This window comes from Zingiber officinale, chromosome 6A, assembly GCF_018446385.1.
Source record: "Zingiber officinale cultivar Zhangliang chromosome 6A, Zo_v1.1, whole genome shotgun sequence".
In the NCBI taxonomy this organism is placed as follows: domain Eukaryota; kingdom Viridiplantae; phylum Streptophyta; class Magnoliopsida; order Zingiberales; family Zingiberaceae; genus Zingiber; species Zingiber officinale.
The window spans coordinates 13,936,317-14,008,405 of NC_055997.1; the positions used below are offsets into that span (position 1 = coordinate 13,936,317).

Consider the following 72,089-nt stretch of genomic DNA (forward strand, 5'->3'; position numbering starts at 1 on the left):
GCTTGATGTTTATCAAAGCTATCATTAAGTACCGCTCGCTCGAGAAGACCAAGAGAAGGTCAGCTTTATCATTGCCGACGGAACGTTCTGCTACAATGCCATGCCGTTTGGACTCAAGAACGCGAGCGCCACTTACCAGCAACTCATGAACAAGGTGTTCTGAACGCAGATCGGTCGTAACATGAAGGTATATGTGAACGACATATTGATAAAATCTCTCCGTGTTGTTGACCTATGTACAAATATTGACGAGGCTTGCCAAACTCTGAGGGCTTACGGGATAAAATTGAACCCGAATAAATATCTATTCGGCACAAAGAGTGGTCGTTTCCTGGGTTACATTGTCACCGAGCGGGGCATCGAAGTCAATCCAAGCAAGGTTAAGGTGCTACAAGACATACCACCACCCCGGAGCTTGAAGGAAGTCCAACGGTTGACCAGTCGGATCACAGCACTATCCAGATTTATATCTAGGTCATCCGATTGAAACTTGCCATTCTTTAAGGTGCTTCGCCGAGCTACAAAATCCCAATGGGACGTCGAGTGTGATAGGGTGTTAGAAGAGCTCAAGGAGTATCTTAATTCCTTACCTGTATTAGCCAAGCCGATTGTTGGCGAGCCGCTCTAGATCTATCTATCATCCAGTGAACATGCGGTCGGATCGGCTTTAGTAAGGCAGAACGGCCAGGAACAACAGCCTGTATACTTTTTAAGCCATATATTGAAGGATGCAGAGTCTCGCTACACTAGTCTGGAAAAATTAGCTTATGCATTGATACTTGCCACTCGGAGGCTTTGCCCATACTTTCTAGCACACTCAATCATCGTGCTGACTAACAGCGTCTTGGGACGGGTCCTTCTCAACCCCGAGTCATCTGGGAGGCTAATCAAATAGACGATTGAGCTAAGCGAATTCAACATAGAATATCAACCCCGAATGGAAATCAAGGCCCAAGCCTTGGTTGATTTCGTCACAAAGGTCCAGAATGTTGAGCCGGAAGCAACCTGGAAGATATATATGGATGGTTCGTCCACTCGGCAAGGTAGCGGGATTGACATATGTTAAGCTCACCACAGGAAGACCGTATACACCTGTCCGTATTGTTAGACTACAGATCCACCAATAATGAAGCTAAGTATGAAGCATTGATAGACGGCTTACAGGCGGCCCGGCATGTGGGAGCCGTTAAAGTCCTCATCCACTCAGACTCTCAGTTGGCTGCTCAGCAGCTCTCAGGGACGTTCAAGATAAACAATGTCCAACTCAAGCTCTACGCGGAAGTCTTTTAGAAGCTGAAGGTCAACTTTAAGGAGATCATCATACAGAAGATCCTCCGATCGGAGAACCAAGTAGCAGATGAGTTGGTAAGATTAGTCAGCTCCTTGACGCCAACCGTCATAGAGCATCCGATCGAGCAAGTCTCATTAGTGGCGCATATCGATAGGACAGAAGGAATAACTCTCCCGAGTGACTGGAGGATGACACTGATAGAGTTCCTCCGATCGGGAGTCACACTGGCTGATTAAGAGGAAGCTCGTCTATTGAAAAAGAGAGTAACAGTTCACCCTTGTCGGAGATCAGTTGTATAAAAGAGTCTTCTCCAAGCCCCTGCTCAAATGCGTCGGGCCGGAAGATGTCGAGTACATCAGGGCTCTTATGGAGGTCAACTGGCGGTCGCTCGCTAGCCCAGAAGATACTCTTAGCCGGATATTTTTGGCTCACTCTTCAAGAGGACTCCGTTCGAACAATAGGCACTTGCCTGTCCTTCAAAAAATATCAAAATATTCCGCACCGTCCGACCGAGGAGATAAAGACGTCCACGATATCTTGTCCGTTCGGCCAATAGGGTATGGATATCGTTGGTGTTGGTGCGGTTAACACTAACGGTCTAACTTAAGTTTTGATGAATGACAAAATAGGTTAAGTTAGTTTTGTTATTATTTAACACTTTGATCGAGTGTGCAAGAGAAGCCCAGACAAGTCGACGGGCTGACCTGATGTCTGGCACGAACCCCGCTAGTTTGACGGGCTGACCGGATAGCTGGCACGAAGTCCAAACGGGTCGACAGGCTGACCGGACGTTTAGCACGAAGTCCAATTAGGTCGACGGGCTGACCGGATAACTGGCACGAAGCCCAGACTAGTTGAAGGGTTGACCGGATGTCTGCCAGGTAAGTAAAGGTAAGTCACTGGAGGGGAGTGACTGTGAGGACGCATTCCCGAGAAGGGAACTTAGGCGCTGATCCAACTTAGAACCATTTCGGAACTCTAAGTCGAGATTGTGACTAGATTCCGGTCTCGGAGAGACGGAATCTAATTAATACTCTACTTGTTAAACTTGAACTGTGCTAACACTTTGTTTTACAGGATATATGTATTATATATTTGCCTTCGGACTAACGTTTTCTTGCAGAAAGGAAGATGTTGGAAAATTGGGATCCAGGCGCCCGAGAACAGTCCGAGCGCCCAGAGGTGAAAACTTATCCTCAACGTCACCTCGCCACATGAAGTGCCCTGGTTGGCTCAGCTACGTCACATCCAGGGTGCCCTGAAGGTTCCAAACGCCCCAAATCTCATATATAAGGAGGGTCAAGGCTGAAGTCAGAACCACAACTCACGATCTGATCTTCTGTGCTCCTGCGACGCTGCGAAAAGCTCTCCGACAAATTGCTAGTTTTCTTTGTATTCTTTTTATTGCCGGTCTTTTCATTTTCTAATAATTCCTGTACTTTCTTTGTAATTCTCATTTCGAATTATTAGTAATTGCTCATCGAAAACACTCTTGTGTGCGGGCCTTGGAGTAGGAGTCGACACAGGCTCCGAACCAAGTAAAAAATTACTTGTGTCACTTCTCTTTTCTTTACTATTTCCGTTGCGTATTCTCGATATTTTTTTAAATCGATATTCACCCCCTCTATCTAACGCTTACGATCCAACAGTTGGGTCATTCCCCATGGTGACATGTCAGCGGAGATTCCTGATCGTCGCGGTGGACTACTTCTCGAAGTGGGTGGATGTCGAGCTGCTCGCGAGAATAACCGAGCATATGATCATTAAGTTTGTTTCGCAGAACATCATATGTCGAGTCGGCATCCCACATCGGCTCGTATCACATAATGGGAGACAATTCATCAGTCAGAAGCTTAGAGAGTGGTGTGAGGGCTATGACATCTAGTAGACTTTCACCTCTGTGGCCTACTCCCAAAGCAACGGGTAAGCGGAAGTTGCCAATAGGGAAATCCTCAAAGGGCTACGGGCTCGACTCGACCACACTGGAGGCAGCTGGGTTGACGAGCTCCCCAATGTATTGTGGACCCTTCATACGACTCTAAAGGAGGGCACCGGCGTAAATCCTTTCCACTTAGTATACGGCAGCGAAACAGTCATCCCTATAGAAGTTGGAGTGGAATTTGATCGGGTGCGGTTCTATGATGAAGAAAACGCTGGACGGAGATTCATGGAGCTCGACTTGGTGGACGAGACGCGGGCTAAAGCAGTCATTCGGCTAATGGTGTACCGGTAGCGGATGAAGCAAAACTACATTCGAAGGGTGATCTCGTGTGGAAGAAAGTAAAGCTGATCAGCGACGTCGCCAAACTCGAAGCCCCATGGGTGGGACCTTTTAAGGTCATGCAGAGGTTCTGCTCAGGCGCCTACTACTTGGAAGATGAGAACGGAAGGCAGCTCGAGCAGCCGTGGAGCACGAATCATCTCCAACCCTACAGGGTCGGGTGAGAGGTGCGCAAGTGAACACGGATGTATTTGTATATTGCTTCATAGATGCAAAGTATGCCCCTTTTGAGCTGAGTCAACGGTCGAGCGGCGACCTTAAACCCTCGTCTTCACCAACGGTTGAACGATGACCTTAAACCCTCATCTCCACCAACGGTCGAGCAGTGACCTTAAACCCTCTGTCGTTATCAACGGTCGAGTAGCGATTTTAAACTCTTATCTCGATAAGCGGTCAAGCGTCGATCTTATAACTCAAGAACGATGAGCGGCCGACCGTGAATATGCGCTACTCAAAAGCTCCAAGTCTTCAAAATACGGTGACCGTTCGGGATTATTCTGCTATAACTTCTCGTCACCGATCAGAAGGTCACAAAGCCACAATAAGCAACTCGCAATCTCGCTCAGGGTTTTACACGGCAACACGTGAACAACTAAAATGCGAGTCAAATCGAAAGATGCCGAATGACAGCAAGGGGATGAACGAATAAGAAAAGATCGTCGGACGGGCGATCATTCATTAATACTTGGCATGAGGATTACAAATAGCTTGCATGAAGATTACAAACAGAAGGGTGAATACAAAATCACTCGAGCAAAGATCACTCTAGATAATCTAAGACGTCATCGGGCAGCGATTCAGTCAGCTTGTCCCAACTGATGACCTTACTCTATAGAGCAGCAGGGAGGTAGTCGCCTTCCCTGAGTTGGTCGAACGTCCCTTCAATCGCCAAGTTAAATAGACGAAGTGCCCGGTCAGCGACCTTGTCATTAAAAACATCCGAATGGATGTAGGCTTGTTTCATGAGTTCGAACCTACTCAACTTGGCTCTCTAATAGGTCTCTAGGGTCACTCGGGAGGCCTCAAGTTCTTCCTTCAACCGAGCCAACTCTTCGTTCTTGGCGTCGAGCTGGGTCTTCGTTGAAGTCTGCTCGACCAACCGCCCATCCCTCTCGGTCTTCAGCGCGGCCTCAGCATCCTTCATGTTTTGAGGCAACACCCGAAACTCTTTATTCTTGATCTCCAAATCTTCAATAGTCCGGAGTTTCCTAGTGTTGGCCAAATAGATTTTGGCTTCAAAGGTGTTGGCCTGTTTATTAAGCCGAGCTATTTGGGTGGCCTGCTCAGCGTTTTTTCCTTTCTCCACCTCCCGCAGCTCGGCGCTCTTAGCCAGATTGACTTTTAGCTTAGTCATCTCAATATTCATCTGCTCTAGCCGCTCCTGAGAAGCAGATGATTGACCCTCGCCTCTTGCGCCAGATCGATGAAGTCTCCGCCCGGCGCCTCTTGCGCCTTATCAATTGTTCCCCAGATGAGGCTGAATCTGATGCCCTCTCAACCGGAATCACTGGCAGTCGCTCGGAGGGAGGGTGCGATGCACCAACCGCTCCACCGCTGGGCGTCCGACTGGCTATCCCTTCGCTGATTAAGGCTGGAGCCACCTCGCTCTCGTCATGCGGATCTTCTCGTGAGCCGATCGGCTGCAGACCACGACTCTCCAGTTCGACCACGGTCGTCGCATTGATTTCAGCATCCACAAGCTTGGCCTTTCCGGCCAGACGCGCACACAGCATGATGTCAGCTGCAAAATAAGAAGAGAAATCAGTTAGAATCAAAGGAAGAAGTGAAGAAGCTGCATACCTAGGTTGGACGGAAGCCTTGTGCAGATCAACTTAAGTTGAAAACGTAGAGGACACAATCCAACAACAACTTGTGGATATTATATTTCTGACCGGCCAACATTGAAGTTGTATTGAGATAGTCTGATCGACTCTTGTACTTTTTAGGGGAGGCTGACTCGCCACTTTGAGCTGCCAGTCGGTCGAAGAGTTTGGCCGCTCGGGAAGGCGCACAAAAAAAAAGTACTCCCTCCAATGCTTGTTGGAAGTCGATATTTTATCGAAAAAAACTAAGTCCACTCAGGCTTGGAAAAGAAAAGTATCCGGCTCGGACAATTTGGGATAATAAAAATAATGAAAAAACCAGGGAGTGAGAGGAATACCGTGCAAGCGGAACAGAACCATCATCCCGTACAGTAGCTGAAAGGAGTTCGACACTAGTTGATGAAGAGAGATGCGAAAATATTTACATACGGTGGAAAAGAAGGGGTGGATTGGAACTGCAGATCGGCGGTAAACTGATCCCTAAAGAAACAAAGATAGTCGGGTGGCAGAGCATTTAGTCGATCGGAAGGAGAAGGAAAAAGAACTTGGTAATCAGAAGGAAACTCATAGGCGGTTGTCAAACTCTCATCGTCGCCGGCGTCAAACCTGGACTCAGTAGAGGTGTACCAAGGCTCAGGGACGGCAACGGGAGGTTATGAAGAACTCGCCATCGCAAAAAGCAAAGAAGGCAGCGAAAAGATGCGATTGGAGGGAAGGAAAGCTTACTGGAATGTTGGCGGAGGAGCAGGAGAGGAAGGATATCGCCGAGAAACAAAGGTGGAGTATCGCCAAAGAGCTCGAAGACGGAGATATGCACAAGGAGAAGGCGGTGAACACGGGTTTATAAACCCCAGGGCCGGTCGATTGAGGCCGTCCGATCTAAGGTCGTGGAGATCTAGGTAAAAATCTGGCCGTTGAATTCAAAGCACTGAAAGTCACATCGCCAGGGGATATCCGTCTATCACATCAAACGTGCGGCAGTGGCAAGAGGGGCACATGGCGATGAGCCACGGGATGACATTTAATGAAGGCAATTAAGAGGCATGGAGGCGCGCTCAGCTATAATGAGCAGGGATTTGCACGATCTCCCAGAAATATGGATGATGTAAACCAAGATCGCGCCCACCCAAGGAAGCGCAAGGATCTTGCTTGTGCTGATTGGCGTAAGGAAGCAGGCGTATCGCCGAACGATAGTCTTCAACAGGCCGATTGGCAAAGAAACTTGCTAACACATTCGCTCAGTTACAAGGGAGTGGTCACATAGCCATCCGTCGGGCTATGTCGTTCTGATCAAAAGCTAAGGAGTGTCATGAGCCGATCGGGTGAAAAACGTCATTAACAATTTATCCAGTCAATCGGACTTGCAATCTCCTTCGACTAGACTTGAGGGGGAGACATATGATGCAATGATAAGGAGGGGCCCACCTTGCAGGGGTAGTTGCCACGATGGAAATCAAAGTTAGGGCGGTCAACGTTCAGGTATCATATGGCCAAACGGATGATAACCGTATTGATTGATTAGACGATATGTAGAATCCTAGCCGAGCAGCTAGCCCGCTAGCTCGACAACAGGACTTAGCACGGGCGCAGCAAAGTTCTGGCCGAGCAGCTACCCCATTCGGCCAGGCAATAGGACTCGGCACAGGCGGAGAAGAGTTCAGGCCGAGTGGACGCGTCACAGGCGTAGTGAAGTTCCGGCCGAGCGGCTAATCCGCTCGACCTAGCAACGGATCCACTGTGTTATCTCTCGACATCCTTTTGGGAGTTTGTCACTGACACCAGGTATAGTCAACAAGAAGATCGTACGCGGAAGCTTCCACTGTCACATCAGAGATATGCTCGATTTGTTAAGGTATTGTGTCAGAGATACTTTATTGACAAGTTTTTTCGGAAAAAACTTCGAGAAACGTGCCCGCCTGAAGAAGTGTGCACGCGCGTTACAGGAACTCTATATAAAGGGAGGTTCAAGTATCGGTTGAGGTACGCGATATATACTATTTGCGCTACAGTGTTCATTCTTATTGCTCCGTCTTCTACATCATTGTCGATGACTGATCTGAGCATCGCAGGGCCAACGTCAAGAACCCTTTCCTTAACTCGACACTGACATCATCAATTTTACAGGGCGAAACGGAGTCTACGGGTGATTAACGGGACCTCCATATCTTCAATTTTTCATCTAATCGACTTTTGAACCTTATCATAAATGATCACAATAAAAAAATTATATATATAACATTTTCGATGGGTCATTGGTCAACGTGCCTACCTACTAGCTGTTTTGTCACTCAACTAACTCAACTAAGTTTAGAGTAAATTTGGTATGGTACAATAATGTTGTTTTGATAGGTTGATAAAATATTTAATAAAGTTTGTCTGTGATATTATATGTATTGTGTAGGGATTATGGGCGCGCATGGAGCTAAGAGAGTTTGTGTGATTTGATGTGGTTAATTTGTTGGAAGGTTAACTTGACCTGGTTAAGTAGCATGATGAGATGGAGATCTATAACAAGTAGACTCAGAGGTGATTGATGAAGAATGATGAGACATTTAAGGGATTAAAAATTTAGGCAAAAATTAAAAGGTTGTTTTTAAATATGTAAATCATTAGCGCCCCTAAAAAAAATTAAAAGGGCATGATAATAAATTTTTATTCTCAAAATATCTTTTATCCAACCGGATTAGAATAGTTAATCGTAGTTGTTATTAGAGACGGAGTCAAAGGGGAGACGATAATGACAGTCGCCTCTCTCAAATTTTAAATATAAGAAATATATGAGGTATAGAAATAGAAGGTGACAGAGAGGTAAATGGGAGGTAATGACATGGTTGTCTCCCCGTAATATAAATACATATATTTCGTCCTCTCGATATGAAATTCCTGACTCCGTCCCTAATTACTATAGTGGGTGGAATTTACTAGCCGTTGCTATAAATATTTTTATGTGATTTTATGTTTAGGATTTATGACTTAAGATTTATGTAAAATTATTTTAAAATAATTTTGATTTATTTAAAATGATTTTGATGAATTTTAATTAATTTTGATTAAGTTAATAAAGAGGATTATAATATAATAGTGATTTATGTGTAATAACTTTGATTAAAGTGAATATTTAATTTTTCATATTGTAATGACTACTAAATATTTAAGTAAAAGGTAAAGTCATCCCCTTGATGACCACTCCAGTATAACTATAACCACTACTATTCTATATAACAATAATTGTTATATAGTTGCTACTACACTGTTGGATAAGGGATATTTTGGAAATACAATTTTTTATGGGTAATTTTGTATGCAGTCTCTATTGTTAAATAAATCTTTGCATGTAATCTCTATCCATGAAAATCTTTATTTTCACTCCCCAATCAAACATATTTACCTAATTACCCATGATATTTTTAGGTAAAAAAGTCTAAAAATTAGTATAAATCCTCTTAAATTGAGTATATTAACTTAGAATCTAGTATATTCCCTATCAAATTGAGTACGATTCTTTTTTCACCTCAAAATATACTCGATTTTAGTTTAATGTGCTGAATTTAATAGGAATTATACTCATTTTTAGACTATTTGTACAAAAAAATATGAGGGTTAATTTCGATAGAAAATATACTTGATCCTTGTATAGAGTGCTGGATTCTAGTGTAAAGTGCTGAATTTAACAAAAATTATACTTGTTTTTAGACTTTTTATACCTAAAAAATAAGAGGGACAATTTTGATAGAAAATATACTCGATTTTAATATAAAGTGCTGATTTTAAGAAGAATTATACTCGTTTTTAGACTTTTTTATTCAATTTTGGACTTTTTGTACCTAAAAAATTTGAAGGACAATTTAGGTAACAATATTTGCATAAGAGAGTTGAAACAAGTAATACTTTGCATGCAGGGAGTGTAAACAAAATTTTTTGGACATGATGATTGCATGTAAAGTTAACATTATGATTGGAGATTTTTCTCTAATTTACCGATTTTTTATCTAGAGCTCTTTTGATTTTTTTTTTTTTTCTACGAACACCCTTTCAATTTTTGCCTAAAATTTTTAACCCAAGTGGATTCTAGGACAAGGAGCATGGAATCACTGTAGATTTTCAAGCAACTGGATGCAAACATAAATCATCTTCTTCCTTTTATTCATGACTTTAAATATGCAACCACAAGTTACTCTTATTTGAATTGGATCATTGTCATCCATTCCAACTACGATATATACATCGATCTATAATTGAGTCGCCATCATTTGGATAGGATCGGGATCGCCATCCGTTTCATTAAAGACAATTGCATACAAATTATCATGTCAAGCAATGAGAATTTGATCCTCAGCTCCAAGATATTATCTCGCCTAGTTGTTAAATCAACTTGTGTATTTTATTGCTCATCAAGGACACTCTCAATTCATTTAATCATATCTCCTTAAGTTTTTTTTAAACTCTATTTCAAAAATATTAATTAATTAATTAATAAATAAACTTTAATAGTCAAAAGACATTTAAATAGATAACAAAACAGTTTAAATATTAATTAATTAATTAATAAACTTTAATAGTCAAAAGAGATTTAAATAGATAACAAAACAGTTTATTTGTTTAAAAGCATTTTAAATATTTTAAATTGTTCAAAGTATGATTCTTAAAATTTTTCCCTCATTCATCTCTTCCATAATTCTTTTCCAATTTTCTATTTTTTTATATGAGGGTGTCACATCGTCATAAATCCAAATTGGAGGGTGTTTTTCAACGTGATGGAGATTGTAGATTGTAAATAAATGCAGCACATGGAACACTACCTCTTCCCTTTTTTCACATTAGCACCTCCACTTTCAAATTTTGCGCTTCGACACTTACTATTTGTTCCAATTTCTTAAAAATTTAGTTATAAAGATTTTTAAAGAGTAATCTACACTTTTTTGATAGGACATTTTTAAAATATCTAGGATAATAAATGAATCAAATCAAACTTATTTAATAAAATATTTTATATTTATTTTTTTTATAATTATAAATTGTTTATTTTTAAATTTTATTTAATTATTATTGACTTGATAATATAAGTTTATTTATTTTAAAAAAATATTTTATCCTAATTGATAAGTTTTGTTCATTATGTCATGTTCGAACTTATTTATTTAATTTAATAAATTATTATTTTTTGTTGAATAAATATAAATATTTTTTATTAAATTAAATATTAAATATTAAATTGACTAACATTAATTCATTTATTATGATTTTAAAAACTTCATCTAAAAAAACCGCTCGATTATCATAATTTACTCTTTCATTTGGTTTGGATGTGCAAAGTGATAATAGTAAATTTTGGGGTAATATGAAATTTCTTATCTCTCTTGGGGAAAAGAATAGCAGCGTTTAAAATTACCAACCAAGAAAAAGCGTAGCTTCGATGGATGCCGGAAAATAAAAAGGAGTTCTTGGGACACTCTCCTCTCAAACGAAGCGCCCTCAAGCTCGCTCCTCGGCGCACGCACTCGATCGCAGCGAGTCGACGGCCGGCATTCGATTGCGCCCGCCCTCTAGCTAATGAATCTTCCATCGCAGGATTCCGCTTTCGCTTCCTAAATGCTTGTTCTGCGTTTGTGATTTCGGAGCCTGGCGCTGGTTCGCGGCGGCGGGGTGCTGAGCTACCGTGGGTTCAAGATGAGAGCTTTTGGAAGGAGATACTCGCTCTAGGTTCTCCTTGTTTCGGCTGTCAGCTGGTTCGAGAGGTCCGAGGCGGAGATCGGGGCGGGCGTTGGTGTTTGGTGAAGAAAAGGAGGTGTTTTTGGCGCTGAGCTAGCTGTTGGTGTTAGTTCGGGTCGAGAAGGGAGTTCCTGAGGTGAGATCTGGGGTGGCTTGCAGTTCCTACTTTCCTGTTGGTGTTCTATGTTCTACTCGAGATTTCGAGCTGGTTTTTGAGGAAAAAAAATATTTCCTTTTTGGAGCTCTATTTCGGTGTTTCTGGTCCATGCTTCTCGTTATCAAATTCTTTGTTGGTAGGGTTCGGATTGGTTGGTTTGGTTGAGGTAGCTGCTACGACTTACGGCTTCTCTTTTGCTTGTTTTATGGTTTATTGGCTCTGTTCTGTCGTCTGAGAACCTAAGGAATTTACTTGATGTTGATGGACAATACAGAAGGAATTTTGCTTGGAGCTTTGTTGAACCCAGAAATATCGCGCATGGTCCTTTTTAAACATAAATAAAAGAGCAAAAAATCTAGAGGATCTACAAATCTTTTCAGCTAGGGCTTAGATAGCTAATTGCTGAACTGAAGATACTGAAAGCGAACATTTCTTGTACTTGAATAGGCTTTCAATGAATTTTCTGTCTCTCTATCTCTCTCTCTCCCTCCCTCATCAAAAGATTGAGCTTGCCATTCTATTTTGATTTATTTATTTCTCCTATAGTTCCAGATCGGATAGATTCCATGTCAACTGAAAGGTTAAAAGCATTTGGCGAGGATGAAAGAACGATAGTGATAATATTTTGCAGAGTAAAATATAAATATGAAGTTGTTTATTTGTATGAAAGAGAATGGACATTCTTGCTATTCAACTTCATTTTCTCAAAGTGTTTGTTAATCCTTTGACTAGAGTGTGGAACTTCGATGCTAGAGTTGCAATCTTGTGATTCCAGACAAATAAGAAGATGAAACTCTCGTCACCAGGTGTTGGAAATCCGCAGCAAGAAGGTGAGTTCTATGACATTTTTTGTTGATTTACTTGCAATGTTCATCATATGAAGATATATGTACGATTTTTTGGTATTTAAACTAAATCAATGTAATCTTTCATTAACAATGACCTAAGTTCCCTTCCCAACGTTTAGTTTTTTTTCCCTTCCATATTCATGGATCTCATTGGTTGTTGCTAAATGTGCTAGATAACACTGCTGAGCCAAGTGAGTCCTCATCTGTGGGTTTGCTGTAAGGATCAGTATCTGTTTTAACCTTATCAATGTTGTTTCCCAAGAACCACCATTGGATTCATTTTTAGTCTAGGTTTTTTTCTGATAATGACCTCAGTTGATCTTAACTGATTAATGCCTTAATCTAGCCCCTTTGAACTCCTTAAATATGCATACTTTTCCAAAGTAACAATACATTTTGTAGTTTTATTAAATCCTTCTGGCCTTTCAAGATCAGAAACTACAGTTATTGCTAAATCCATCTGTCTGGAAGTAGGAATTGATAAATGAGTGTGTTCAGTGGCAAAATAGGGCATTGATTACTGATTAAGTTGGAGCTTATATGCAGTGCTACGTGCGCATCAGTAGAAATTAGAAAATTCATATCCATTTAGTGTCTGTAAACTGTACTTTTATGTCTCCTCCAACCTGCATCATTACTTTCTTACTACTACATTCGATTCTCCCATCTATTCTTTCTTCATTTAACTGAGTTTAATATCTTCATCATGTAGCCCAAGATACAGAAGAACAAATATGCTTGAATTCGGAGTTATGGCATGCTTGTGCTGGACCACTAGTCTCATTACCTATTGTTGGAAGTCGTGTAGTCTATTTCCCTCAAGGCCATAGTGAACAGGTTAGCAGTTTTACTAATTTCCCCAAGGCTGTGAATCCATTTTTTGGCTTGGTTTGTTTGGAGTGGACCATGCTTTAGTCTTCCAGTGGTGTTGTTTAATCTGGGTTGTCTCCTCAGGTAGCTGCATCGACCAATAAGGAAATCAATTCCCTTCCTAGCTACCCGAGCTTACCCCCTCAGTTGGTTTGCCAGCTTCATAATGTTACTATGCACGTAAGTTTCTCTCAGACAATCTATTTCTTTTTTTTTTCTTGTGATCATTTACATATTTTCACAAATGTGTATTTTTTTTTTACTTTTACAGGCAGACAAAGAGACAGATGAAGTTTATGCCCAGATGACTTTGCAACCATTAAGTCCAGTAATCACTATTTCTGCACTCTCAATGCGTTTTTCTGTCACCACTTCAATTTCATTCTGATCACAACATTAAATTTGTTCTGCAGCAAGAACAAAAAGATCCCTATCTACCTACTGAATTGGGTACACCGAGCAAACAGCCAACTAATTACTTCTGCAAGACACTAACTGCAAGTGACACCAGTACACATGGTGGATTCTCTGTTCCTCGTCGAGCAGCAGAAAAAGTGTTTCCTCCATTGGTAAATCTAGCTTTCTAGGAGTTTGAATTGGCTGTCAAATAATTTATTTCTTTATCCTTCTCCTAATCACCAACAAGCCTTTTTAGGCACAGCTATTTAGAGACTGCTATATGGATTTTATCCCTCGACTAAACTCTGCGCAAGGCTCTATATTTACATCCTAATTAAGCCATATTGCTGTTGTAGGATTTTACACAGCAGCCTCCTTGTCAAGAGTTGATTGCGAGGGACCTCCATGGTAACGAGTGGAAGTTCCGCCACATATTTCGAGGTATGTAAATAGCTTACCACTTCTCATATTTGGAGGCTATGATGAAACAATAGTCTATTATACATAATGTATAGGTGCTAAGGTTGGATTAAACTATTTGGTAGAGTTTTGCACCGTTATGACATAAGGCAATGGTTCTAACCACGGCTTTAATGTCTGAGTTATGCCATCTGACAATGTTTTCAAATTTTCTTGCCATGGCGGTTTGTCATTTGTAGCCTGATCTAGAATGTGGCATAGATTTCACTGAGGGTGTGGTCATGGTACTGATGCAGGTCAGCCAAAGAGGCATCTTCTCACAACAGGATGGAGTGTTTTTGTGAGCGCAAAGAGACTTGTTGCGGGGGATTCTGTTCTTTTCATATGGTGCTGCTCCAATTGATTATTTGGGCATCCTTGAACAGTTTTTTTTCTGTAATCTAAAATTTGAACTTTTTTTGGCTTTAATAGGAATGATAACAATCAGTTACTTCTGGGAATTAGGCGTGCTACTAGGCCACAAACAGTTATGCCTTCATCTGTTTTGTCTAGTGATAGCATGCACATAGGACTTCTTGCTGCAGCTGCTCATGCTGCTGCCACAAACAGTCGATTTACTATATTCTATAATCCAAGGTAATTAGCACACATCTCTAAGATCTAGGTTATCTGTTCATTCAAATCTGAAATTTTATCTTTTTCAGGGCAAGCCCTTCTGAATTTGTTATCCCACTTGCTAAGTATGTGAAAGCTGTCTATCACACCCGCATTTCTGTGGGTATGCGTTTCAGGATGCTTTTTGAGACAGAAGAGTCAAGTGTTCGAAGGTAGCTTTGTTTGCAGCTCAGTTTTAGTGTTTTGTCTCTCGAACATTTATTCTGCAATTTTGTGATCAAGTTGATATTTCTTTGTTAATGTTCTTTGTTGACAATTTTATTCTTCTTTAATTCAACAGATATATGGGTACGATTACTGGAATTAGTGATCTTGATCCTGTCCATTGGCCAAATTCACATTGGCGCTCCGTTAAGGTAAAAAGTATTCTTAATAATCTATTTCTTGGAGATACAAAAACCACAATCATTCGGTTATATGTCATCTGGGTTTCATTGATCAAGGTTGGCTGGGATGAGTCAACTGCTGGACAGAGGCAGCCGAGGGTGTCGCTCTGGGAAATTGAGCCTCTCACAACTTTTCCGATGTATCCACCCCCGTTTCCCTTTAGGCTTAAGCGTCCATGGCCTATTGGATTGCCCTCCCTTCTCGGTACAGATGTTTAATATTATCTTTATAAAGAATCTACTATTTCTTTAGAGCACTTTTTGTTGTGTGTTTGTGTAAGCATTCAGCTAACTAATATAATGTATAATTAGGTGGAAAGGAGGATGATATCGGTCTGAATTCATCTTTAATGTGGCTCCGAAATGCAGGAAATCCTGCATTTCAATCACTGAATTTTCAGGGCATGGGTGTTACGCCGTGGATGCAAATTCCACCACGGTTTGATACCCAAATGCTCGGTCTGCAAACCGACATGTACCAGACAGCGGCTGTGGCAGCAATTCAGGAAACAAGGAATGCGGACACTACGAAGCACGTACCTCAGATGCTGCAATTCCAGCAAACTCCAAACACTACTAGCAGATCATCCCCGTTACTACCCACTCAAGTTCTGCAGAATGGACAACCGCAACTTCCTCAAACCTTCCATCAAAATATACCAATAAACCAGGTGCAAGGCCAGCCTCAATCTGAATATCTTCAGTGTCAGCTTCCACAAGTATACTCACTTAGCGAGCAGCAGCAGCAACAACAAATTTTGCAGCAACAAATACCAGAGCAGCAGCAAATTCTGCATCATCAGCATATGCAACAGAAGAAATTGTTATTGAATAATGAACAAATTTCTGATGGAGTACCTTCCTTGCCTCAACTTATGGCTGAATCACCGTCTCCATCTACTGCAATGCAAAGTGTTTCTCCATTTTCCCGGCCGCAGAATTTTTCCGAGAGTAGTAACTGTGACCCAACTTCTACCGCCTCTCCATTGCACAATCTTTTGCAACAGTTTTCTCCAGAGGCAGCATCAAATCTGCTTGCGTGGGTGAGAAGCAACCCGGCAATAAGTTCTAGACCTGATCAATTGTCATCAAAGAGATTAGCAGTTGAATCAATGCTCCCCCCTGCTGGAGATCAGTCTGTCATGCCTCAGCTAGGACAATTAGGCGTGACACAAACTAGCATTTCTCAGCATTATGTGGCATTGCCGCCGTTTCCTGGAAGAGAGCGCATGGTGGATCAAGATGGTAACATTGATTCCCAGAGCCATCACTTGTTTAGTGTTAACTTCGACTCCTCTTCACTTCTGGTCCAGAATGGTATGACAAACCCAAGTAATGCTAGCACTGAGACTGACTCATTGAACATGCATTATGCTGGTAGTAATTTTGTGGGTTCCTTAGGAAATGATTTTTCATCGAATCAAGCATTGACTGGTGTGTATGATTTTGAGGAACCTGGATATTTACCTACTCGTGAAAATGCAGAATCTCTCAATGAAAAAGGTCGAACCTTTGTAAAGGTCAGTAATCTATCCTTCCATGAAATTAATGTCCATCTTTGCTGCACCTTTTTTCTCTTTTCTTTTTTGCAAATTGTAGCTTAAAAGCATGATGCTCTAAAGCTCTCTTTTATCGAGAAATGGATGCCAAGTGTTCGGTGTTATTTTGCTGTTCTAGAACTGGATTTTAGATTAAAGTTGAAAACTGAAATCCTAGATTGTTTTTCTTTGGTATGAAAGACTAAGGATCATATCCAGTTACATTCTCAATTGGATTTTGATGATTTGTAGTCATTCAGTTGACTTGTTTTATCTCCTTTCCAGAAGCCTGTTACAAGTTAAACATGCTTATATAGAAACGACCTTCCGTAAAATTTTACACTATTCCTTGTATCATTTCTGCCAAGTGATTAGCTAGATTTACTGGTGCAGATTTATAAATCAGGATCCTACGGAAGGTCACTCGACATAACCAGATTCAGCAGCTACAATGAGCTCCGTAGTGAGCTGGGGCGTTTATTTGGCCTTGAAGGCCAGTTGGAAGACCCTTTGAGATCAGGCTGGCAGCTTGTATTCGTCGACAGGGAGGATGACACTCTTCTTGTCGGTGATGATCCTTGGCAGTAAGTTTATAAATCACTTGAATCTCAGATCACATATATCTAGCGTAGCCCCTGACTATACCCGTTCATCTATCAGGGAGTTTGTGAACAACGTATGGTGCATACAGATACTTTCGCCTCAGGAAATGCAGCAGATGGGAAAACAAAGCACCGATTCATCCAACTCTGCCCTGACCAAAAGGCTCCCAACCAGTAGCTGCGACGATTACATTAGCCGCCAGGACTCAAGGAACCTGAGCACCACCAGGATAACATCTGTCGGGTCACTCGAATACTGAAAAACAAAATCATATCTTTTGTGCATTATCTTTGTGCCTTAGGCCCTCAACTAAAGTAGCGAGTAATAATTTTTCTCAATTTTACGCATGTCTAATAATTGTATCATATGATATCGTCCCATAATATTGGCATATAATTTCCCACTACTAAGTTTTGCTTAAATCTTCTCCACAAAATACATGATCTTTGCACTAATTGTCTCCTTGTTTCTGAGTATCTTCAGCTCCCATTGCTTTCCACTCAGGTTCTGCTCCATTTTGTTCTTTCAACTTGGACATTTTTGTGTCTGCCCTCTGCCTCTGCCTCATCTTTAGACACTGACATGAAGATCTGGACCACAAAGTTTTTATCAGTCCATGTGATTTGCACTCATTGAATAATAGAAAAAGAACCTCTCACTGTCACCCATGCATGTTATAGCATGACTGATCCCACACAAACTCCTGTCCTTCTCATGAGGTAAGTGATTATTCATTGATTCTTATTTTTTGCTTAGTTTTTTGGATTCAGTTGTTCTGTGCTTTATTCAGTGGCATTGGAGCCCCACCATCGTTTGCACTGTGGTCGACTGTTATCATCACACAGAGGGGTGAGCATGTGGCCTCCATAAAGACCTCTCCCCTTCACTTTCATACATGTCTATCAGCATCTTTTTCCTCCATGGCATCTTCTTCTTTCTCCTGTCATGATGATTTCATGGCCCCTTCAAATCTTCAGCCGGCCCCATCCATTTCGACTGCTTCATGTTCTGCTGCTGCTGCAGCACAGTGACATCTGAGGAGGCTTACTCTGGGCATTCTTCTTCTCGAGCAGCAGCTGGTGGTGGCCAAGCATGGAGGTTTCTTCTAAATCTTCTCCTGAAAATATTTTCTTTTCCAGCTCACAAATGCCTTGAAACTAGACTAGTGTTCTTGAGTAAACAAAGTAGAGGTGCACTGACAGCAGAAAATGATGGATGGAACAGTTGAAAGTGACACTTAGATGAATTATAAACTTGTATTATAGCTAAGGCCGGGTGGTCTAAACGGATGCTATATGATACACATGGGTACTATGATTATTCTTCAATTTATTATTATTATTATTTTTTTTTTTTTTTGAGAAATGATTGATAATGTTGGATTCGAGGGATTACTTTCATAGTTGCATCAACTTAGAGCTTACTTCAACAAGAGGAATGGTTAAGAATTCAATCCCGTTTCAACAAATTAACAGATGAATTCTTTTGAATTAATTGTTGATCTAAGAATGCTGAATTGATGAATTTTCAAATGTGAACGTTTCTTAATTTATTTTATTTATTTTTGATGACTAATGAAAAATTTTTATTCGCCTGAAAAATTAGTCAATGCAAGTTTTGTTTAAGATATCTTTGTTCAACTATGAAGTTGGATTCTAGGCTTATTTACTAGAGAAAATTAGAAATTAAATCAAAATATTTGTTAAATATCAATTAAAATGTTGTCTTTTGTTGGATATCTTTAAAAATGATTTAGTTTAAATAAATTATTTAAACGCAACTTCTGAGAGAGTAAATAGATGGGAAAAAGATTATTGTTCTTTAAAACGTTTTTAAAAATATTTTTGGTGTCAAAGTATAAAGAACAATATTAATAAAAGAAAGATTGTTAAAGAAATGAATTATTGAGTTGCTCAAGTAAAATTCTATTTATTGTTTTATTTATGAGGAAATATTTTATTCTAATAAAAAAATATGAGCAAAAAGACAGTGGAAAAGTTATGTTTTTCAAATTACTTTGATATGTTTTACTGATTTATTTGATGTGCCCAAATTGATGCAGGAGATGAATTTACAGCTTATTAAAATCCTCAGTTAAATGTGTTTTATGTGGTTAGTTTTAGTCACAATCATGATTAAACCAGAACTTAATTCAATGCATTAATCTAGTCACAATTGAAAACAAATAAATAAAACCCACAAATTATATATGAATCTGTTGAGAAGAACACCAGTTACCAAGTAAAATTTAGTCCAAATTTACTTGACTATCATTTACAGCACAAAACCAGAGATTCCACTTGAAGTTAATGAAAGATAGTGTGCCTGAAAAGAAACTTAATTTGTAAGAGAAAGAAATGAGTTGCTGACTGCTGATGATTCTTTAAGTGCACAATTTTACTAACCAATTAGCTGTTATACTCACACTTTCTTGTGTTATTGTGCCACTGATATTTGAGGGGAATCTGGATCTTGTACATCTTTAATTTTTTTCGTGTATCTGCTCCAGGCTACTAACGCAGCACCGACTGCTGGTTCAACCTGCGAGAAACAACTTGGCGAACACATGAGTGAAAGAGTAATTGAAGTATGTCATGGTAGAAACTGATATTCGAAACCTGAAATGTAGCTGCCAAATTTAAGTGGCCATTTCCAGATCTGGCTCCAAATAACATCAGAAACTTTCAAAACACTAGATATATGCGTATATTATTTATGCTTCATGTAAATTGATTATTATTTGTTGCTAGAGTGCCACAACATAAAGATCCATCACCTATAGTAATGAAGTAAAGGTACTTAGATCTGTTAACTTTAATTATAGCTTCTTTCACTTTGTTTACCTCAGTGAAAATGTGAGATTTTACAAACCCTCTATTTTTATTTGAATTTTGCAAGATAATTTTAGTTGAGATGTGTTCGTGTTTGTGCATGAGAAGAGTAGTTTGTGAAGAGAAGTCAGAACAACATGACTTTCTTCCTCTGAGTGAGGGGTAAGGTTGTGTAAACACGAGCCAGGACTTAATATATAGAAATTAATATATATCTAGAGATGGAACTCGAAATTTTTTTATATAAAATAGCCACACTTCGATGTCAAACTCTAACAGAAGGTAAAAAGAATAATTTAGATAAGTTGAAACTATGGTTGATTTCGCACCTTAGGTTGAATGGGTAGAGCTCCTGGAAAAACCTTTGAAATGCACTTCACAACTTCCTTACCAATATCCCATCTCTTATTAGCTTCGAGAACACCGCCTACCATAACGAGTGGGAAAATGTCCTTGCCATCTGCAACCATAAAGCATCTTTAATCAACATGAAGTGGTAGCCATGGAAGAAATTCTTTCCAAAAAAACAGTTGGCTAACTAGCACACGGAGAATGATTTCTTCAAGCAAGATTTAATGGAATTTTCATTCACCTTCACCACACAATCTAAGTCTCTTCACAACAGCTATAATACTGTCTGCCAACTCTTGAACAGAGTCATATAGTATCTTATTTGCAACTTCATCGCCATCTTCAGCAGTAGATACCACAGTGGGAACCAATGCCGCAATGCGAGCCCAAGAGGAATCTGCATAAGTCCATCTGTGCCATTCAAGTAAAAGAGATTATATATACACATCTCAAGAAGCTAGTATTGCAAAAGAACTTCTGCATCTAATTTTAAAACATGTAGAACACACTAACTAATAATGCAAATTACACTTTTTGATTAAAAAAAATACTAACAGAAAAACATACACCATCTTGTTATTGAACCCCTATGTTTTCTTGGAGGATGGAAAGCTGAATGAAGTTAAACAAAAAGAGAAAGAAAATAAAGGAAAGAATAACATTTTCCATTTTTTATATAATTTTGAAGGATAAAAATTGAATGAACATATTTACTTTTCCTTAATGCTATTTATTATGAAAAAATATAGAGAAATATTTATATATACTCTAGGTTGACCAATTTCCTTGTTTTACTTTCAGTTTTCCATGCAGCTTTTAGGCAGATTAATTTTGAGAAAAAAAAAAAGTTAGCATGACTCCACAACTTTTCTTTATGATTTCTCCTTTTCACAATCTATCTTTCCAGATATACAATGAAGTATACCAAAATTCAATGCTATGGTATGCCAGCAATTAAAATTAATTCATGTGCAGCTATATAGGTGATTAATTAAGGATCGGTGAAATAGTACTTTAATCACTATGTAGCTAAATTTTCATTGAGTGGATCACATCATGGTGCTCAATGTTATGTAAGAAAAGTTGAGTCAGTACCCAATCAGTTCATCTGGTGAAGAAAGTTCAAGCATGTCGAGAATGTTTTTTGTTAACTTTGTCTGAGGCCCCCGACCATCGTGTGCCCTAATGACTGCAGTCAATGCCTGTGCAGCAATGCCATATCCACTACATATGGACAAAATATCAGTAACTTCCATGCTTGAATAAGAAATGGCAGTAGTGTAATATATCTGTATCTTTTCAGTATACAATCTATACCAGTTAAAACCAATAACATAAACCATATACTCTTAAGTAACCTAACATCTATGACAGTTGCATGAATGCATGTTCTTCAATAAATTGATAGAATATTGGCCAAGGATGACAAGTAGTATCATGGAGAATTTAAAAAATTACTGGCCTCACTCTGTCAATGGCTATGTACAACCACCAGGGGAATATGTGAGTGTTAGAGAGATGGGATGAGAGTGAGATAAAAAATCCAATATTGTAGGAAAGCTTGTGTTTTCTAAACAATTCCACTGAACTATAACGTGAGTGAGCTACAAAATAAAAGCTGAAAGAACCAAGCTGACACACACAGCCTAGGTTTCCTAAACATCTACTCAACTATAAGGTGATTGAGTTGGAAAATACAAACTGAAAGAGCCAATCTGACACACCCACAAAGCTTGTGTTTTTTTAAACACCTAAATTAATATCTGAGATGATTGAGAAACAAAATACAAGCTGAAACTAGCATTCTCTCTCTCTCTCTCTCTCTCTCTCTCTCACACACACACACACACACACACACACACAAGTATCCTACACAAGGCGATTGAGTTACAAATACAAGCTGAAAGAGAAATATAACACAGACACACCACCAAGTAATTATATACTACCAATTTTCACCACATAATATCAAAATAAGACAGACAAGTAAAATATTATCAATTTACTTGCACTAAATTGTTCGGCATAAAAAATCCAATAGATCTGTCATTTAGTACTTTTTATAGAACATATATATTAACATGATTATTGAGTTGGAAGCCAAAGAAGAGCAAATAAAAGTTACGCTTCTGGTTATCAATCTTCAATAACTACATTACTGCTGACATCTTTGATCTATAACATGATATGTCATTCACAAGTTCCTCAACATATTCAGCAAATGCCTGCAAAGTCATTAGATGCAGCTTGGTTGTTTTTTCAAAATTCGTCCAGTTTTTCTTATGACATCAATATAAACATACCAAAAACAAATCCTCTTGAATGTCTGATACATTTACAAGTAGGAAAACCTATCATAAAAATATAATCTAAGACGGTAATGAATGTGACTATTGTAAGTCGATCATGTTAGGAACAAAATAGATCAAAGCAAAGGAATATACATAACCTCCCCCAATCCCCAAGAACTGGACCTGCACCAGCAGCTCTGGCTTGTTTTCCATCCTCCGTGAACCCATAAGCAATGGTTCCTGTGCCTGCAATTAATACACATCCATATAGCTTTCCCATTGTTCCACTGGCCATCGCTGCAACAGCATCATTTTCAACATAGAATGTGACTTTATCTGGGAATATGTTTCTGTTAAATGAGACCAAAAAAACTACAATATTCAGGTTCAAATTAATTGTTTGCTATTACTTTATTCCAAAGTAAGAAAAAATACTTAAATGTTTCCGGAGCAAATAAAAAGACAAAGATCTCACAAGGTTGTAGGGTCATATAACAGTCACTTAATGGTAAATTTCAGAAAGTTCAGCAATCCTAAAAAGCATTCTTCCTTGCTCTGCCATGTTACAGAATTGAGAGATATTACATATAAAGGTATAATTAATCTCCCAGTAATATATGTTTATGATGAATACATGATTTACAAGGATAATGATATCAACAATGGTTCTTTTCTCAACAAAATTCAAAAGTTAAATAAACAAATTTATTATTGTTTTTCAGAATTTACAGAAACAAATATCTGAACAGAGGACTTGGGAGTGCATTTTTTTGTGCTATACAGGCATATGGATACTGAGAAGAAGATATAGTTTTAATTAACTAATTTTGTCCAAGTTATCTATTTGCGACTTTTCTTCGAGAGAGTGATAGTATAGAATCATCATTTAGCAAGGAGAGTAGCTATTATCTGCCAAAGATCCCAACCACCCTGATAATGCGTGCATCATAGATCATGTACTGCCAAACATGCATCTAGTATCCTTTCACAGAAAGCAAACAAGTAATCCTTGACTTGTTTGGCAATGAACCAAAAATTTTAAAACCGAAAATTAAATCAATGTATGATAATTGAAATGAACTAAATCTACAATCACGAAACCCAGTGGATTCTGAGAATTTAGCATGTCAGATAACAACCAAATAGCAGACCAAAATATATTGTATATGGAGCCATCATAGGTTTCATCTTTATTTGGAAATATCAATGATCCAAACTAAATTTTGTTAAAATAACAAATCTAGATTCCTATCACATTTAAACAAATCATGAGTCCCAACTAATTGGGTGTTTCTTATCTTGTTATTGAACTTTATGCAAGGCTATGTCCATAGTGAAATTCATAGCATCAAATCATGTTTAATCATGTTAAATTTTTTTGGTCTTCCACTAACTGTCACACCTTCAACTCTTCTCAATTCAACTTGTCTAGATAAAAAATCTGTTGTTCAACTTTGAAATGATAAACCACCTAGCAGTCTTGATTGCATGCAACTAGAGGTGTAAAGGAACTCAGTGCAACTGGTTCCAAAGTTCAACTTGTCTTGTTTGAAAACCCTGCACTTTCGAGCTCTTCATCCTCATTCCTAGTAGAGCAGGATCATGGGGCACTTTGCCCCGCATGGACATGTCTCGAAGTTACTTGTTTTGTCTCTCCACAAGATGCCAACATACTCATTGTCTCCCAGCTTTCCAACAAAAGAGTTAATCAAGAGAATAAACAGCCAGTCCACCAGATCATAATCATGAATAAAAGATAGTGCTTGTCTGGTAATTCAGGAATACTAAACCAGCAGTTCCTGCTGTAATTAAAAGAAGATTATGATGACCCACAAAGGAACTTCTCTAAGAAACTTCAAATATATTTCATCATATTCTCCAGTTAACATTTCCAACAATGCAGCTTAGTTGTCCTTTAAGCTCAGATATCTGAGGTCATTCTCCTCCTAGAAATGTGGTAATCAGACGGGCACTTAGTATGACTTCATAAAATGCATAAAAGTCGGCAAAATGCGACTGCGCTAGCCCCCAGCGCCTCCGTCAACCCATCCCAGGTCCAACACGGTGGCTACTAGCCCTTAGAATAGTGACTAGGACATGAGGGAGACATTTACCTCAATTTCACCGAAATTCGAACCCTATACCTCAAGCTGGCAACACCGCATGTGCTAACCACTAGGGCTGTAAACCAGCCGAGCCGAACTTTGGGACGTTTAAGCTTGTTTGATAAGGTAAACGAGCCGAGCTTAAAATGAACCAAGCTTTTGAAATGATTGTTCAAGCTTGGCTTAATTTATTTTTTTATGAGCTTGAGCATGTTTGAAGCTTGACTTGAGTTTGGTTCGTTTAGATGTTATCGAGCTCTCAATTCAAGCTTGGCTTGAGCTTTGTTTGAGCTTGGCTTGAGCTTGTTATCGAGCTCTCAATTCAAGCTTGATTGTTTGAAACTTTTAGTTGTTTGATCGATTATTGAGCTTGATAATTTAAACTAATTTGTTTATTTTATTTTATTATTTATTTAGTATATTGAAAAGAGTTTTATTAATGAATATGGTTTGTGAACATTGTTCACGAACGTTAATGAGCTGAACACATGTGTTCAAACTTGTTTGTTTAGTTTAACGAGCTATTCAGGCTTGTTCGTTTAGTTAATCTTGTATATATTGAACGAACATAAATAAACACTTACCAAGCCGAACACCAAGTTTGTTCATGCAGGGGGCTTCATAAAATGCACAAAAGCTTCTACATGAAGCTGCCAGCTTCAAGATTTATGCTAAAACACTCTGTATAATGTGTCTCTTATTGCTCATGCATTTAAGGCTTTAAATTTCAATATAGCAAGGTGAAACAAATATGGCAAAAAAAAAAAATCTTTCATATTCCATAATCAGAATATATGCTGCTCTCTTCAAATAATATAGCGATTCTTTCAAAAAACAGCATCCCATACCCCTTTAGAAATCATTATAGGAATGCCAACGATGATCAGGAAGTACAATAAATCACACAAGTTGATCTTTTGGAGGTGAAAATGAACAAACCTGAGCCAGTTGATTATCCTTTGTTGATCTGAAGGATGATTAACCCCAGATACAGCCAAGCAAACAGCCCGTACAGATGAGCGACTACAGCAAGCTTCTGAAAGAGCTTGAGCCATAACCTCCTCTAGGCACTCCCTAGCAGCATTTTCTAAATAAAATTCATTTAGAAATTAGAACCTTCATAGAAGACATCAACTAACAGGATCAATAGTCACCGTACATCTCAGGTTTATCCATAATGCAACTAATAAAATCAGAAGAAACTTTCTACAATTGAGAAACAAGTTCACCTATAGACTAATTAAAAAACATTTCCAAGAAAAGAATCTTAATTACATAAATCTCTCCTTCATGTTAGTCATTGACATTTGTTATGTCCATGTTGAACCAGGATACCTTCCTTGAAATAGTTTATATAGATTGAGCTAATAGCTTAAACTAAAGAATATTTTTGAAAGAGTCAAAGTTAGGCTCCCACTGGAAACGAAACCATCAAATGAAAATCTTCTAAGGATGGAAATCATCAAATCCTCCTCAAAGATCTGCTCATATAACTGCCAAATTTCCATTCTCTACAAGACCATTTCTACATTCAGATCCTAAGACAGGCAGCACTCATGCGATTCGCTAAAGTTTTTAAGAGAAAACAAAAGCCTTAAAGGAAAAAAGAATCAAAATTTGCACTTTCAAGCAATTTGAGAAGGAAAACATATGTCAGTTAGTGCTTAGGACCCAAATTAATAAATAAAAGTAATTTTCAATATCGCTTTATAGCTAATCTCCTTATATAAAGACAACAATTCATGCTTTATAGGAATGAAAATCGTATTGTTTTAAAATGTCGCGTAAGTTTATCATCTTCTTTGACTATGTGACTATCTATAAAAACAAAAACAAAAACAAAAACAAAAACGGGTATCTATACTTGCTTTATCAGAATGGTCTCAGTCGTCAATTCTCTTCATCGTGAAAAGGTGCATTGGCAGATTGTTGGATCAGACTGACGAAAGAAAACCAAGCAGCGGCCTTGAATGTCAAAAGCGCCGTAGATGCAAGGGGTATAGAAATAAACAACGAAAGAAGAATCGATACCTCCGACGGAATTGTGATTTGAGCATCCACCAACTGCGCGGGAAAGGACGGGCAAGGGCTCAGGAAGAGGGCAAGATGCCGGAAGGCATACGCACACGGTGGAGGTAGTACCTCCATCGACGCCGAGGACGACGCCCCCGTCAGGGCTCGGCGGCACCTGAGACTCGAAACCCCAGATCTCCCCATTCCTATACCGCTTCATTGCCTCCGTCCTTCTCCACCCACCGCGCCCTCCTTCCTCAGCGCAGGCAAATTGAATCGATGTAAAGCCTCAAACGAAACCAAAACACGACGACCTTTTGGTCCTTTTCTTCCTCCGATTCGCCGAAAGAACCCACTCCCCGCCGCAAAAGAATATCGATCTCGTGGAAGCAGTCTCGAGTCGCTCATACAAAATCTTTACTTTGATGTCAAGATCATGGAGACGACGAGGGAATCGGAATCGGATGGAGACGGCAAGAAGCCCAGAACCGTCGGAGGGAGGAGACGCCGAGGGGAAGCGCAGACATAAAATAATTACAAGTTGGCGTCCGCAAACGGAGTGACGTTAAACCTACTCGAACCCTCACTTGTACCGGGTATTTGTAGGTCCCGCAGGCCACGCATCATCTGTCGGCGCTCTTATTGTCTGCGTCGCGTGGAATTGGTGTGGAAGCTCGCGTATGATTAAGACGTACGCAACGACGGCAACGACAATTTGGCAGATAAATCCAAATTTGGTAGACAAGCGGGGCTTTTGATGGCAGATATTTATGATTCGTAGCACGATTTACGCAACTAAGGCACGAGTATTGGGTGGATCTCTAGGCCTGAATAATTAATTGAATCAAAGTCAAGTGAGTCTAAATAATTAACATCTTGAAATGATTATTTAAATTTGATTTAATTTTTTTTAATGAGTTTGAGTTTGATTTAAATTTAATTTAAGTTTCCTTTATTTAAGGGTAGTTTGGTAGGTGGATTTAAGAGGTTGGAATGGAAATCAAATTTGTTTCATTTTCATTCTTGGTACTTGATATTTGGTAGACGGGAATTGGATTCAAAATACAAGTTTGATGCCCTTGATTTCATAGCCCTCTCCTCTTAAGTTATCACTAAACTCATTCCTCCTCACTCCTTTCTCTCTTTTTTTCGGATAGCCCAACCCTAAGCCATCCCAACCTCTTCTCCGCCCGAGTCTCTTCTCCACACGAGCATCTTCTCTGCCCTTCTTCTTCCCCATCCGCCCGAGCCTCCTCCATTCTTCTTCTCCTCCTCCTTCTCCTCCTCCTTCTTCTCTTCCTCTAGGTCGTGCCCCCTTTCTTCTCCCCCTTCTTCTTGGCGCCTATTTCTCCTCCTCCCTGCTCAGTCGTTCGAGTTGTTGCCATCAAAGCCACTTCTCCCCTTCCTCCTCCTCCCTTTCTTCTCCCCCTTACCCTTCTCTTTCTCCTCCCAACTGAAGCTTCCTCCTCCCAATCGAAGTTGTTGTCATCGAAGTTTCCTCCTCCCAACTGAAGCTGCTTCTCCCCATTCCTCCTCCTCCTCCTCCCTTTCTTCTCGCCCCTTACCCTTCTCTTCCTCCTCCCTACTGAAGCTTCCTCTTCCCAACTGAAGCTGATGTCATCGAAAGAAACTGCAATATGTAAGTATATATTTTTATCCAAATAATTTTTTAGAATTATGATTTTTCCTAAGTGAATAACTTTTGATTTCATAATTGTGTTTACTTTGTCATTGATTGTTATGTGATGTAGATAAACATGGGACGACCACCGTTTAACTATAGAACAATAACAACCAAGCCTTTTCCCACTAGGTGGGGTCGGCTGTATGAATCCTTTTACGCCATTGAGCTCTATCTCCTATTATATCATCATCTATATTTAAATAAATTTTATCTTGTTTTATTGTTGCTAACCAAGTCTTTTTTGGTCTTCCTCTTCCTCGTCTTATATGCATGTTTATCATAGTTTCACATCGCCTAACTGGAGCATTTATTGGTCGTCTAAGTACATGTCCATACCATCTTAAACGTGTCTCTCTGAGTTTTTCCTCAATAGATGCAACTCCGACTTTCTTTCTAATGCTCTCATTTCTTATTTTGTCCATCCTCGTATGTCCACACATCCACCTTAACATCCTCATCTCTGCAACTCGCATCTTCTGCTCATGTGCTCGAGTCATAGCCCAACATTCAGCTCCATATAACATAGCAGGTCTAACAACGATTTTGTATTACTTACCTTTAAGTTTAAGAGGTATTTTACGGTCACATAAAACACTCGACGCTTCCCTCCATTTCACCCATCCTGCTTGTATTCTATGTAACACATCTCTCTCAATCCCTCCATCGTTTTGCAAAAATGATCCTAAATATTTAAATCTCTCGATTCCGAACAACTCGTCCTCTCCTATCTTAACAATTGTTTCATTACTTCTAATATTGCTAAACTTAAATTTCATTTATTCTGTCTTTAATCTACTAAGCTTAAAACATTTCTCTTCTAATGTTTCCCTCCAAGATTCTAATTTAGCATTTACTCCTTCACGTGTTTCATCTATCAAAATAATATCATCTGCAAACAACATGCACCACAATACTGTATCTTGAATGTGCGCAGTGAGTTCGTCCATAATTAGTGTAAAAAGATAGGGACTTAGAGTTGATCCTTGATATAACCCTATCTTTATTAGAAATACTTCAATTACTCCGCCTGAAGTTTTTAGGTCGTTACATCCTCATACATATCCTTAATTAGTTCAATATATGTTACGCTAACACCTCTCTTTTCTAAAATTCTCCATATAATTTCTCTTAGGACTCTATCATATGTCTTTTCTAAGTCAATGAATACCATGTGTAAATCTTGTTTTTGCTCCCGATATTTTTCAATTAATTGTCTAAGAAGATGTATAGCTTCTATTGTCGACCTTCCAGGCATGAACCCAAATTGATTTTCTGTCACTATGGTCTCCTTCCTTAATCTTTTTTCTATTACTTTTTCCCAAAGTTTCATAGTATGACTCATTAGTTTAATACCCCTATAGTTTGCACAATTTTGTACGTCTCCCTTATTCTTATATAAGGGAACTAGAGTACTTATCCTCCATTGATCAGGCATTTTTTTCGTTTTCAATATCATGTTAAATAATTTTGTAAGTCATTCAATACCTTGTTTCCCTAAGCACTTCCATACCTCTATCGGAATATCATCTGGTCCAACTATTTTTCCATTGTGCATCTCATTTAAAGCTTGTTTTACTTCTGAAGTTTGAATTCTACGATAAAAATTAAAATTTCGATGCTCATTTGACCTAATTAAATTACCTAAGTTAAGTTGGTCTCCTAAACCTTCATTAAAAAGTTGATGAAAATACCTCTTCCACCGCTCTTTTATTTCTCCATCGCTTACTAATACCCTATTACATTCATCTTTAATACATTTTATTTGGCTAAGATATCTTATTTTTCTTTCTCTCCCTTTAGCAATTCTATAGATGCCTTTTTCCCCTTCTTTTGTATCCAATTTTTGATATAACCGTTCAAAAGTTTCATTTTTTGCTTCACTCACTACTTTCTTAGCTTCTTTCTTGGCTATTGTATATTTTTTTAAATTTTACACGTTCTTACAAATATATAATTCCTTATAAGCTATTCGTTTTTCCTTCACTTTCTCTTGTACTTTCTCATTCCACCACCAAGATTCTTTACTTAGCGGTGCATGCCCCTTTGACTCACCGAGGACACTCTTAGCTACTATTTTCAACTTTGATACTATTTTATCCCATGTTGTATTAGAGTCATCGTATATTTCACCTAATGCTTGTACTTCTACCTTCTCTTTAAATATATGCTGTTTCCGATCCTTTAACTTCCACAACTTAATTCTAGGAATTGTATATATTTTCTTTCTATTGATACTATGTTTGAGGCGTATATCCAACACTACTACCCTATGTTGGGTAGTTAAGCTTTCTCCAGGGATGACTTTGCAATCTTTACAAATCTTTCTATCCTTCTTCCTAACCATAAGAAAGTCAATTTGCGATCTATTATTCCCGCTTTTGAATGTGACTAAGTGTTCTTCTCTTTTCTTAAAAAATGTATTAGCTAATATAAGGTCATATGCTATCGCAAAATCTAATATAGTTTTTCCTTCCTCATTCCTCGTTCCAAACCCATAACTCTCATGTACTCTCTCATATTCCTCATTTTTTACTCCGACATGCCCATTTAGATCACCTCCTATTAAAATCCTTTCATTTGGTGGAATATTTTGTAATATTTCATCTAAGTCCTCCCAAAACCTTAATTTGGTAGCTTCATCTAATCCTGCTTGTGGTGCATATACGCTAATTATGTTCATAGTTTCTTTCGCCACTATTATCTTAAGGGTTATAATTCTATCCCCTTTTCTAACTACTCCTAAAACTTCATCCTTTAACAAACTATCTACAATAATACCCACTCCATTTCTTGTTTTACTCTTTCCCGTGTACCATAACTTAAAACCCGAGTTCTCTATCATCTTTACCTTCTCACCTGTCCATTTTGTCTCTTGTACACATAAAATATTAATTTTTCTCCTAATCATCATATCTACTACCTCCATTGATTTACAAGTGAGAGTTCCTATGTTCCATGTTCTAAATCTTAGATTATTAGTTTTCCTATCATATTTGTTCTTATCTAACCTATGGTGTGAGAACTCTTGCCTATTTAACACTACACCCAAGTTCTCATGGAGATGTAGCGGTCCTTGCTGAGACGTTACAGTCGGACCCTGTAACGCGAACTCTTGCATATTTATCACTACACCTGAGTTCTGGAGATGTAGCGGTCCTTGCCGAGACGTTACAGTCGGACCCTGCAACGCGTTCCTTCAGGGGAACAATCTAGCATTAGCACAATAGTTTAATGGATTCATTCATGAAATATTTACCATAGTTTGACGTTGGCTGGCAACCTAACGCAACCCTCCTCCTTTATCCGGGCTTGGGACCGGCCATGACCGGTCATCATGGGCGGAGTTCACCGTTTAACTATAGAAGATGTAGATTAATATGTACTTTGTGGAATATGTATGGAATGCTCATGATTTGTTTGGTTGTTGTACTTTATCAAATTGCAATACTTGTGTTGGCGCAGTAGTGCCGGCAAGAGAGGGGTGAATTGCCTGAAATAGAAAAATAAAACTCTTTCCCGATCCTTGGACTTAGACTAGAAACGTAATTAAAAAAAATAACAACTTAAAGAAATAAGTAAAAGGTCACTATTTACTTGGTTACAACCTAGTTGGTTGTTAATCCAAAGTGATTGAAAAACTCATTAAGAATCTCCTTCTCTGAAGGTGGAGAAGCCTTTTACATACACTGAAAGCTCAAAAATAACTAGGAAAGTGATTACAGAAGTTGTACTATTTTCTAGCTCCAAGGGGTTTTTTATAGCTCTTGGAAATCCTATCCGTAACTTGAGGGCGCCTCCAAAAGGCTTGGAGGGCGCCTCCAGCAAGGCGCAAAGGGATAGAGTTTTATCCCTTGACAACAGTCAGTTTTCTTGGTCAAAGGCGCCTTCCATGCTTACGGAGGGCGCCTTCCGCCTGAAGGTGGTAGAGGCGCGCGAGCACCTTGGAGGCGCCTTTAATTCTTGTTGAGCGTGCCTCCAACAGTCTTCATCAGTTTCTTTCGCTCTTCTGTTGCTCCGATCGCCTGGGTGATTGCGATCAACCGAAATAGGGCTCACCCGAACCCAATTTCCGTCCTTCTCCTCGAGCAAGCTTTCGCTCTGGCTTCTCGTCCCTCGAACGTCGTGTACATTCTTCTCGCCTACTGGTGTACTCTTCCATAGCACCTTGTCCCTCGGATGCACCGAGCTCATCGGCTCCCTTCCCGTTCCATCCTTCTCACTAGTTGTGTCTTCCGCTCGACTTCTTGTGCTCCTAAGCTCCTGCACACTTTGACACAAGGATTAAACCAAAACAGAACCTAACTTAACTTGGTTGATCACACCAAAATAATCATAAGGTCCAACAATCTCTCTCTTTTTGATGTGCATCAACCCAAGTTCAAGTTAGGGTAATAACGAACAAGATGCAATAAAAGAATTTGCAAAATAAACCTTTTAATCATAAAGTTGCAAATAAAAGAAATGACAATATATAGAGTTAGTAGAATTCAAAAAATTCTAACTCCCCTGAACTTAAAAATTCTAATTCCTCCTAAACTTGTACCTATTCCTCTCCCTTTGATCATATCAAAAAAACCACTGGGTCCAACAATAAAAACAAAATAGAGTTAGCAAAATTCAAAAAATTCTAACTTCTCCTAAACTTGTACCTATTCCTCCCTCTTTGATCACATAAAAAAATAAGGTACAATAAGAAAATAACTTGAATTTAAAACAATTTCTAGGTTATGAAGTTTTCAAATAATTGACAAGATTGAAAACATTTCATTAATTTCACAAGATTATCAGTTTGTCAATTAAATATTTAATTCAGTAATTGACTTCTAGGCTGTGGCGAGGTATTAGGCCTTCTTGGTTATTGGATCATCAACCACTTCTAGACAAAACCTCTGAAAGAATTTAAATATTTAACTTTTCTGAAAGCCTTAGATTCAAAGAAAAAATGTTAATCTTGTTAGAGTGTATACTGAAAGCCTAAGCTTTTGTAAACATTTATTTTGAATAAAGAATCACATTTGGTCAAATTATCTATATTTGTTTGTAGTTGTTCAATTAATTTATATTGTAGATAACATAGTATGTGGTGTCACATACAGAAGATGATGTTATCAGTACCTTGTAAATTATAAACAGTAGCTCACGACCAAAATGGAAAGGAACAAACCATTGGAAGGTCGTAGTGTAATTAGGGATTAGTTTATCTTAACTATATAATTACACTAGTACACTTAGAGTGTATTGAGTAGGACCATTAGAGGTCGTTTCTTTTATATTGACTTTATAAAGGAACAAAGACCTCAGTTATTATGGAAGTGTGTGCTCTTAATCCTAATATAATAACAAGCACATATATTTGATATTTATTTCTTTAAATTATCAATGGGTGAGATTTAGTTCGATAAATCAATAAGCCCGATAAATTGGGAAATGATATCACTTATAGTGTGTGTTGTTGATTATAGAAGGAAACTGTGTCCTAGTTATCTAGGTTGATAATGTCCCCAAGAAGAGCTCATAAGGATTGTCATGTTAAACCCTGAAGGTGGACTTAGTCCGACATGACGATAAGGTTGAGTGGTACTATTCTTGGATTAAGATATTAATTAAATGAGTCGTCAGTAACTCACTTAATTAGTGGACATTCGACATCTTAAACACAGGGAGACTAACACACTCATAATAAGAAGGAGCCCAAAAATGTAATTTGGGATTGGTGCGGTAGTTCAATAATAGTTCTCTAGTGGAATGAATTATTATTGATAAAATTAAGTTGTGTGTTCGGGGCGAACACGGGATGCTTAATTTTATCGGGAGACCAAAATCAATTCCTCCTCTCGGTCCCTATCGTAGCATCTTATTTATAGAGTACTATACCCACCTTCATACCCATGGTGTAGGGGCCGGCCAAGCTAGCTTGTGGATCAAGCTAAGGCCGGCCAAACCATTGGTTCATGGATGGCCGACCCTAGCTTGAACCCAAACTTAGGTGGCCGGCCCTATTTAATTAAAAAAGAATTTTAATTTTAAAATTTTCTTATGTGAAAGATATAATTTATTGGAGAGATTAAAAATTAAAATATCTCTTTTATAAGGTTCTACAAAAGATTAAAGAAAGAGATTAAATCTCTTTTCTTATTTGTAGATTGGAAAGATATTTTATTTTTCTTCTTTATAAATTATTCACATGTTGAAAAATTAAAATTATAGAAATTTCTTTTTATCAACCATGAAGGGATTTTAAAGGGAAATTTTATTTTTTAAAATTTTCGAAGACAAATAAGGAATTTTTAATTGTTGATTGAAAATTGTCTTGTTTGCTCTCCATGAGGTGGCCGGCCATGACATGAGGGATTAGGAAATTTTGTTTAATTTTTCTTAATTAATTCATGTCAAGGAAAGTTAAGGAAATTTTATTGTAATTAAATTTCCTTATTTACCAAAGCTAAGAGTTATAAAAGAGGGGGTTTTGGGAGCCTTCAAGGTGAACAACCTCTATTATTTTCTCCCTCTTTTCTTCCTTGGTGTGGTCGGCACTTCTCTTTCTCTTCTCTCCATCCTTGTGGCCGAACCTTTCTTCTTCCTTGGAGATCTTGTGGTGGCCGGATTTTAGCTTGGAGAAGAAGGAGAGAAAGCTTACATCCCTTGGAGCTTGGTTGGTGGAAAAAGATCTTCATCTTTTGGAAGCATTGTGCTTGGCCGAAACTTGAAGAAAGGAGAAGAACGTGCTTTGGTGGTTTCTCATCTCGGAAGATCGTTGCCCACACAACGTCCGAGGTTAGAAGAGTAATACGGTAAAAGACCTAGAGGTTTTTGCTTGCAAAAGAAAAGGTATACTAGTATTTAATTTCCGCATCATACTAGTTTTACTTCTTTGTAAAAATACCAAATACAAGAGGCATGCGATTCTAGTATTTCGAATTTGTTTTCGATGTTGTGTTCTTTTGTTTTTTCTTTTCCTTGTGATTTGATTGTTCCTTTCAGTTGACCTAAAGTTATTTAAGGAAATTAAATATTAGCTTTCCTTAAAAAGCTTTGTCTAGGCGGTGGTGGTTGGTCCCATATCCAAGAAGGTCATGTGCCTCGCCATGCAGTCCTGGAAGCTAATTTTGGAAATTAATATTTAATGGAATTAATAACCTAGGTGATTTGGATCAAACGTGTTAAGTTCCGCAGGAGATCCAAGTCTAAACCTAAAAGAACAAATAGATTAAAGTTTGGATCAAACGTGTTAAGTTCTGCAAGCGATCCAAGTTTAATTTAAAAGAACACATGGTAGCTAGGAAAAGGTTCAGACCTTTACACAAAATTTTTGTATAGTGGAACCATTAGGTTTTCCGAGTAGCAACCAACAAATCTAAGTATGATTTTGGAACCCAATATAGGTTCCTTCCTACTGGGTTAGCTAAGAATTTAGGGGATACATATCCTTTGGGAATTCTTCTAAGTTGTCCCTAATGTTTTCTAATGTACTAATTTAACCTTCCATAGATTCTAAATTTTAATTTTTGAAAATTATTTGGTTTTAAGCATGTACCTTTTTTCAAACTTTCGATTTGCATTTTCAATTTATCATTTTCTAACTTTAAATTGTTAAATAATTCTAAGGGGCATGTCTTAGCTAAGTTCAATTTTAACTCAGCATTTTTCTTTTCTAACTTTACTAAATCTTAGAAAGAATTTTGATAAAGTTACAAGACTACTTGGGAGATAGAGCACGTACCTTACTTACCTCAATTTCTAATGCTCCCCCTTCATCACTGCTTTCTTCTGATGACCCTCCCCTTTCATCGATGCTCATCTCTGAGCTGGTTTCATCTTCTACTTTATGGTTAGCCATTAGGGCTAGTCCTGAGAAGGCCTTAACCTCGAATTCAGAGGATGATGATTCATCTCATACGACCTTCAGGTTCTTGTATTTAGAGGATGTTGATCTTTTGTACTTTTCCTTTTCCTTCTTCTTTAGTTTACGACATTTATCCTTAATGTGTCCTTCTTCGTTGCAGTTGTAACAATGGACCTTCCTTTTGCTTCGATAATCCTTATTCGTCTGCGATTTAAATTTATTAAATCAAATAAACTTATTGAACTTTCTTACCATTAGTGCAGCTTCGTCTTCATCAATTGATTTTTTGGAGTCGAAATCGTCCATTCTTGCCTTTAGGGCAATGTTCTGGCTCGGTCTCTTTTGTCCTACACATCGAGATTCATGTAATTTGAAAACAAAAAAGAGATTATCTAATGTACTTACCTCGAGATCCTTTGAGATATAGTAAGAGTCTACAATAGATGTCCATTCCAGTGTTCTTGGGAACGCATTTAATGCATACCTTTGTGCGTCCCGATTTGTTACCGTTTCTCCGAGGTTTGATAATCCGGTGATTAACTCCTTGAGTTTTCCGTGTAACTGTGCTACTGACTCTCCTTCTTCCATCCAGAGGTTTGTCAGTTGATTCTGGAGCACGTCGCATCCCACAAGCTTTGTTTCGGAAGTTTCTTCGTGCAGTTCTAGAAACTTCTCCCAAAGTTCCTTTGCTGAGTAATCTCTGATTCGATTTACTTCCTGGGGTGGAAGTACGCTGAGTAGGTGGAAACTCAGCTCATCCGTTTGCTACAAAGTCTGCTTGCTCCTTCTTAGTCCATTGATATTCTTCTTTTTCTTCTCCTTGGGGGGCTTTTGGAGCTACAAAATTGTATTTAATCATTAGCAATATTTTAAAATCGGTTTTGAAGAATATCTTCATTCGTTTCTTCCATGACACAAATTCTCCCTCGAATTTTGGTGGGTAGATTATCGATCCGACCATCATTTTTTATCTTTGATGTTTCAGTCGGCAGTTAGTCCTTCTGAGGCGATTGGGCTTTGATATCACTTGTTGGCGCAGCGAGACCAGCAACAGGGGGGCGAATTGCCTGAAATAGAAAAATAAAATCCCTTCCTGATCCTTAAACTTAGACTAGAAACGTAATTAAAAACAAAAGTAACAACCTAAAGAAATAAGTAAAGGTCACTATTTACTTGGTTACAACCTAATTGGTTGTTAATCTAAGGTGGTTGAAAAACTCATTAAGAATCTCCTTATCTGAAGGCGGAGAAGCCTTTTACACATACTGAAAGCTCATAAATAACTAGAAAAGTGATTACAGAAGTTGTGTTATTTCCTAACTCCAGGGGCCTTTTTATAGCTCCTGGAAATTCTATCCATAGCTTAAGGGTGCCTCCAAAGGGCTTGGAGGGCGCCTCCAGCGAGGTGTTAAGGGGTTTTATCCCTTGGCAACAGTCAGTTTTCTTGGTCGAAGGTGCCTTCCATGCTTACGGAGGGTTCCTTCCATGCTCATGGAGGGTTCTTTCCATGCTCATGGGAGACGCCTTCCGCCTGAAGGTGGCAGAGGTGCACGAGCGCCTTGGAGGCGCCTTCAACTCCTGTTGAGGGCGCCTCCAGAAGTTTTCATCAGCTTCTTTCGCTCTTTTGCTGCTCCGATCGTTTGGGTGATTGTGTCCAATCGAAATAAGGCTCACCCAAACTCAATTTCTGGCCTTCTCCTCGAGCAGGCTTCCACTCTAGCTTCTCATCCCTTGAACGTCGCGTACATTTTTCTCATCCACTGGTGTACTCTTCCGCAGCACCTCGTCTCTAGGATACACCGAGCCCGTCGGCTCCCTTCCCGTGTCATCCTTCTCGCTAGTTGCATCTTCCGCTCGACTTATTGTGCTCTTAAGCTCCTACACACTTAGACACAAGAATCAAACCAAAACAGAACATAACTTAACTTGGTTGATCACACCAAAATAACCACGGGGTCCAACAACTTGTATATCGCCAAAGTAGCTAAGATTCGTCAAATAAAAAGTAGGGAGGACAAATAGATTACGTGTGTGGAATGGATGTTCAACCTTACAAAAGATAGCGATGAAATAAGTATTAGTGAACTTCAAATGGATATAAGAACATTCAGGATATTATGTGATATGGCATTAGATGTTCGGGTTTAAAAGCCATAAAAATGTCACTATTGATGAAAATGTGGACTTATTTGTCTATGTGTTGGCACATCATAAAAAAAATCAAACAATAAATCTCTTTTTTAAACAAAGTGGAGAGACAGTGAGTCGTCATTTCAATCTATGTCTTCGAGCAATTTTATAATTGCACAACATATTACTTAAAAAACCTGAACCCGTAAGCGATGACTACAAAGAAGATAAATGGAAACCGTTTAAGGTAAGAATTTTAACATCACTTATAATTCTTTAGTTTAGTTACATTTTTTATTTTAATATATAATTCTATAATTTAATTAGATTTTTTATCATCATAAAAATTATTAGGGTTGTTTAGGTGCTTTACACAGTACTTTTATCCAAGTTATACCTCCTAAAGAAGAAAAACAATGTTATCGCACAAGAAAAGAGAGATTGCAACAAATGTGTTGGGAGTGTATTGCCCACAAATGTAATTCATATATGTGTTACCTGAGTGGGAAGATTCTGTCCATGATAGTCTGGTACTTCGTGATGCCATCAGTAGACCATCTGATCTTAAAGTTCCTCAAGGTAAATAATAAATACATTTTACTTTGAAGTTGGAATTATGATGAAGTTTCAAATTTCTGGAATACTTACATTTATTAATTTAACTATTGTCCTTGGTTTAGGCATTTATTATTTGGTCGATGTTGGATATTGCAACTCAGATGGATTTATGACACTTTATTGCAGGCGTAGGTATCACCTCAATGAATAGGAAGATCATCATCTCGAGACAGCTAAAGAATATTTTAACATGAAGCACTTTAGAGCTAGGAATGTTATTAAGAGGTGTTTTGAATTGTTGAAGGGTTGTTGGAAAATCTTAGCTTCCCCTTCATTTTTTCCAATGCAAATCCAAGTTCGTATTATCATTGCTTGTTGTTTGCTTCATAACTTGATCCGTAAATTCATGAGTCATAATCCTCAAGAGTGTATCCCAGATGAAGATGAACGAGACTGAAATGGACTACATATAGACAATTATCCCAACTAATTAGTGGACTGCATTTACGAATAATTTAATGCTCCAAATGTTTAACAATTGGGGAAATGAAGTATTTGATATGGAATGAATTTCATCATTTTGATTATCTTGGTAGATGTTTTGATTATACAAAACTATTGACAGAATTATTTAATATGTGACGATGATTTATTTTGAAGATAATTATTGTGTTCTATTGTGTTTTTTTGTACATTAAAAAAATACTCACCATATTATACTTTTTTTATATAAAAAGGCTCTGTCTATGAATCTATGTGATTATTTTTGTATTTTATTTATAAGAGTAAAATAAAAATTTTAGTTAATTCTCGTTCCATAATTTAAGGCAAACCAAGCAACAGTAATGGGAATAATATCAATTTCAGTATTTATACCAAACACCATCAATCTAACATTCATTTCCATTATCATTAACCCCTCAATCAAAACTCATTACTATTTCCATTTCCGAATGCATACGAAGCGTCTCCTTAGATGTTATTAAGTTCTCAATTCAAGATTATTTGATTGTTTAAAATTTTTACATTTTAAGCTTGTTTGGTTGTTTATTGAGCTTGGCTATTGAGTTTGATAATACAAATTTATTTATTCATTTTGAAATTTTATTTGTTATTTATCATGTTGATAAGAGTTTTATTGAAAAACATTGATCACAAATATATTCACAGGCATGTCCATAAACAATGAGCTGAACACATATGTTCAAGTTTGTTTGTTTAATTTAACGAGTTGGTTAAGCTGATTCATTTAATTGATTTTATGTGTATTGAACGAAAATAAACAAACTCTTACTAAACCGAACATCAAACTTGTTTATAAACATTTGGTTCATGTACAACCCTAGAAAGTAGATCAGATTGATGGATACGGAGTCCAAAACAAAACAACTTGACTTCAATATATGCACCACAAGCATAGTCATTAGGGGTGAGTATTCAATTAAAATCAAACCAAACTGAATCGAATAAACCAAAATCCAATAAACCAAATTTTTTTTAGCCAACTGACTCGACTGGATTCTTTAAGGAAAATCGACTGAACTAATAAAATATCAGTTAATTTAGTTTTCAAATGAATTAACCGAACTTTTATACCATTCTCCTCCCGAGTCGAGTTTCCAAAGCCATGAGCACGAAGGCATTTGACAGAATTTCATGCGAAACAACTCACTAGAAGAAACAAGCATAATTTCACAATTGACATCACTAGGAATCAAGAAGAACATTTCACAAATTTCAAAATCGCTATTGAAACATCAAACAAGCAAAAAATAACTCATTGAAGAAACAAGCAAGAAATAAGCAGAATTTCACAATTAACATCACTAGGAATCAAGAAGGGCATTTCGTAGAATTCAAAATCGCTATTAAAATATCAAATAAGTAAGAAACAACTCACTAAATTAAGGGTTGTGATCTTGGTTAGAGAAGTAAACTAACTCGGACTCCCAGTCAGAAGTGGAGGCACCGAGAGAGTGAGCAGGGGAGGGAGGTCATGCATGAGCGGCGTCGGAGATAACTAGGGCTCTCAGAGGGTAGATCGCCCGACTTCCTCCCGGAGGGTCTTCGCGCCCAATCTGTCCTCCTCTGGCATCGCACGGTGAGCCCTAAACAAGAATGCTATGACAGAGTGAAATGAAGAGACGGGGAGACAAGACAACAGAGAAGAAGTACAAAGCAAAGATAGACGAGCGTGAGGAAGAGAGAAGTCGTGATTTAAGAAAAAAATAAGAGTTGCATGAGGAGAGAATTAGGATTTTTATAAGCCTTGATAGATTTATTCAGTTCAGCAGGAAAAGATTGATTTATCTAGTTTAACCGAATTTTGACTTTCAAAATCGAAACTAAACAAATTAAATCGATATAATCGATATTTAAAAAAAAAAAATCAAATTTTTGAATAAATCAAATCAAAATTTTAAATTCGATGTGGATTAATTTTGTTTAATTGAATTTTTACTCACTCCTAATAGTCATTAGGGGTGAGTTGCTATTCAAGTTTGCTTCAATTAACAATTGAGTGAGTGTGCTCGTTCAACATACCGACTACAAATGATTTTACACTTTGTTTACTTTATCTCTTATAAATCCTCATAGAAGATGGAACTTAGTCGGAAGCCAACAACTTGAATTCAACATATACATCACAAATATAATTATTGGCGTGGGTTGCAATTAGGATGAGCTTCATATCGATGCATTTATACAATTTTAATATAAGTTATAAAATTATTAAGATAAGTATAACTCTAGACATCATAAGAAAAAAACTTCCCAAAATGTATTCGACCGCGTGGCCTAATGGATAAGGCGCTCGCCTCCGGAGCGGGAGATTGTGGGTTCGAGTCCCACCGTGGTCGGCCCTGAATTTTTTATATAAAAAAGAAATGTTCTTATTAAGTTTTTTTTTGGAATATTATTTCCACAATTATTCAGTTTCAGGAATAAAGAGAATGCCTTTTCTCTAATCTGTTAGAGGCTGCAATTAGAGAGAGCTAAATAGTGGCTAAGCAGTTTGATGTTAAATTGACTTTTTATAATTAGCTTAGTCCCGTTTGAGTTAAAGATTGATGAAAATTGATTGGACTAAGAAAAGAAATGAAAATGAGATATAATAATTAACATAGTCCCGTTTAAATTCTTTTAAACAAAAAGACTCTTAAGCACAAATCTTGTTGCGAAACCACAATCAAGTAGCATAAAACTGCGTAATCACTTCAAATACAGAGCGTGCAAAACTACATATTATTTTGAAATAAAAATGGAATTATATAAAAGCAACGAAAAGACGAGAGATATTCAGAATACAGATGATGAAATTACTCGATGAGTGCGATAACAAGGTTCAACTCAATATCACAAATAGCATTACTAGGAATACAAACACACAATGTAGAACTAGTGTCTTGATCCAATGGACACTCACAAAAGCAAGACATTTCCGAGATCGAAATGACTCATTCAGTGGGTTCCTCTTCTTCTTCTTCTTCTTCCTCGTACTCCTCTTCTGCTGTGGCATCTTGGTACTGCTGGTACTCTGCCACCAGATCATTCATGTTGCTCTCGGCCTCGGTGAATTCCATCTCATCCATACCCTCTCCAGTGTACCAGTGCAAGAAAGCCTTTCTCCTGAACATGGCCGTGAATTGTTCGCTAACCCTCCTGAACATCTCTTGGATGGACGTCGAGTTCCCAATAAACGTGGAAGCCATCTTCAGTCCGTTGGGTGGCATGTCACACACGCTGGATTTCACATTGTTTGGAATCCACTCGACGAAGTAGGAAGAGTTTTTGTTCTGAACATTGAGCATCTGCTCATCGACTTCTTTGGTGCTCATCTTTCCACGGAACATGGCTGAGGCAGTTAAGTAACGACCATGACGAGGATCAGCAGCACACATCATGTTCTTGGAATCCCACATTTGTTGGGTCAATTCGGGGACTGTCAGAGCCCTGTATTGCTGTGAGCCCCTGGAGGTCAATGGTGCAAACCCCACCATAAAGAAGTGCAGGCGGGGGAAAGGAATGAGGTTTACAGCAAGCTTTCTGAGGTCAGAATTGAGCTGACCAGGGAAGCGGAGACAGCATGTAACGCCACTCATTGTAGCAGAGATAAGATGATTCAGATCACCAACTGAAACATCAAGAAGAACATCAGATGAGAGATGCTGATAATGGAACTTTGAACATGGAATAATAAGATGATTTTATGCAAGTTCCTTGTTGGAATGAATACTTACAAGTAGGATTTGCGAGCTTAAGAGTGCGGAAGCAGATATCATACAATGCTTCATTGTCAAGGACCATGCATTCATCAGCATTTTCGACGAGCTGGTGAACTGAGAGAGTAGCATTGTATGGCTCCACAACTGTATCAGACACCTTCGGTGATGGGAAAACAGAGAATGTTAGCATCATTCTATCAGGATATTCCTCCCTAATCTTAGAGATAAGAAGGGTGCCCATGCCAGACCCAGTTCCTCCTCCAAGAGAATGGCAAACTTGAAAGCCTGCAGAACAAGATAACAAATTTGTTACATATATTGTTGTTTGCATACAGTGCTACATACCTAGAAAACTACATGAACATGAAATAACATCGTTGTTTAGGGTTTCACATTGTCAATCAAAACAAAGACCAGTTAGCCAGAAAGACAACAGATAGTTCAATTTTCCAGCAGTTGATATCAACGATAGCTAGTAAGATGCCAAATTCATTACATTCCATGTAGCAAATGTGGGGATTAGGAATCAAAACCAGTAGGCATCAAGCCGAAAGTAGGCAAAATTTAGACTAGGACTAGCAGTAGAAGTTTGGTAATATAAACTGCTCTCTTCAATTAGGCAGTGTTATTTTCCATTATTGCTCATGCAAATTGAACGGCTACTGTATAGATTATCAAACTTAGAGAAGTAGGTGATCAACTTGAGTTACTAAAACAGAAAGTTAAAGCGGATCCAGTAATCTTAACCAAAAAAAAAGAGATCAACTGTTGCAATAGCGGTGCACATCCAAACACCAAATGAAATTGAATCTCTTTGTATGTGCAGCAAACTCAGAAATCTAATAAATCTTCCCTGCAGCACAACAAAAGATATTAAAATAGAAATGGATAATATCACAGAATCAATTGGATATCAACGCATGTGAAGACTCTATAGTGCAATCTCAAAATTTATATACAAGAAAGAGGCAGGATACCAACGCCTTCGAATTCCTTGCAAGCACAATCGCAGAAGATTAACAAGAAGAGGTAAGCAAGGAGTTAGCAATTGACGTGAAACAAAAGACAAATCTGGCAAGAAAGTCACAGTTGTGTAATTTGTGAGATATTAGTAGAAATAAACAGTATAAACAAAAAAATCCTAAAGTTGAAGTATAAACCCTAACATCGTCTATACACATTTGTTAGAGCGAAGCCAGAAAATTCTAGAGTGGAGTTTCCACTGTTTCATTAAAAAGCTTGTACTTTATCACTGTTTGAAGTAGCAAGATGCAAGTCATAAAAATCACAACAGAGTAAACAAAATACGAAACCCTAAGTTCATAAAACGCCTTAAACAATGGGAGATCATCTTGGCACATTAACTGAACAATTCGAACATAAATCAGAAAAAATCGAAAGGTCAATTTACATAAGCAGATCTAACAAATATCATATTTATTTGAGAAGAAAGATTTTGCAATCGAAGTCATACCCTGCAAGCAGTCACAATTCTCCGCTTCCTTTCTCACAACATCTAGGACCGAATCGATAAGCTCCGCTCCCTCAGTGTAGTGTCCCTTGGCCCAGTTGTTCCCCGCCCCAGACTGTCCAAACACGAAATTGTCGGGGCGGAAGATCTGGCCAAACGGCCCAGATCTGACGGAATCCATGGTTCCCGGTTCAAGATCCATGAGGACAGCACGGGGAACGTAGCGCCCGCCACTTGCCTCGTTGTAGTATACATTGATCCTCTCGAGCTGCAGATCAGAGTCGCCGGTGTACTTCCCGGTGCCATCGATGCCGTGCTCGTCGCAGATCACCTCCCAGAACTTGGCCCCGATCTGGTTCCCGCACTGCCCGCCCTGGACGTGGAGGATCTCCCTCATCTTCTCGTCGTCCGCCGGAGCTTCTGCGACGACTTAGAATTCCGGATCACCGGCGTAAGAGCGAGAGAGAGAGAAAAATAGGAGCGGAGCAGCGACTGGATGCGAAGAGGAGGGCCGGAACTGTCTCGTCTCAGAGATCTGGAAGGGCTTTTATCGCCGGGGACGTTGCAGTTTCCTAACCGCCCCGTTAGCTTACCGCTCTGTCACATGCGAATGCCATCCAATGGCGATTCGTTACGCCGTAAATTTAAAACCCAAATGGAGCGCCAGCGGTGCCCGGTGACTCGTACCGGGTTTCTCAAGATTCAAATCATACAGTGCATATGCAGTTTGGCCCCTACTAATTACAAATTTCTGAATTACCCATCTCTAATTTTTTTAAGTTTCTGTGCAAATGTGTATAATTATAGTCATAATTATTTTTGATAATTATAAATTTTGAGCTTGATTATAGCAATCCTCAAATATGTTATTGTCCAAATCAAATCTTCTGTCTCTAAATTTTTCTGTCCCCGTGTCCCCTGTCAATCGGACAGATCAGATTACATCTTAAGATATCATGACATCTTTAAGATATGTGCAATATCCTCGTGATATGTAAGACATCCTTGATATGTAATCTAATTCGTCCGATTGATAAGGGGACATGGGGACAGAAAAATTTGGGAACAGAGGATTTAATCTCGTTACAATAACGCCTTGCGTTGTAATTCTCGTCTATAGGAAGGTATACCATTCTGCGACAATATAATACCAGAAAACTTAAGAACATCTAAACATAATAATTAAAAAATTCATCAACTGTATATATCATGTATTCCTATAAAATGATACCTATAAAATAACAGACGAAACAAAATGTAAATAGAATGAGAGGAAAGTAAATCAAGAATCAATAGAAATCTCCGAGTAACTGCAATATCTCAAAAAAAAAAATAAAAAAATCCTGTGACTACAAAACAGGCGGATAAAAAAAAAAATAGACAGTGAGTCAAATGTGTTGGTGCAATAGAAGGATTTTTAATATTTATTTAATAATATATTTAATGTAGCATTGTCAGGTCAAAAGGTTGATTGAAAGATTAATAAAAATGAATAGTCTATTGCGTGATTAGAAAGTTTAAATAATAGATTAAGGATAATCAAATGTTCGGGTAAGAAGAAAATCTTTAGAAGGAGATAATCCTAAATCATAAAAAGTTTTGGAAGAGTGAACTTTAAGTAAGGAAAAAAATTAGGGGGTGATAACCCTAAGTAATGTGAAATTTTGAAGGAGTGAACTCTAAGTAAGGAAAAATCTTAGGAGATGTGACATTAAATAATGAGAAGTCTTGGAATAGTGAACTCTAAATAAGGAAAACCCCTAAGGAAAGATAACTCTAGGTAATGAGAAGTATTTGAGGAATGAACTCTAAGTAAAGGAAAATCCTAAAGGAAGGTAACCCTAGCTAATGAAAAGTCTTGAAAAAGTGAACTTCAAGTAAAGTATGATTGAAAGATTTCTAGTCAACTACGCACGGTTGATTGGACTACAGATTTTGGTAAACCTAAGTATAGTTTTACCAACATTATTTTACATTATTATTATTGTTATTGTGTTAATTTAGTATTGTAGGAAAAAACTTAATGAATCAGGCTGATTAGATATTAAGTAGATGAAGTCCAAATAGATCTGGATGACCAGATGTTTGGTGGTTAAATTGAGATAAACTCTTGGAGTAGAGTGGTAAGATCGTGTCCCAGTTGGGACAAAACTTAGGCGACAATCCGATTGAAGAAATTAACAAAAGTTTCTAAGTTAAGATCAAGACAGACATAATTATCTATATCTCTTATGCATATTATTATGTGTTATCTAATTTTGTTTTATAGAACTACTATTATTATTCTGATTGTGCTAACTCTATTTCGTAGAAAATAGGAAATTGGGTTGACCGAGGGGTTTGGTCGACCGAACCATATGGACCGGTCGACTGATCCAGGTAGATAAGCACCACCAAATTTGTATCATTGCAAGGATGGAAACTTTGGTTCTGTCAACTGATAAGCATGATCAGTTGACTGATCAAATATGGAAAGGCAGACAATCAGGTCGAATCACAAAGGAAACGTTGAGGTTCCATCGACCGATAAGTAGGATCAATCAACGGATCAAAGATAGAAAGTGAAGATCAGATGGAATCATGCAAGGAAGAAAAGTTTTGGGTTCCACTAACAGATAAGGCTTTTTGGTCGACCGAATAGCATGATTTATGAGATTGATTAGATCAGATCGGAGAAAACAAGGAAGGTCGCAAAGTTTAGTCGATGGATAGGTTCCGTCGAGTGAACGTTTTTCAGTCAACCAAACTATTTCATCTAAAACTATAAAAGAAGCCTCAGGGTTCGAGGCTCAGCATCCATTCCTTCATAGTTCCATTTCGCTATTACTATTGTTCATGCAAGTCTTGCTCCTATTATGCCAAAAAGCTCTCCAACAACCTGCGCTTACATTCGATCTTAAGTTTTAGTATATTTTCTTTACTTGCATTTACATCTAAGAAGATTATAGTGTTGTTACTATCTTCTTATGTCATTGTACGAGTTTGTTTCTTCTCTGAAATGTTTTTAGAGAGAAGAACTATACCTGATTGCCTACTCGAAAGTGATCAAGGATTGCAAGTTTTGGAGTAGTAGTTGTTGGATTATAAACCAAGAAAAATCAATTGTCTCTCTGTGATTGTTCTTTTATTATTTTGTTGTTATTCTATTTTGATTCAGTTTTATGAAACAAAAAGAAAAGATAAGTTTTTAAACGATCGAGATTCGCTCCCCTCTCTCTTTCTCGACTCTTTCGATTGTACAAAATAACTAACTAGTAATGAGAAAATATGTCCATGAATTTAATCTTGTTTAGGAGGTTAAGAAAACACAATTTATTATTACAACTTTTAATTCTTCTTTAAGTTCTCAAATTATATGTAAATGTATATTTATAATTATTAACATTTGTACGCTGGAATTAGAATTTATCTTCATATGTTATTATCAATTCTCAAATCTTATTATTTAATCAATAGATATATAGATCATCCATAGTATAATATCAACATAGATAAATGTCATACACATATGAGTATCAACATGTATAAACAATAATCTAAATATGATAAATCAACTAAAAGTGAATAATTAGAGTCAATATCATGAGAGTATAATCATGTCATGTGTTATCTAACGTATTAACTAAAAGCCCTCCTGATGGACTACAACTATAAAGTTTCATCGTACAAATAAATATTGACCGAGGGCTACATCATGACACAAGTGTACGGTTAGGTACTCAGTATAAAGTTAGGCTCAAAATTTTCACTTTGAAGATTTCATTTTACCATCTTTATTATTTCACTTTAATCTTTTTTACCATCACTATTCCATTTTAAGTTCATGTCTTATTGGTTAGTCTAAAAGACCAACCCAAATTAACTTTTCTTATCAAATATGTTGATTTATTTAAGTATCATCATAGGTTTCATATTTAAAAATTTAAAACAAAAAGCTACAGAGGATTCACCGCTCCTTGCAAGGAGACGTATACCCTATGACCACTCGTTAGGATTACTACTCAAAGTCTTTATCTAAAGCACCACATGTTAAAAGTATGAGACTCTTGTACACATGTACGAGTAATTTGAATCTGCAGAACGAAGAAGTATTACTTGGGCTAGATGTGACGTAGTCAACCTAGTGGGAGGAGACACATAGACCTGTCTTGAACCAAGTGGTATAAGACGAATGAAAGGAGTAAGACACGACTCACTATAGCTGCTGAAGGGTTTATAATTAATTCTGAAATCAACTATGATTTTTTGATTAGTTAGGGATCATGATGTACTACTAAGTACAACTCATAATCGTTCCATAATTAAGTAGTTAATTATGAACAACCAAGATAAATCGAGAACCTATTGGGTCATATACATTACAAGTCTCTAAAAGATATAAAACAAGTTAGAGAATAAGATTATTAAATCAAGAGATAAAATTTGATTGGACCATACATAAGACAAATATGGAAATATTTGTTGGAACAGAAGCGCAGATGGGTCACATCTCTTATGAAAGAGTTGGACCCTATTTGGTTTAGTCATGAACTAATTTGGTTTAGCCATGAAGCAACTTGATTTAGTTGTGAACTAAACCAAGGGGTTAATGGGCTAATTTTTTATTAAGACATAATGGGTTGAATTTAGAATTTCTAATCCAACTCATTAAAGAGGACTATATATTGATATGGTTAAGAGAAAATTAATACACAATTCATTATTGACTTGATTAGATTTTAAAAACCTAAACTTAATACCTCTCTCTCCCTCTTCCTCTCTCTTGCTGCCGACCACAACAAGAGGTTCTCCACTTGTTATTGTGAGCCACCCAAAGGAAGAAGATCTTCATTTTGCTTCTTCTTCCTTTTCTTGATGCTTCTCCTTCACTCATGGCTAGTACCTTTCGAAGGTGAAACTTTTTCTCTTGGAGTTGTCTTGACTCTTGAAGAGCTCGACGTGGATACGAATAGAGGTGAGGTTCGATAACGTCGCAAAAGGTTGATACCCTTCTTATTACAGGTCATTAGTAAGGTATACCTAGAATAATTGTTATTCAATTTTATTTTGTTTTATAATCTTATCTGTGCAATTGTATCTTGCATACGTGTGGTGTGTGTGATATAATTAATTAGTTATTTATCGTTAAGTCTTCCGCTGTGCATGTTTGCGAAACATGTCTTTAGCACACACCGCATCGAGCATTTCCAACAACTTATCCACTTTCATTTGGATGATTTTATTCTGATCGGCTCTAAAGTCCCTCTTCTTCTGTTTGATTGGCGAGCGTCCGGGTAGATGTGGAGCGCATGCTCCATGAATATTGGTGAAACACCGTTGATTTCCTTGGGTGTCCAAGCGAAAACATCATTATTGTGTGTGAGACATGTGACCAACTCTACTTTAAACTCTGGAGCCAGGTCAGTAACTATCTAGGTGGTTACTTTCAGCCGACCAAGCTGAATCTGTACTTCTCTTTCTCCTCATAAATAAGTTCATGAGGCACCTCACGAATAGTATTGACCTCCATCTACTGGATCTTTCGGGCAGTATTAGCTTCCGTCTTGATAATGTCGACGTAGCACTTGCGAGCTACTAATTGATCTCCTTTAACTTCCCCGACTTGGTCATCCATAGGGAACTTTATTTTCTGATAGAAGGTCTATACAATCGCCCAAAATTCATTTAGGGCCGGTCGACCAAGAATAGCATTGTAGGTTGAGGGCGCGCCCACCACTATGAAGGTCGATTAGCTAGTCCTCAGTAGGGGCTCCTCCTCTAAAGATATGACTAGATTTATTTATCTGAGCGGCTAGACTCATTGCTCGTGAATCCATATAGCGGAGTCACCATGAGCAGGAGCTCACCTTCATCGATCTACAGCTGCTCGAACGCTTGCTTGAAGATGATGCGCAACGAGTTGCCTGTATCTACAAAGGTGCGATAGATGTTATAGTTGACTATAACAACCTTAATTATTAAAGCGTCATCATAGGGTACTTCGACCCCCTCTAAATCTTTGGCCCCGAAGCTGATCTTGGGCCCTTGTGCCTGCTCTTGGATGCAGTCAACGGTGTGGATCTCCAATCAGTGGGCGTGCGACTTCCTCGCCCGGTTGGAATCCTCGTCGATCGATCCTCTGACAATTATGCCAATATTTCCTTGAGTAGCATTGTTATAGTTTTCTTCTTGTCACGCCAGGGGTTGCTCATGCTAGGCTCAGGCGAGGGCCTAAGCCCGGTCTTCTTGCCACTAAGGCATATTTTGGCATAAATTGGTGTCCAGGTAGTTTCTCCTGGGCGAACCATTAGGTCGCTGATATTGTTGGTGGTTGGGAGTATTGGGACCTTTGTGCCCGCTAGAGGGGGGGGTGAATAGCAGCTCGTCGCGCACTTGCGATTGCTTCGTCGGTTGCATCTTGATGATGTGCAGCGGAAATAAAGTACAAGACTCACACAACACTAACAAGTAGATTTACTTGGTATCCACCTCAAGAAGAGGTGACTAATCCAAGGATCCACACACGACACGCTATCTCCACTATGAACAACTCCTTCTCGGTCGCAGCCGGAGGCGGAGAAGCCTCGTTCATGTTAGGATGTATACTAAAAGCCTAGCTTTTGGTATAAACATTTATCTAGAAATAAGAATCACATTGGTCAAATGTCTACATTTATGATAAATGTAGTTGTTCAATTAATTTATATTGTAGATAACATGGTGTGTGGTGTCATATACAGAAGATCATGTTATCGGTTCCTTATAAATTATAAACAGTAGTTCACGACCAAGATGGAAAGGAACAAACCATTGGAAGGTCGTAGTGTAATTAGGTATTAGTTTATCTTAACTATATAATTACACTAGTACACTTAGAGTGTATTGAGTAGGACCATTAGAGGTCGTTTCTTTTATACTGACTTTATGAAGGAACAAAGATTTCAGTAATTATAGAAGTGTGTGCTCTTAATCCTAATATAATAACAAGCACATATATTTGATATTTATTTCTTTAATTTATCAATGGGTGAGATTTAGTTCGATAAATCAATAAGCCCGATAAGTTGGGAAATGATATCACTTATAGTGTGTGTTGTTGATTATAGAAGGAAACTGTGTCCTAATGATCTAGGTTGATAATGTCCCCAAGAGGAGCTCATAAGGATTGTCATGTTAAACCCTGTAGGTGGACTTAGTCCGACATGACGATAAGGATGAGTGGTACTACTCTTGGACTAAGATATTAATTAAATGAGTTGTCAGTAACTCACTTAATTAGTGGACATTCGTCATCTTAAACACAGGGAGACTAACACACTCATAATAAGAAGGAGCCCAAAATGTAATTTGGGATTGGTGCGGTAGTTCAATAATAGTTCTTTAGTGGAATGAATTATTATTGATGAAATTAAGTTGTGTGTTCGGGGTGAACACGGGATGCTTAATTTCATCAGGAGACCAAAACCAATTCCTCCTCTCGGTCTCTATCGTAGTCTCTTATATATAGAGATTTATACACACTACATACCCACCTTCTTACCCATCCAATGGGGTCGGTCAAGCTAGCTTGAAACCCAAGCTAGGGCCGGCCAAGACTAAGTGGATGAGCCAAGTTGGTGGCTGGCCAAAGCTTGGGGTCCCAAGCTTAGGTGGCCGGCCACTAGAATATTAAAAAGGATTTTTATTAAAATTATTTCTTATATGGATATCAAGGTTTTTAAAAGAAAGTTTAAAAATTAAAAATTTCTTTTTATAGATTTCTAAAAAAGATTAAGAGAAGAGATTAATCTCTTTCCTTATTTGTAGATTAAAAGGATGGTTTTAATTTTTGGTAAAAACTTTATTTATTTGTAAATCATCTACATGTTTAAAAGAGAGTTTAAAATTTGAAATCTTTCCTTATTTGTTGATTAAAAGGTGGATTTTAAATTTTAAGAAAACTTTCCTTTTTAACCATATTCATGATTTAAAAGAGAGTTTAAAAAATTAAATATTCTCTTTTATAAGTTTCTACAAAAGATTAAGAAAAGATTTGATATCTTTCCTTATTTGTAGATTAAAAGAGATTTTAATTTTTACAAGATAACTTTCTTTTTATCCACATGTTTAAAAGAAAGATTTTAATTTATAAAATTTCTTTTTATTAACCAATCATGAAGGGATGAAAATTATTGGAGAAATTTTTTATAAATTTCTGGAGACAAATTAGGAAGTTTTAATTAATTAAAACTCTCCTTGTTTGTAGCTTTAATATGGCCAGCCAAATAAATTGGAGAAGAGAAAATTATTTTTAATTAAATAAATTTTTCTTTTCATGACAAAAGAATTAAGAAAGTTTTTTATTTAAATTTCCTTATTTGTCAAGACCAAGGATTATAAAAGAGGGGGTAGAGGTGCCTTCATAATAAAAACGACTCTATTCTATTTTCTCCCTCTTTCCTTCCTTGGTGTGGCCGGCCCTTCTCCTTTTCTCTCTTCCTCTTGTGTGGCCAAAATCCTTTATCTCTTGGAGCTTGGAGGAGGTGGCCGGATCTAGCTTGAGGAAGAAGGAGAGAAAGCTTGCATCCCTTGGAGCTTGGTTGGTGAAAAAAGTTCTTCATCCTTTAGAAGATATGCTTGGCCGAAACTTAAAGGAAGGAAGAAGAAGGTGCCTTGGTGGTTCTCGTCTCGGAAGATCGTTGCCCACACAACATCCGGGATTAGAAGAGGAATACGGTAGAAGACCTAGAGGTTTTTGTTTGCAAAAGAAAAGGTATACTAGTATTTAATTTCCGCATCATACTAGTTTTATTTCTTTGTAAAAATACCAAATACAAGAGGCATGCGATTCTAGTATTTCGAATTAGTTTTTGATGTTGTATTCTTTTGTTTTTCTTTTCCTTGTGATTTGATTGTTCCTTTTGATTGACCTAAAGTTATTTAAGGAAATTAAATATTAGCTTTCCTTAAAAGGCTTTGTCTAGGCGGTGGTGGTTGTTCCCATATCCAAGAAGGCCATGTGCCTCGCCATGTAGTCCTGGAAGCCAATTTTGGAAATTAATATTTAATGGAATTAATAACCTAGGTGATTTGGATTGAATGTGTTAAGTTCTGCAGGAGATCCAAGTCTAAACCTAAAAGAACAAATAAGTTAAACTTAGGATCAAACGTGTTAAGTTCCGCAGGCGATCCGAGTTTAATTTAAAAGAACACATGGTAGCTAGGAAAAGGTTCAGACCTTTGTACAAAATTTTTGTACAGTGGAACCATTAGATTTTCCGAGTAGCAACCAACAGTTCAAACTCACACAACAATACAAACATAGAATACAAGAAGAGAGTACAAGATACAAATGAAAACACTACTTCTTCTTGCTTACTTGTTGCTTTTTATTGCCTCTTGAACCTTGAGAAAATACTCCCAATAGCCTTCCAGAACTGACGGTGAAGATCGGAGAAGCTCGCTGTGAATCATAGAGAAATCGCAGGAAGAAGAACGCAAAGTTCTGTGGAGAAAACGCTCTGCTAAGGCTTTAAACAGTGCTCTCAATCGATCCAATCCATCCCTAATCGATTGCCACGTCAGCACCGCTCTATCACAGTCGTCCATCACTTGCATCCTACCCAACGGTCGAATCCCAATCGATCGACCGATCGATTGGGAACATCTGAATCAATTGGTGGATCAATTCAGAAGCTTTCTGTGCTCTCGCGTCCGCGCGAGAGCTTCTGCTGCCCAATCGATTGGGAAAACCTCTTTGCTCGCGATTTCACATCCCAATCAATCGACCGATCGATTGAGACTTCCCACAATTGCAGCACACTCTAATCGATCAACTGATCGATTGGACCCTGGTTCAATCGATCGCCCGATCAATTGACCAGCCTGGACTTGACTCAAACTCAAGTCCAAAGTCCTAAACCCAACTTCCGGTCAACCGTGACCTGTTGGGTCTCCATGCCTAGCATTTGGCCACACCCGACCAATCTCAAACTAGCCTTCTAGCCTCCTCCATCAGCCTTGCGTCCCTCGGATATCTCCCATCCTTCACGCTTTGCCTTCAGGAGCTTTCTTCGGCCTCATCCTAGTTGTCGGATTATACCACCACACTCGACCAACCTCGAACTAGCCTTCTAGCCTCTCCATCAGCCTTGCGTCTCTCGGATATCTCTCATCCTTCACGCCTTGCCTTCAAGAGCTTCCTTCGGTCTCATCCTAGTTATCAAGTTCTCCTTGCCAAGTCACACTATGACTTATCTTGCCAAGATCACATGCTTGGACTTACAACCTTTGCCAAGATCACACTTGGACTTTCCACTTGCCTGGCTCCTCACTAGAACTTTCTCCTTTGCCAAGATCACACTTGGACTTTCCAATTGCCTGGCTCCTCACCAGGACTTTCCAATTGCCTGGCTCCTCACCAACACTTTCTCCTGCCTAGCTCCTCACTAGGACTTTCCCGTTGTCTGGCTCGTCACCAGGACATTCTCCTGCCTAGCTCCTCACTAGGACTTTCCCGTTGCCTAGCTCCTCACCAGGACTTTCTCCTGCCTAGCTCCTCACTAGGACTTTCCAAATGCCTAACATCCAATTAGGACTTTCCCAGTCAAGTCTCCTGTCAACCTTGACCTACTTAACTTGTATTCTCATCAACCTGGTCAACCCTTTGACCATCTCCATAACCGGACGATTGCTCCAGCAATCTCCTTATATTGTCAAACATCAAAATTCAAATCCCGACTCAAGCTTGACTCAACTCAAGTTTAGTCAAACTGGTCAAACTTGACCTAGGGAAATTGCCCCAACAATCTCCCCCTTTTTGATGTTTGATAATACCTCTAAGTTAGGCTAAATCCCATAGCCTTAACTTCTTCTTTATACCAAGGCTAAATCTCATAGCCTTAATCTCTTCTTTATCACAAGGCTAAATTTCATAGTCTTAACCTCTTCTTTATACCAAGACTAAATCTTATAGCCTTAACCTCTTCTTTATACCAAGGCTAAATTCCATAGCCTTAACCTCTTCTTTATCACAAGGCTTGAATGAAGGGTTCCTTCATTCTCTCCCTTTCTTAGAGGGCAAACTCCCCCTGCTTGGGATGAAGGCCTAACTTAACCTTCCATTCTCCCCCTTTGTCATACATCAAAAACTGAAAATAATATTTAATGGAATTAATAACATAGGTGAATTTGGATCAATAGTGTTAAGTTCCACTTGCGATTTAAATCTAAACTATTAAGAACAGATAAGTTAAATTTGGAATCAATGATGTTAAGTTCTGTCTGCGATTCCTAATTTAACTTCTAAAGAACACAATAGGTTATTTAAGGAAAGATTCGACACTTGTACAAATTTTTTGTACAGTGGAACCGGTACGATTTTCCTAGGACTAACCAACAATTGATATCAGGGCTAGGGTTTACCTCTGTGTGTTTTGGTTTTCAAATTAATTATGCACATGTCATACATAATTTAGGTAGGATAATAGTAGGATGTGCTAACTTTGTGGTTGCAGGCTCCAACTATTATGACATTTAGATATTGTGTGTGATTGGACCCTTGGACATGTCAAGGGCATTATTTTGTGTGCATGATTGTATGTATCAAATACAGCAGAAGCTGTATTATTTTTAGAATTTTATTTTTTGTTCGATCTAGAATACATGTACATTCCTTTATGGAATATATGATCGATATATGTAAAATTTTATATTTGTCGCGGATCGTATCTTTGCGAGGTGTGGTGCTATTGGAGGACCAGAGGCGCAGTGGAATAAGAAGCAAGATAGATGCGACAACTCGACCCGATGGCGGTGGCTAAAGATGGCAGCAACTAGAGTTGGAGCATACTGAAGACAGTGATGGAAAAGGTCATAATAGTTGAAAAATTAATTTCTAAATTTATTGCTTTTATTTACTGTGATATTTATGTGCATGTGATGTATGCTAGCATAGGTTAAAATCCTCAATTTTAAATAACTAAGTGGGAGAGGGATTTTAATAAATTCCACGGTTTCCATTACTGGTTTGTAAGTGATGCAACAAACCTGCGTGTTAGCTCTGAGTGCCTCCTTCCACATCGGATGGGTTTGTTGCGGATCACTAGATCAAACTTCCTTTATGGATGGTTATAGGAAATTATTTAGGAGTGTGTGATCTTCTCCAACTGAAGGGGCACAATCCTATTTAATGGACTAAGTATCAAGTAATGGTATACACTTAGACGCATTCAATATTATCCTCCCCAACGGAGTCACTGCTATTGTTTTGTGTGACTAAAGAAAAACCAACTATTAATTTCATTTGTCATAAAGTTAGGATGACAAGATAATAAAATTAATGGGTTATTCCCTCTTACAAATGTTGAATTTGTATACGTCCACACTAACGTGGCATGCAATATTCACGGTGTTTTGAGGTGTTGGTAACTTTAAATAGTATTGTTTGAGGAATCAATATTATTCTAAATTTAGAGTCTTGACCAAAATTTATTTTGTGATTCTTAGGATGACTTTCAACCCACTGACCATTATACTGAAAGAGAACAAACGTACTGGTCTCAACTATGTAGATTGGAAAAGGAACCTGGATATTGTTCTTACTGCCAAGAGCTATAAGTTTGTACTGACTGAGGCTTGCCCTGATGCACCTAACGGTGACTCTACCCCAGAGGAGATTGAGTATCATAGGAAATGGGTAAAAGCAGATGAGATGACGCGGTGTTATATTTTGGCTTCAATGTCAAATGTATTGCAACATCAGCATCAAGATTTACCAACAGCTTATGATATAATGAACAATCTCAAAGAACTCTTTGGGCACCAAAGTCGGACTACTAGGCAAGAGGTAATGAGAAAGTTAATGACAGCCACCATGTTTGAGGGGACACCCGTAAGGGATCATATTCTCAAAATGATGGCTTATCTGAACGAAATACAAGTCCTTGGAGGAGAAATCGATGGGGAAACCCAGGTCGATATAATTCTCCAAACGCTACCCAGAAGTTTTGAGCAGTTCCGCTTGAACTATAACATGAACAAAAGAGAGTATACGTTGGCGGAACTTCTGACAGAACTACAGGCAGCAGAAGGAATATTTCATCATAGTTCTCAGATTCACTATGCTGAAAATGGTTCTACTTCTAAGTCGAAAGGCAAGAAGAAGAAGAAACAGGTCTTTTCAGCAAAGAAGGTGAATAAACCTCAGGGTACAGGACAGAAAGCTGGAATGAAGAAGCCAAAGGGCAAGTGCTTCATCTGCAAGCAGTCAGGACATTGGAAGGCGGAATGTCCTCGTAGGAATCAGAACAATAAAGGTATATCTCATACTCTAGTAGTTGAAACATGTTTAGCGGTGTTATCTACCAGCACCTAGTGTGTAGATATGAGAGCCACTGATCATGTCTGCAATTCTTTGCAGGGGTTCCAGGAAACCCGACAACTATTTGAAGGAGAGATAACCGTCTACATGGGCAATGCTACTAAGGTGGCGGCTGTTGTAGTGGGAGACGTCTACTTATCTTTTGATAGGAATAGAAATTTGATTTTAAGAAATTGTCTTTATGTATCCAGTTTTAGAAAGAATTTAATTTCAGTTTCTAAACTGTATTTGGATGGATATTCTGTTTCCTTTAGTAACAATGTGGTTATAAAGAGAAATAAGGTGATTATATGTTCTGGTGCATTGGTTGATAATTTATATACTTTAAATTCAATTTCTCCCACAAAGCAAAATATGGAAATTAATAACACATCTTCTAACTCTAATAAGAGAAAAGAACCTTCGGAAATGAACCAAACGTATCTTTGGCATCTAAGGCTTGGTCATATTAACTTAAGTAGGATTCAAAGGCTTGTAGCCGATGGACTCTTGGGTTCATTAGAGTTCGAAAACTTTCCAACATGTGAATCTTGCTTGGAAGGTAAAATGACCAAGAGACCTTTTAAGGCCAAGGGGTATAGAGCCAAAGATGCGTTAGAACTGGTTCATTCTGATTTGTGTGTTTCTATATTTATCCAGGTAAGAGGTGGTTATGAATACTTCGTCTCCTTTATAAACGATTATTCAAGATACAGATACATTTACCTGATGCGCCGCAAGTCTGAATGCTTTGACAAGTTCAAAGAATATAGGGCTGATGTGGAGAAACGTCTTGGTAAAAGTATCAAGACACTATGGTCTGACCGTGGTGGCGAATACCTCTTTGGAGAGTTTAGGAATTACTTATCAGAAGTCGGGATTCAATCCCAATTGTCTGCACCTGGTACACCCCAAGAGAATGTTGTGGCAGAACAAAGGAATGGGACCCTTATGGAAATGGTTAGATCGATGATGAGTTATTCAGAATTACCAAATTCGTTTTGGGGATATGCTTTAGAAACAACAGTGTACATTCTGAATATGATACCTTCTAAAACAGTTTCTTCTACTCCCATGGAATTATGGAATGGGCATAAGCCTAGTCTGAATCATATCCGGATATGGGATAATCCAGTACATATGCTGAAGGGAGATACTGACAAGTTGGAATCACGTACAGAAGTTTGTCTGTTTGTGGGATATCCTAAGGGAACGAAAGGTGGTTTGTTTTATAATCCTAAAAATCAGAAAATCATTGTTAGCACCAATGCTCGATTTTTAGAAGAAGATTTTGTAATGAACCATAAGCCCATGAGTGAAATAGTTCTAGAAGAAATAAGAGAGTACACGTTTACTTTAGTACCAACAGTACAAGATGAAGTACCACTAGAAACTACAACACATGTCACATAGGATACACAACCAGAGACAGTGTCTCATCATAGTGGGAGGGTTGTAAGGCAACCTGAGAGATTCATGTTTTTGGGAGAGTCTTCGGACTTGATCCCGAGTAAACATAAACCTGATCCCCGAACATATGACGAAGCACTCCAAGATATAGATGCAGTATCTTGGCAAAAGACAATAAATTCCGAAATAGAATCTATGTATTCTAATAAGGTCTGGGAGTTTATAGAACCACCTGATGGTATAAAAGTCATTGGATGCAAGTGGATCTACAAAAGAAAAAGAGGGACAGACGGGGAGGTAGAAACCTTCAAAGCAAGGCTTGTTGCGAAAGGGTACACTCAGAAAGAGGAAATCGATTATGAGGAGACTTTTTTACCGGTAGCCATGCTTAAGTCTGTCCCGATACTCTTATCCATTGCCGCTCATATGGATTATGAGATTTGGCAAATGGATGTCAAGACAACTTTCCTTAATGGAATTCTTGAAGAAAACATCCATATGAAGCAACCAGAAGGGTTCATTAAAAAGGGCAAAGAGCATCTAGTGTGCAAGCTTAAACGATCTATTTATGGACTGAATTAAGCTTCAAGATCTTGGAACATCTGGTTTAACGAAGTAATCTAGTCATATGAATTTATTCAATGTCCGGATGAGTCTTGTGTATACATGAAGTGTAACGGAAACGTGGTGGTATTTCTTGTACTATACGTAGATGATATTTTATTAATTGACAACAATGTCAAGGTATTATCGGACGTAAGGGTATGGTTGTCCAAACAATTTAATATGAAGGACTTAGGAGAATGTGCACACATTCTTGGGATCAAAGTTATAAGGGATTGCAAGAAAAGAATGTTATGTCTATCCCAAGCTTTATATATAGATACAATCCTTGCTCGTTTTAGCATGCAGAACTCCAAGAAAGGTTTCTTACCTTTCAGGCATGGAGTAGTCTTATCTAAAGAGACGTCTCCAAAGACATCAAAGGAGATAGAGGGCATGAAGGCAGTTCCTTATGCTTCAACTGTAGGAAGTCTTATGTATGCAATGCTGTGTACGAGACCTGATATCTGTTTTGCCGTGGGCATGGTTAGCAGATATCAGAGTAACCCTGGACAAGGACATTGGACTGCTGTGAAGCATATATTAATGTACCTAAGAAGGACTAGAGATTATATGCTAGTCTACCAAACAGACAATTTGCTCCCTGTGGGTTACACGGATTCGGATTTCCAATCAGATAGGGACAATAGTAAGTCTACGTCAGGCTATGTGTTTACTCTGGGAGGTGGAGCCATTGCATGGAGGAGTGTTAAGCAGAAATGTGTCTGAGACTCAACCATGGAAGCTGAGTATGTGGCAGCTTCTAAGGCAACCAAAGAAGTTGTGTGGCTCAGGAACTTTCTAATGGACTTAAATGTGATTCTGGTTTGCCCAAAATCATCACAATTTATTGTGATAATAGCGGTGCAGTTGCAAACTCGAAGGAACCATGAGCCCATAAGGCAAGCAAACATATATAACACAAGTACCACCTGATATGAGACATCGTCAAGCGAGGAGAAGTTATCGTCGCCAAGATTGCATCAGCAGATAACCTGTCAGATCCTTTCACTAAGGCCCTTCCGGCGAAAGTTTTTGATCGGCATATGGAGGGGATGGGAATCAGATGTATGGCAACAGATATGACAACTTAGTCTTTTAGTAAAAGTGGGAGATTGTTAGAGTGCATACTAAAAGCCTAGCTTTTGTAAACATTTATTTTTGAAATAAAAGAATCACATTTGGTCAATATCTACATTTATTTGTTAAATATAATTGTTCAATTAATTTATATAGTAGATAACATGGAGTGTGGTGTCACACTCAGAAGACAATGTTGTCGGTTCTTTATAAATTATAAATAGTTGCTCGCGACTAAGATGGAAAGGAACAAACCATTATAATAGTTGTAGTGTAATTAAGTATTAGTTTATCTTGACTAATAAATTACACTGGTACACTCTAAGTGTATTGAGTAGGACCATTTTAGGTAAGTTCTTTTTGTACTGACTTAATAAAAGAATTATACCTTAGTTATTATGGAAGTGTGTGCTCTTAATCCTAATATAATAACAAGCACATATATTTAATATTTATTTCTTTGACTTATCAAAGGGTGAGGTTTAGCTCGATAAATCAATATGCTCGATAACTTGGGAAATGATTTTACTTATAGTGTGTGTTGTTGATTATAGAAGGAATCTGTGTTCTAGTTATCTAGGTTGAGAATGCCCCCAAGAGGAGCTCATAAGGATTGCCATGTTAAACCCTGCAGGTGGACTTAGTCTGACATGACAATGAAATTGAGTGGTACTACTCTTGGAGCTAGATATTAATTAAGTGAGTTGTCAGTAACTTAATTAGTCGGTATTCGTTATCTTAAACACAGGGAGACTAACACACTCATGTTAAGAAGTAGCCCATAATGTAATTTGGGATTGATGCGGTAGTGTGATAATAACTCTCTAGTGGAATGAGTTATTTGTTGGTTAGTCCTAGGAAAATTGTACCGGTTCCACTGTACAAAAATTTTGTACAAGTGTCGAACCTTTCCTTAAATAACTTATTGTGTTCTTTAGAAGTTATATTAGGAATCGCAAACGGAACTTAACATCAATGATTCCAAATTTAACTTATCTGTTCTTAATGGTTTAGATTTGAATCGCAAGCGGAACTTAACACTATTGATTCAAATCCACCTATGTTATTAATTTCATTAAATATTAATTTATAAAATTGGCTTCCAGGACTGCATGGTGAGGCACATGGCCTTCTTGGATATGGGAGCAACCACCACCGCCTAGACAAAGCCTTTTAAGGAAAGCTAATATTTAATTTCCTTAAATAACTCTAGGTTAACCAAAAAGAACAATCGAATCACAAATTCGAAAACAAAGAAAACACAAATTTGAAACAAATCTGAAAACTCTAGAATCATATGCCTCTTGTGTTTGGTATTTCCAAAAATAACTATACAAAGAAAACTAGTATGATGCGGAAAACAATTACTAGTTATACCTTTCTTTGTAAGCAAATAACCTCTTGATCTTTTACCGTATTCCTCTTCTTATCTTGGACGTTGTGTGGGCAACGATCTACCGAGATGAGAATCCACCTAAGTCACCTTCTTCTCCAAGTAAGATTCAGCCACCACAATAACTCCATGAAAGGATGAGGTTCGACCACCACCAAGCTCCAAGGGATGCTAGGAAATAAAGTCTCCTTCTTCTTCTTCTTCCTTAAGTAAAATCCGACCACCAACCAAGCTCCTAGAGAAGTTGCCACCTGCCACAAGAAGAAGAGAAGAGGGAGAATGTAACGACCACCCTTCTTAATACTCTACTACTCTCTAAGAGTGACCGTTACTTAACTACTAACTCTACTTAACTGGTATAATTAAAACCATGAGGAATCCCTACCGAAAAATTTCGACAAAGTCTCCCCTATACTGGTGGCCATAATCATTAATACATAACATAATATACACAGCCACAGGCGGCTGGAACATTTATCAAACAACCACGCAGTTTATAAGACACAACAACTAAAAAAATTAACTATTCTAGCAATAACAAATGAATAAAACTCCAACAGTGGAAAATAACCAAACTAACAATGCGGAATGAAAATACAATCTAAAAAGACATAACCCATAAGGTATAACTCAACTATTTCTATCCACTAAACATGAAAAATCAAAACTTCCCAGGTCTCTCCATAGTCCTGGCATCACACATCCATCCGCACCTCCTTGTCGCCTTCCTTTGCTAACACTTTTCTTTTCCTGTATCTGCAGTAAGAGGAAATGTAAACTATAAGCAAAATGCTTAGTAAGCGATATCTAACTCACAAAATCTCGATATGCATGTACATTTATCTATAACATGATCTAACTGATTACTTATTGAAGACTACTCATGCTCATCTACTAATAAAAGAACAAGACATGCTGAAATGCTAAACATGTAAAGCTACTCATGCTCAGAAAATAGCAAAGAACAGTAAGCTAATCTAAATAACATGCTAGCATAAAAGAAAACTCAACTTGCTGATTTTAAAACAAAGTGAAACTTAATTCATCTGTTCTAAACTTATTCTTTAATTCACTTGTTTAAAACTTATTCTTTAATACTTTATACTTATGTAAAACTTGCTTTACTTGTTCAAAAACTTATACTTATAATACTTCAAAATAGTAATCAACTTCTCTTGGGCCCGACAACTGTACTTGCTTTTACTTTTGTAACGACCCGACCCATTTGGCGGCCCATTTGGCGACCCTCGGGTCGTCGACCGTCGACCGTCGGCCGTGCCGTTACTACTAGGTTATCTAAACCTAGGGACGACTATGGGAGCCCAACCCAAGGACAACTGAGAGTCCAACACAATGCCACTGATAAAAGTAAAGTACTTGTTATCTTTTAATACTTCTATATAATGCCTCGGCATTTTCTTTAGCACCTTGTGTGCCAAAATCCCTAAAGTCTTGACTTTGGGATCTACTTAAGGCCTTGGCCTTTTTCTTTCTTTTCTTTATCTTGCTTAAACTTGTTAACACTTCTAATAAAGGAATGCTTCTTAAAACGAAACTGAAATGTTTAAACAACTTCTAACCTCGAAATGCTTAAACCAAAATCTGCATATTAAGCTTAACTAAAATCTGCATATTAACACTTAATAAAAATCTGCACACTAAAATTCTACACTATAAGAAGATCTACACTAAAATTCTGCACTACAATAGATCTACACATGCCAAATTGTTTCCAACAAAACCAAGCATAAGGAAAGGGTGCTTCTATTAAACTAGAACTCACTAGAATTTTTGGATCCTATATAACTTGTTTCGTTTGTTCCAATATCTCAACAAAAGATCTATAACTGATATCAAAGAAAAGGATGATACTGCTATCAAAGAGTTGATACATGATATACTTAGAACCAGAACTTAAGAAATCCACACATTCTAAATTCTTTAAAAACAGAATATAAACTTAATTCAATTCATATCATATAATACCGGTAAGCATGCATGGCTCCTCTACTGTTATTCTTAAAGGACTCAACTCAAAACTTCAAGTAGTACATGTGCAATCCAAGTTTTATAAGAGAATGTTGTAGACACATCCACTTAACCACACTGAAACCTATCCCTTCGAATCTGCCCAGCATTTCCCAGCCTACACCAGTAGTGCAACACAATGACCAACATCTTAAAACACTTCAATCTTGTCCAAAAGTTCCACTGTCAATACGAGAACCAATAACACCAAACCGACCATGTACAAGAACACAGAAACATCCTCAATTCTCCTTGTTACTGAACTTAATGTTTAAAACATACCTTACTAGAAGATCTTGTTCACAGTTTCTCAACTAAACTTAGGTTAAATAACTGCAATAAAATCATCTAATTAATAACATAAATGAATTTAAGAACATAACTCAAGAATACATCAAAACTCACGGCAGATGGTCCACCATATTGCTATTGCTTGAAACCTATTAGCAACTCACCTAACCTTGTCTGTCTCAATTCATAGTTTCAAGGTTATTACAAAAATTACTATATGCTTAAAAACTAGGTTCTGTAGTGGTCGGCACAGATGCAACTATGTAGCATAGAATCCGATCAAAAGCACAAACCACCTACAATTTATCCCAAAGCTTTCGGAAAAAAAAGGAACAATCGGAGCTATCCTACTGCAGGTGAGTAGCAACTTACCTTGCGTTCTTAGACTCTCTACCGAAGGAGAAAAGAGCTTCTAGAGTTGCTGAGATGCTTGAGTTCCTGACCTCTTCTTGTGCCTATGCGTCCACCTCACCGAGAGGATCGTGAAGAGGCGAAAAGCACTCGGATTGGACCCTCGTCGGCCGCCGGAGAAGCCCTAAAGCTCTGCTGCGTTTTTCGCCCGAGAGAAAACGCCGTCGCCGAGAGAGGAGAAAGGAAAAGTTAGGTTTTTTTTATTTTCGAAAATCACTTAAGCCCTCTTTTTATAACCTAAGGTAATTTCCATTATCAACTATTGCTTAAGAATATTTCGTGCCTTACTTTTTCACGAAATATCTGCGGGCTAGTTGGTTGGCTGTGTTCCGCTTAAAACTCGGTTCGTGGGTTCGAGTCTCGGTTGCAACCATTTTATTTCCTATTTATTCTCTGTTTCCTAACTACTGCTTAAATAGAATTTTTCTCCTTTTTTAATAACAAACGATCGCTAGCACACTTGGTCAGCCCGGTTTTAACCAAATCCCAGGTCGCAGCTTCGATTCTTCAGCCGCGCACTTTTTATTTCCAATTTATTTAAACGTTCCTAAATACTGCTTATATATATTTCATCCCATATATGTTCACAAACAGGTCGCAGACCAGTTAGCTGGTTGGATACGGTTAAGACTCGGGCCAAGTACGAGGTCTTGGGTTCAAAACTCGGCCTTAACACTTTTTTTTTCTTTTTTTTTTAACTTCTTCCTCTTGGTAAAAATACCAAACGAACTCCAAAAATTATATAAAAATACTCTAAAAATTTCTAAAAATCTCTAGAATATTTCTATAGCATTTCTAAATATTTTTAAGAACTTTTAAAACTCCTAATGAGGAAAATTGGGTCATTACAGAGAAGCTAGGGCCGACCACCAAGGAGGAAAAGAGAGGAAGAATAGAATAAAGTCGTTAGCCATTACCCCTCTTTTATAATCCTTGGTCTTGGCAAATAAGGAAATTTAAATAAAAAACTTCATTAATTCTTTTGCCATGAAAAGGAAAATTTATTTAATTAAAAATAATTTTCTCTTCTCACATTACATGGCCGGCCACATTAAAGCTATAAACAAGGAGAGTTTTAATTAATTAAAACTTCCTAATTTGTCTTCAGAAATTTATAAAAAATTTCTCCAATAATTTTTTCCTTCATGGTGGTTTATAAAAAGGAAATTTTATAAATTAAAATCTTTCTTTTAAACATGTGGATGATTTCCAAAAAGGAAAGTTATCTCTAAAAATTAAAATCTCCTTTCAATCTACAAATAAGGAAAGATATTAAATCTTTTCTTAATCTTTTGTAGAAACTAATAAAAGAGAATATTTAATTTTTAAACTCTCTTTTAAATCATGAACATGGTTAAAAAAGGAAAGTTTTCTTAAAATTAAAATCCACCTTTTAATCTACAAATAAGGAAAGATTTCAAATCTTTTCTTAATCCTTTGTAGAAAGGAAAGATTTAAATTTTAAACTCTCTTTTAAAACCATGGAATCCACATAAGAAAAAATTTATAAATAAAGTCCTTTTTAATATGATGTGGGCGGCCACATCATGCTTGGACTCCAAGCATTGGTTGGCCACCAACTTGGCTCAACTTTTGGTCTTGGCCGACCCAAGCTTGGATTCCAAGCTAGCTTGGCCGGCCACCAAAGAGTGGGTAAGAAGGTGGGTATGTGGTGGGTATAAATCTCTATATACAAGAGGCTACGATAGGGACTGAGAGGAGGAATTGGTTTTGGTCTCCCGATGAAATTAAGCTTCCTGTGTTCGCCCCAAACACCCAATTTAATTTCATCAATAATAATTCATACCACTAAAGAATTATTATTGAACTACCGCACCAATCCCAAATTACATTTTGGGCTCCTTCTTATTATGAGTGTGTTAGTCTCCCTGTGTTTAAGATAACGAATACCTACTAATTAAGTAAGTTACTAACAACTCACTTAATTAATATCTAAGTCCAAGAGTAGTACCACTCAACCTCATTGTCATGTCGGACTAAGTCCACCTGCAGGGTTTAACATGACAATCATTATGAGCTCCTCTTGGGGTCATTCTCAACCTAGATTACTAGGACACAGTTTCCTTATATAATCAACAACACACATTATAAGTAATATCATTTCCCAACTTATCGGGCTTATTGATTTATCGAGCTAAATCTCACCCATTGATAAGTCAAAGAAATAAATACTAAATATATGTGTTTGTTATATATTAGGATTAAGAGCACACACTTCCATAATAACTAAGGTCTAGTTCTTTTATCAAGTCAGTATAAAAAGAACTTACCTTAAATGGTCCTACTCAATACACTTAGAGTGTACTAGTGTAATTTATTAGTCAAGATAAACTAATACCTACTTACACTCCGACTATACCGACGGTTTGTTCCTTTTCATCTTAGTTGTGAGCAACTGTTAATAATTTATAAAGAACCGTTAACATGATCTTCTGTATGTGACATCACACACCATGTTATCTACTATATAAATTAATTGAACAACTACACTTAACAAATAAATGTAGATATTGACCAATGCGATTCTTATTTCTAAATATATGCTTATACAAAAAGCTAGGCTTTTAGTATACACTCTAACATTATTATCGATGAACTTGAGTTGTGTGTTCTGGGCGAGCACGGGATACTCATGTTGGTTAGCCTAGAAAAACATATCGGTTCCACTGTACACAAATTTTTTGTACAAGTGTCGAACCTTTCCTTAAATAACCTATTGTGTTCTTTAGAAGTTAAATTAGGAATCGCAGACGGAACTTAACATCATTGATTCCAAATTTAACTTATCTGTTCTTAATGGTTTAGATTTGAATCGCAAGTGAAACTTAACACTATTGATTCAAATCCACCTATGTTATTAATTCCATTAAATATTAATTTCCAAAATTGGCTTCTAGGACTGCATGGCGAGGCACATGGCCTTCTTGGATATGGGAGGAACCACCACCGCCTAGACAAAGCCTTTTAAGGAAAGCTAATATTTAATTTCCTTAAATAACTCTAGGTTAACCAAAAAGAACAATCGAATCACAAATTCGAAAACAAAGAAAACACAAATTCGAAACAAATCTGAAAACTCTAGAATCATATGCCTCTTGTGTTTGGTATTTCCAAAAATAACTATACAAAGAAAACTAGTATGATGCGGAAAACAATTACTAATTATACCTTTCTTTGTAAGCAAATAACCTCTTGATCTTCTACCGTATTCCTCTTCTTATCCCGGACGTTGTGTGGACAATGATCTACCGAGATGAGAACCACCAAGAACCTTCTTCTTCCTGTTAGAATATATACTAAAAGCCTAGCTTTTGGTATAAAACATTTATCAAGAAATAAGAATCACATTGGTCAAATGTCTACATTTGTGATAAATGTAGTTGTTCAATTAATTTATACTGTAGATAACATAGTATGTGGTGTCACATGCAGAAGATGATGTTATCAGTACCTTATAAATTATAAACAATAGCTCACGACTAAAATGGAAAGGAACAAACCATTAGAAGGTCGTAGTGTAATTAGGTATCAGTTTATCTTGACTGTATAATTACACTAGTACACTTAGAGTGTATTGAGTAGGACTATTTGAGGTCATTTCTTTTATACTGACTTTATAAAGAAACAAAGACTTCGGTTATTATGGAAGTGTGTGCTCTTAATCCTAATATAATAACAAGCACATATATTTGATATTTATTTCTTTAATTTATCAATGGGTGAGATTTAGTTCGATGAATCAATAAGCCCGATAAGTTAGGAAATGACATCACTTATAGTGTGTGTTGTTGATTATAGAAGGAAACTGTGTCCTAGAGATACTAGGTTGATAATGTCCTTAAGAGGAGCTCATAAGGATTGTCATATTAAACCCTGCAGGTGGACCTAATCCGACATGATGATAAGGTTGAGTGGTACTACTCTTGGACTAAGATATTAATTAAATGAGTTGTCAGTAACTCACTTAATTAGTGGACATTCGATATCTTAAACACAGGGAGACTAACACACTCATAATAAGAAGGAGCCTAAAAATGTAATTTGGGATTGGTGCGGTAGTTCAATAATAGTTCTCTAGTGGAATGAATTATTATTGATAAAATTAAGTTGTGTGTTCGGGGCGAACACGGGATGCTTAATTTTATCGGGAGACCAAAACCAATTCCTCCTCTCGGTCCCTATCGTAGCCTCTTATTTATAGAGTACTATACCCACCTATACCCATCTTCTATACCCACCTAAAGGGGGTCGGCCAAGCTAGCTTGGGAACCAAGCTAGGGCCGGCCTAGGTATAAATTGGGGTGGCCGGCCCTAGCTTGAACCCAAGCTAGAGGGGCCGGCCAAATTAAATTAAAAAAGAATTTTAATTTTAATTTTTATTATGTGGAAGATATAATTTATTAAAGAGAATTAAAATTAAATTATCTCTCTTGTAAAAGATCTACAAAAGATTAAAGAAAGAGATTAGATCTCTTTCCTTATTTGTAGATTGGTGAGATATTTTATTTTCTCTTTAAAAATTATTCACATGTTGTAAAATTAAAATTATGGAAATTTATTTTTATCAACCATGAAGAGATTTTGAAGAGAAATTTTAATTTTTAAAATTTCCAAAAACAAATTAGGAAGTTTTAATTGTTGATTGAAACTTGTCTAATTTGATTTCATGATGTGGCCGACCATTAGAATTTAATTGGGGAAATTTTATTTTATTTTTCTCAATTAAATCATGTCAAGGAAATTAAGGAAATTTTATTGTAATTAAATTTCTTAATTTGCTTAGGCCAATGAATATAAAAGAAGGGGTGAGGGTGCCTTCATGAGACACAACCTCTATTATTTATCTCCCTCTTTTGTTCCTTGGTGTGGCCGGCCATCATCCTCTCCCTCTCTTCCTCTTGTGGTGGCCGAACCTCTCTCTCCCCTTGGAGCTCTTGTGGTGGCCGGATACTACTTGGAGAAGAAGAAGAAGAAGGAGAGAAAGCTAGCATCTCTTGGAGCTTGGTTGGTGTTTTGATCTTCTTCCTTGGTGAAGCTTCCTTATTGTTGGCCGAACCTAGCTAGGAGGAGAAGAAGGTGGTTGGTGGTTTCTCATCTCGGAAGATCGTTGCCCACACAACGTCCGAGGTTAGAAGAGGAATACGGTAGAAGATCAAGAGGTCTTTCTAGAAGGTATAACTAGTAATTTTTCTTTTCCGCATCATGCTAGTTATTTATGGAAATAATACCAAATACAAGAGGCTTACGTTCTAGTATTTCGAATATGTTTTTCGAAGTTGTGTTCTTTTGTTTTGTTTTTTTTCCCTTGTGATTTGATTGTTCTTTTTGGTTAACCTAAAGTTATTTTAGGAAATTAAATATTAGATTTCTATAAAAGGTTTTGTCTAGTCGGTGGTGGTTGCTCCCATATCCAAGAAGGCCATGTGCCTCGCCACGTCAGTACTGGGAACCAATTATGGAAATTAATATTTAATGGAACTAATAACTTAAGGTGACTTGGGTCGAACGTGTTAAGTTCCGCAGGAGATCCAAGTCAAAACCTAAAAGAACAAATAGATTAAGTTTTGGATCAAACGTGTTAAGTTCCGCAGGCGATCCAAAATTTAATTTAAAAGAACACATGGTAGCTAGGAAAAGGTTCAGACCTTTGTACAAAATTTTTGTACAATGGAACCTCTAGGTTTTCCGAGTAGCAACCAACACTTCCTTCTAGGTTTCGGCCACCAAAAGCTCCTCCAAATATGAAGAGGTTCGGCCATCACCAAGCTCCAAGGGATGCTAGAAATATCGCCTCCTTTTCTCTCCTTCTTCTCCAAGCAAGATCCGGCCACCACAAGGACTCCAAGGATGAGATGAGGTTCGGCCACAAGATGGAGAAGAGAGAAAGAGGAGGGGCCGGCCACACCCAAGGAGAAAAAGAGAGAAGAAAAATAATAGAGTCATTAGCCATGAAGGCACCTCTATCCCCTCTTTTATAATCCTTGGTCTTGGCAAATAAGGAAATTTAAATAAAAAACTTCCTTAATTCTTTTTCCATGAAAAGGAAAATTTATTTAATTAAAAATAATTTTCTTCTCATTAAACATTATGGTTGGCCACATTAATCTCCAAAACAAGGAGAGTTTTAATTAACACAAGAATTAAAACTTCCTAATTTGTCTCCGGAAATTTATAAAATTTCTCCAATAATTTTTCCTTCATGGTGGATTATAAAAAGGAAATTTTATAAATTAAAATCTTTCTTTTGAACATGTGGATGATTTCCAAAAATGAAAGTTATCTCTAAAAATTAAAATCTCCTTTCAATCTACAAATAAGGAAAGATATCAAATATTTTCTTAATCTTTTGTAGAAACTTATAAAAGAGAATATTTAATTTTTAAACTCTCTTTTAAATCATGAACATGGTTAAAAAAGGAAAGTTTTCTCAAAATTAAAATCTAGCTTTCAATCTACAAATAAGGAAAGATTTCAAATTTTTTCTTAATCTTTTGTTGAAAGCTATAAAAGGAAATATTTAAATTTTAAACTCTCTTTTAAAATCATGGAATCCACATAAGAAAAATTTATAAATAAAATCCTTTTTAATATGATGTGGCCGGCCACATCATGCTTGGTCTCCAAGCATTGGCCGGCCACCAACTTGGCTCAACCTTTGGGTCTTGGCCGGCCCTAGCTTGGGTTCCAAGCTAGCTTGGCCGGCCACCAAAGAGTGGGTAAGAAGGTGGGTATGTGGTGGGTATAAATCTCTATATTCAAGAGGCTAAGATAGGGACCGAGAGGAAGAATTGGTTTTGGTCTCCCGATGAAATTAAGCTTCCCGTGTTCGCCCCGAACACACAACTTAACTTCATCAATAATAATTCATACCACTAAAAAATTATTATTGAACTACCGCACCAATCCCAAATTATATTTTAGGCTCCTTCTTATTATGAGTGTGTTAGTCTCCCTGTGTTTAATATGTCAAATGTCCACTAATTAAATGAGTTACTAACAACTCACTTAATTAATATCTTAGTCCAAGAGTA

At 37.7% G+C, this 72,089-nt stretch overlaps 3 protein-coding genes and 1 non-coding gene across 4 annotated transcripts; 2 read left to right on the forward strand and 2 right to left on the reverse strand.

Moving 5' to 3' along the window:
* The first annotated feature begins 10,783 nt into the window (after positions 1–10,783).
* LOC121995877 (auxin response factor 17-like) lies at positions 10,784–18,338 on the forward strand. Its single transcript, XM_042549646.1, has 16 exons — positions 10,784–11,240; positions 11,994–12,091; positions 12,822–12,946; positions 13,064–13,159; positions 13,251–13,307; positions 13,393–13,548; positions 13,735–13,819; positions 14,095–14,185; positions 14,270–14,434; positions 14,503–14,625; positions 14,754–14,829; positions 14,917–15,064; positions 15,172–16,379; positions 16,791–16,981; positions 17,058–17,719; positions 17,791–18,338. The coding sequence occupies exons 2-15, from the start codon at positions 12,049–12,051 to the stop codon at positions 17,257–17,259; spliced, it is 2,766 nt and encodes a 921-aa protein (XP_042405580.1). The 5' UTR covers positions 10,784–11,240; positions 11,994–12,048; the 3' UTR covers positions 17,260–17,719; positions 17,791–18,338.
* An 837-nt stretch (positions 18,339–19,175) lies between these two features.
* On the reverse strand, positions 19,176–27,133 carry LOC121995878 (N-acetyl-D-glucosamine kinase-like). The gene is made up of 8 exons (XM_042549647.1): positions 26,610–27,133; positions 25,518–25,665; positions 22,632–22,823; positions 21,278–21,406; positions 20,424–20,593; positions 20,161–20,291; positions 19,426–19,541; positions 19,176–19,325 (listed from the first exon to the last, which is right to left on the reverse strand). Exons 1-7 carry the CDS (start codon positions 26,809–26,811, stop codon positions 19,437–19,439), a joined length of 1,077 nt encoding a protein of 358 aa, XP_042405581.1. The 5' UTR covers positions 26,812–27,133; the 3' UTR covers positions 19,176–19,325; positions 19,426–19,436.
* A 14,461-nt stretch (positions 27,134–41,594) lies between these two features.
* Positions 41,595–41,667, forward strand: TRNAR-CCG. Its single transcript has one exon. It is a non-coding gene; the product is annotated as a tRNA-Arg (tRNA).
* Positions 41,668–42,103: 436 nt separating this feature from the next.
* Positions 42,104–45,034, reverse strand: LOC121995879 (tubulin beta chain-like). The gene is made up of 3 exons (XM_042549648.1): positions 44,507–45,034; positions 43,048–43,317; positions 42,104–42,941 (listed from the first exon to the last, which is right to left on the reverse strand). Exons 1-3 carry the CDS (start codon positions 44,898–44,900, stop codon positions 42,265–42,267), a joined length of 1,341 nt encoding a protein of 446 aa, XP_042405582.1. The 5' UTR covers positions 44,901–45,034; the 3' UTR covers positions 42,104–42,264.
* Positions 45,035–72,089: the final 27,055 nt, after the last annotated feature.

Bases quoted from the DNA above. Each gene is read 5' to 3' on its own strand.
- LOC121995879 (XM_042549648.1), bottom strand. From the start codon at position 44,900: ATGAGGGAGATCCTCCACGTCCAGGGCGGGCAGTGCGGGAACCAGATC. The intron at 43,318-44,506 runs GTATGACTTCGA...CTTGTTCTGCAG, and splicing joins GAATTGTGACTGCTTGCAGG to GCTTTCAAGTTTGCCATTCT. The intron at 42,942-43,047 runs GTAAGTATTCAT...TTGATGTTTCAG, and splicing joins TAAGCTCGCAAATCCTACTT to TTGGTGATCTGAATCATCTT.
- LOC121995878 (XM_042549647.1), bottom strand. From the start codon at position 26,811: ATGAAGCGGTATAGGAATGGGGAGATCTGGGGTTTCGAGTCTCAGGTG. The intron at 22,824-25,517 runs GTTTGTTCATTT...CTCATTTAACAG, and splicing joins AGGATAATCAACTGGCTCAG to AAACATATTCCCAGATAAAG. The intron at 21,407-22,631 runs GTTATGTATATT...GTCCATATGTAG, and splicing joins GTTCTTGGGGATTGGGGGAG to TGGATATGGCATTGCTGCAC.
- LOC121995877 (XM_042549646.1), top strand. From the start codon at position 12,049: ATGAAACTCTCGTCACCAGGTGTTGGAAATCCGCAGCAAGAAG. The intron at 12,092-12,821 runs GTGAGTTCTATG...TTCATCATGTAG, and splicing joins TGGAAATCCGCAGCAAGAAG to CCCAAGATACAGAAGAACAA. The intron at 14,830-14,916 runs GTAAAAAGTATT...TCATTGATCAAG, and splicing joins CACATTGGCGCTCCGTTAAG to GTTGGCTGGGATGAGTCAAC.